Here is a 54,164-nt window from a genome sequence, read left to right as displayed (position 1 = left end):
CCCCTGCAACCCTGCGCCCAGCCTGTCCTTCAGTGCCATTAACCACTACACCACCAGCCCCTCCAAGAGTGTGACCTTCAGACAGCCTGCCCGTGCTGGGCAGCACAACTCCTACTGCAGCTTCAACAACATCGCCCGCGAACACGCGGGGAAGGCTACTAGTGCTGTCTCGTTGGGAGAGGTTGTGTTTTTCTCTAGCAGGAGGTAAGCTTGGCTTCCATTTTATGGCGTTGAGTAAAGCTTAAACCATGTATTTGATTGTAGGTAGGTAGTTGTAGTTAGGTATTGTAGGTTAGTTTATTTAGGTAGTTATTTAGGTAGTTATTGTAGGTTTCTGTAGGTAACTATTGTAGGTAACTATTGTATACGGCGGAGCACGAGGCTAGCTAGCTAGCGGGTAGCTACTGGTAACGTTTAGCAACGGTGGATAGCTGTTTCAATGTTATTTCACGCTTAAGAGTACCTGTAATTAATAGCTACCTACCATTTCAGCCGTTTTTCTAACCTCATTATCTGAGGCATCAACGTTAGGTAGTTAGTAGCTACTGTACTTAATTACACCTACTGATTGCAGAAGACAAATATCAGCTGGCGTCGGGTAAGTTTGGCTTTGTACATAGCTTGGGCTTTGTCGAGTAAGGCTTAATTATGTATTTAGATCGTAGTTAGGTATTGTAGGTAGGCATCGCGGGCTGTTGTGGGTAGTTATTGTAGGTTGGCATTGTATTCGGCTGTGCAGGGAGTAGTACGTTAAGCTAGCTAGCTAGCTAGCCGTTTTCAAACAAAGTCAACACAGTAGCCATTGCTAGCTAGCCAACACGACTAGCTAACTGTACTGTAGCAGCTAAATACAATATATTTGTGCTAGCTAGCCAACGTTTAATTATTGCTGCGTTATGATAGGAACTAGACACGGACACGAATTATCTGTTTAGTGTGTTAACACACATATTGGTAGTTTGTTGTTACCAAGTATTGGTGCTAAACTGTGTGTTATTGGATGCTAGCATGCTAGTTGGCTATAAAGCGTCATAGTTAGGCATCGTGGGCTGTTGTGGGTAGTTATTGTATGTTAGCATGGTATTCGGCGGTCCCGGGTGTAGTACGAAGCTAGCTAGCTAGCCGTTTTCAAACAAAGTCAACACAGTAGCCATTGCTAGCCAGCCAACACGACCAGCTAACTGTACTGTAGCAGCTAATTACAATATATTTGTGCTAGCTAGCCAACGTTTAATTTTTGCTCGGCGTTATGAAAGGAACTAGACACGGACACGAATTATCTGTTTAGTGTGTTAACACACTATTGGTAGTCTGTTGTAACCAAGTATTGGTGCTAAACTGTGTGTTATTGGATGCTAGCATGCTAGTTAGCTATGGCGTCATAGTCAGGCATCGATGAGCTGTTGTGGGTAGCTATTGTGGGTAGTTATTGTAGGTAGCACGAAGCTAGCTAGCTAGCCGTTTTCCAAACAAAGTCAACACAGTAGCCATTGCTAGCTAGCCAACCACGACCAGCTAACTGTACTGTAGCTGCTAAATACAATATATTTGTGCTAGCTAGCCAACGTAATTCGTTAACACACGAATTATCTGTTTAGTGTGTTAACACACTACTGGTAGTTTGTTGTAACCAAGTATTGGTGCTAAACTGTGTGTTATTAGATGCTAGCATGCTAGTTAGCTATGGTGTCATATTTAGCTAGCTGAACAAAGTAAGTTGAGTCTATTCCTTGAAACATTAAACTGCTGTAGTTCACAACAATTCTAATTTCTAAAGTGGAAGTTGGGAGAGTTTTTATTCGGGTGGTTCAGTGAAACAATTATAGTTTCTGAGGTGGAAGTTTTGGTGAGGGAGGCCCTACTCTCTCCTTTCCCTGATGTTTAGTTCATTTCATTCCGATCTCCTCTGCATTATTGTAGCCATTTGCTACAGCCTGTCAACTATGCCTCTGCCTATCCCTGTTCTCTCCTCTCCTGCACAGGCCACACAAAGGCCTCACACCGCGTGGCTGCTGCCTCTCTAACCTGGTGGTCCCTGCACGCACCCCACACCTGGAGTTCCAGGTCTCAGGCAGCCTCTGGAACTGCCGTTCTGCTGCCAACAAAGCTGACTTCATCCCAGCCTATGCTAACCTCCATTCCCTCGACTTCCTGGCGCTGACGGAAACATGGATTACCACTGAAAACACTGCTACTCCTACTGCTCTCTCCTCGTCTGACCATGTGTTCTCGCATACCCCCGAGAGCATCTGGTCAGAGGGGTGGTGGCACAGGAATCCTCATCTCTCCCAAGTGGACATTCTCAATTTTTCCCCTAACCCATCTGTCTATCTCCTCATTTGAATTCCATGCTGTCACAGTCACTAGCCAATTTAAGCTTAATATCCTTGTCATCTATCGCCCTCCAGGTTCCCTTGGAGAGTTCATCAATGAGCTTGACGCCTTGATGAGCTCCTTTCCTGAGGATGGCTCACCCCTCACAGTTCTGGGGATTTCAACCTCCCTACGTCTACATTTGACTCATTTCTCTCTGCCTCCTTCTTTCCACTCCTCTCCTCTTTTGACCTCACCCTCTCACCGTCCCCCTACTCACAAGGCAGGCAATACGCTTGACCTCATCTTTACTAGATGCTGCTCTTCTACTAATCTCACTGCAACTCCCCTCCATGTCTCCGACCACTACTTTGTGTCCTTTTCTCTCTCGCTCTCCTCCAACACTACTCACTCTGCCCCTACACAGATGGTAATGCGCCGCCGCAACCTTCGCTCTCTCTCTCCCACTACTCTCTCCTCTTCCATCCTATCATCTCTTCCCTCTGCTCAATCCTTCTCCCTCCAATCTCCTGATTCTGCCTCCTCAACCCTCCTCTCCTCCCTTTCTGCATCCTTTGACTCTCTGTGTCCCTATCCTCCCGGCCGGCTCGGTCCTCCCCTCCAGCTCCGTGGCTTGATGACTCATTACGAGCTCACAGAACAGAGCTCCGGGCAGCGGAGCGGAAATGGAAGAAAACTAAACTCCCTGCCGACCTGGCATCTTTTCACTCCCTCCTCTCTACATTTTCTTCATCTGTTTCTGCTGCTAAGGCCACTTTCTACCACTCTAAATTCCAAGCATCTGCCTCTAACCCTAGGAAGCTCTTTGCCACATTCTCCTCCCTGCTGAATCACCCCCCCCCCTCTCTCTGTGGATGACTTCGTCAACCACTTTGAAAAGAAGCTTGACGACATCTGATCCTCGTTTGTTAAGTCTAATGACACTTCTGGTCCTACTCACACTGCCCTACCCTATGCTTTGACTTCTTTCTCCCCTCTCTCTCCAGATAAAATCCTGCGACTTGTGACTGCAGGCCGCCCAACAACCTGCCCGCTTGACCCCATCCCCTCCTCTCTTCTCCAGACCATCTCCGGTGACCTTCTCCCCTACCTCACCTCGCTGATCAACTCATCCTTGACTGCTGGCTATGTCCCTTCCGTCTTCAAGAGAGCGAGAGTTGCACCCCTTCTCAAAAAACCAACACTCGATCCCACTGATGTCAACAACTACAGACCAGTATCCCTTTCTTTTCTTTCCAAAACTATTGAGCGTGCCGTCTTTAGCCAACTCTCTTGCTATCTCTCTCAGAATGACCTTCTTGATCCAAACCAGTCAGGTTTCAGGACTGGTCATTCAACTGAGACTGCTCTTCTCTGTGTCACGGAGGCTCTCCGCATTGCTAAAGCTAACTCTCTCTCCTCTGCTCTTGTCCTTCTAGACCTGTCTGCTGCCTTTGATACTGTGAACCATCAGATCCTCCTCTCCACCCTCTCCGAGCTGGGCATCTCCGGCGCGGCTCACTCCTGGATTGCGTCCTACCTGACCGGTCGCTCCCTACCAAGTGGCGTGGCGAGAAGCTGTCTCCGCACCACGTGCTCTCACCACTGGTGTCCCCAGGGCTCAGTTCTAGGCCCTCTCCTATTCTCCCTATACACCAAGTCACTTGGCTCTGTCATATCCTCACATGGCCTCTCCTATCATTGCTACGCTGACGATACACAACTAATCTTCTCCTTTCCCCCTTCTGATAACCAGGTGGCGAATCGCATCTCTGCATGTCTGGCAGACATATCAGTATGGATGACGGATCACCACCTCAAGCTGAACCCTGGCAAGACGGAGCTGCTCTTCCTCCCGGGGAAGGACTGCCCGTTCCATGATCTCGCCATCACGGTTGACAACTCCGTTGTGTCCTCCTCCCAGAGTACGAAGAGCCTTGGCGTGACCCTGGACAACACCCTGTCGTTCTCCGCTAACATCAATGCGGTGACCCGATCCTGCAGGTTCATGATCTACAACATTCGGAGAGTAAGACCCTGCCTTACACAGGAAGCGGCACAGGTCCTAATCCAGGCACTTGTCATCTCCCGTCTGGATTACTGCAACTCGCTGTTGGCTGGGCTCCCTGCCTGTGCCATTAAACCCCTACAACTCATCCAGAATGCCGCAGCCCGTCTGGTGTTCAACCTTCCCAAGTTCTCTCACGTCACCCCCCTCCTCCGCACACTCCACTGTCTTCCAGTTGAAGCTCGCATCCGTTACAAGACCATGGTGCTTGCCTATGGAGCAGTGAGGGAACGGCACCTCCGTACCTTCAGGCTCTGATCAGTCCCTACACCCAAACGAGGGCATTGCGTTCATCCACCTCTGGCCTGCTGGCTCCTTCCTCTGCGGAAGGCATAGCTCCCGCTCAGCCTAGTCAAAACTGTTCGCTGCTCTGGCACCCCAATGGTGGAACAAGCTCCCTCACGACGCCAGGACAGCGGAGTCACTCACCACCTTCCGGAGACATTTGAAACCCCACCTCTTTAAGGAATACCTGGGATAGGATAATGTAATCCTTCTAGCCCCCTTACCCCAACCCACCCCCCAAAAAAAAAAGTTGTAAAGTGGTTATCCCACTGGCTATAGGGTGAATGCACCAATTTGTAAGTCGCTCTGGATAAGAGCGTCTGCTTAATGACGTAAATGTGCCCTTGAGCAAGGCACTTAACCCTAATTGTTCCTGTAAGTCGCTCTGGATAAGAGCGTCTGCTAAATGACTAAAATGTAAATGTAAATGTCTTTGTTGGGGGCGCAGGCCAAGGCAGGTGTGTAACCTGAGGGGTTCAAACAGAACAGCAGAGGGTCACACATTTTTTTGTGTATGGGTGGTCCCGGGGATCGAACCCACTACCTTGGCGTTACAAGCGCCGTGCTCTACCAGCTGAGCTACAGAGGACCAATTCTTCTGGCCCAATTAATACAGCTGAACCATACGTACGTCTGTAAGGCTGCGTTAGTCGAGTTGATGAGGTTCAGCCCCCTCGTTGTCATTGATCACAGCTCAGTGGAGGGGGCTGAGCGAGTTGCCCTCTGTCTTGTGGAAAACCTCCTGTTCCAGCAGCACCTCTACACACGTGTCATGGCCTAGTGGAAGATTGATTCATACAGGAAAAAGATGACGTTGCTGCAGACCACAACAATACTCTCAGAGAAAGCTACACATCTGACAATGGTGAAGTCACAAAAGATGTTTTAGCTACAACATATGCTATGTCAATCCCTGACAATGTCCTGTTTCAGTGTAAGGTCCTCCACTGAGAGTCATAACCCCTAATTCTGTTGTAGTCTTGTTCATTCCCCCACATGGCTCCGTCCACACCAATCGAATGCTTTTCAAGCCACAAGAGGAGGTGAATGAGTGTACACTTCATGGAGGAGAGAACAGAGCTACAGTCCAGTTAGTCAGTACGTACCGTTGTATGGCCTGCCTAATTCAGGAACATGTTTACGGTGCTGAAGAGAGAAAATCAGAAAAGATCTAGTGTTCTGTTAGTCCAGTACGTACCGTTGTACCAGGCCCAGTGTAGTGGCGTGTAGCCCTGGTTGTCTGTGATGACGGGGAGGGTCTCCACTGACTGGGCGGCGTGTAGGAGCCCCCCAGCACCCCGATGTGTCCGGATGCCGCCGCCAGGTGGACAGGGGTCCGCCCCTTACAGTCCCGAACCAGGAAGCTGGCGCTGTGCTGCAGCAGGGTCTCCACACACTCCTCATGACCCGTCACCGCCTGGGAGGAAGGGCGGGGAGACAAGAATGGATTTTAATAACTAATAATCAATGATATAATAATGAATCATCAATTATTACAAATGATGTCTGGAGACAGGTCCCCCTACAGGGATGAATACACCACTACCCATGGACAACTACTTTTCTGAAGATAATATGTATATTTGAGCCTCCCCGTGTCAGCTTCCTGCCTCCTGTTTGTCTCCGGGCCTCTAGAGGTCATCTGTGTTCCCCTCTGCCTTAGTTCTTCCTCGTGTGTGTCAGCTTCCTGCCTCCTGTTTGTCTCCGGGCCTCTAGAGGTCATCTGTGTTTCCCTCTGCCTTAGTTCTTCCTCATGTGTCCTAATTAGCTTGATCCAGGTCACCTGTGCCTTGTTTCCCCTTGTGTATTTTAGCTGTGTGTTTTCCCCTTGTTTCTCACTTGGTTATTGCGTCCTGACTATGGGTCTCCTGCTTTGTCCCACCGTGTCTGTCCTAGTAAGTTGTTCAAAGTTATCTTTAGTTTGTTTTTCTCCCTCGTGGAGTTGTTTTATTTTGCCTCCTGTTTTGGAACATTAAATCTACTTGCCTGGAGTATTGCCTTGGGTGTTTCATTTGGGTCCTACAACACCTCCTCTGTGGCTAAGGGGTAGTACCCCCCAGCTCTCCACATCTGAGACCGGAGTTTCTAGCCCGGCTTGTGACAGAATAACCAAGTCCATCATGGACCCAGAAACACTCAGTTCCCCTGACCTGTTGGCGGTGATCACTCGACATGAGGCTTCTTTCCAGCGCCATGAAGCCGTTCTCAGCCGACAAGAGGGAGCTGATGGCTAGTCATTCTCAACTCCTGGCCGAAATGATGAGTTCCCTCCGCCAGCTCTTTGAACGCCTCCCTGGTCCTCTCCCTTCCCCAGGTCACCCCCAGTGACGACAGGTCGTCTCGGTTGGCGGAGCCCCGACTACCACCTCCCCAAGCCCTTTTCTGGGGATCCAAGCTCTTGCCAGGGTTTCCTCACCAATGCTCCCTCACCTTCGAGCTCCAACCTCAAGTTTTCCCACAGACCGTTCCAAGATTGCCTACATCATTACCCTTCTTTCAGACAAGGCGCTCGCCTGGGCTTCTGCGGTGTGGCAGTCCCAGGAGGCCTGTTGTGACTCCCACGCTGCATTTGTAGAAGAGTTCAAGCGGGTGTTCGATCATCCTGTCAGTGGGCGGGAGGCTTCCAAGCGCCTACTGTCTCTCCGTCAGGGGCCCCCGGCACGGCAGATTTTTGCCATTGATTTCCGGACCATAGCAGCAAGGAGCGGATGGAATGATGAAGCGCTGAGGGTCTGCTTTCGGAGGGTTATCTGAGCCCCTTCAAGATGAGTTAGCCACCCGAGAACCAGCTGGTGATCTCGAGTCCCTCATAGCCTTGGCCATCCGCCTGGACAATCGTCTAAGAGAGCGGAGAACGGCTCGCCGTCAGGTGTCTCATTCCCAAGTTCCTCTGAGCAGCTCTGTTTCTCCTGTTTGGACTCCGTCATTCAGAGCTTCCCGGCTCCTGAACTGCTCCAGGATTCCCCGGAGAGCATGCAGTTAGGCCGTTCCAGGCTTTCTCCCAACGAAAGGGAACGTCGCATGAGGGAACGTCGGTGCCTCTACTGCGGGGTTGCCGGCCACTTCCGCTCCACTTGCCCCGAGCTTTGAAACGCCTGTCCCCGCCCAGCTACAGGAGGGCTGTGATGGGGGAGAGTTAGAGCGCCTCCTACTAACGCTGTCCTGGCTATTCCAGCCAATCTGTCCTGGGGGCCACCAGCATCGGGTCCAGGCTATGATCGATTCCGGTGCCGCAGGTGATTTCCTGGATGTAACCTTGGCTAAGGAACTTAAGATCCCTACCCAACTACTTCCTCAACCCCAGGCAGTTACAGCCTTAGATGGCAGACCTCTGGAACCAGGAAAGGTTACCGAGGCGACTCAGTCCCTGCGACTTACCATCTCTCAACACCAGCAGGAGGAGACCTTCTATCTCATTGACTCTCCCGAGTATCCTATTATCCTGGGTCACCCTTGGCTATGCAGACATAATCCCCAGATCGACTGGCCTACGGGCACCATTCTAAGCTGGGGTCCCGCCTGCCAACTCACCTGCATGCTTCAGAGTCCCTCAGCCCCTAGTACCCAGTTTCAAGAGTCTGTTGACGTCTCCCGAGTCCCCAGTGTTTACCATCGGTTCAAGGCAGTGTTCAGCAAGGCCCGGGCTACTTCCTTACCGCCTCATCGCACGTATGACTGTGCCATTGATCTACTCCCTGGGTGCTGCCCTCCTAGAGGTCGGATCTTTTCCTTGTCCTCCCCGAGCACGCAGCTATGGACACCTACATTAAGGGAGTCCTTGGCAGCCGGCCTCATCTATGCCTCTACTTCCCCGGCTGGGGCGGGCTTCTTTTTTGTTGAAAAGAAAGACGGGGTCTTAGGCCTTGTATTGATTACCGGGGACTCAACAAGATCACGGTTCGGAATCGATACCCCCCTTCCTCTCATGGCCACTGCTTTTGAGCTGCTTCAAGGGGCTTCCATTTTTACTAAGCTGGATCTCCGCAATGCTTACCATCTCGTGCGGATCCGGCAAGGAGACGAATGGAAGACGGCGTTCAACACGCCCACGGGGCACTATGAATATCGGGTGATGCCGTTCGGGCTCACCAATGCCCCCGCAGTATTCCAAGCCCTGATTAATGATGTTCTCCGGGATATGCTTAATCTGTTCGTCTTCGTGTACCTGGACGATATCCTCATCTTCTCGAGGTCACTGAAGGAGCATGAGGGGCATGTTAGCAGGGTTCTCCAGAGGCTCCTTGACAATCACCTCTACGTTAAGCCTGAGAAGTGTGAATTTCATGTTTCTCAGACTCAGTTTCTCGGGTTTATTGTCACTCCCGGGCACCTAGAGATGGATCCCAAGAAGGTCAAGGCGGTCCACGATTGGCCCACACCTGCCACGGTCAAGGAGGTTCAACGGTTCATTGGCTTTTCTAACTTCTATCGGAAGTTCATTAAGAATTTCAGCTCGGTGGTAGCCCCCTTGACGACGCTTACCAAGGGAGGAGGGACCAAGATTCACTGGGGTCCGGAAGCAGCAGGGGCCTTCGAGGATCTCAAGCGCCGCTTCACGTCTGCTCCGATTCTGGTGACCCCTGACCCAGAGAGACCTTTCGTGGTGGAGGTGGACGCCTCAGAGGTGGGGGTGGGAGCCGTCCTGTCACAGAGGGGTGCGGATGGGAGATTACACCCTTGTGCCTTCATGTCTCGCCGCCTGTCTGAGGTCGAGCGCAACTACCACGTGGGGGATCTAGAGTTGCTTGCGGTAAAACTGGCATTGGAAGAGTGGCGCCATTGGCTTGAGGGGGCTCAGCACCCTTTCCAGGTTCTCACAGACCACAAGAACCTGGAATATCTCCAACAGGCTAAGCGGATGAACCCTCGGCAAGCACGATGGTCCCTTTTCTTTAATCGATTCCAGTTCCTCCTGACTTACCGACCTGGCACCAAGAACGTCAAGCCGGATGCTCTGTCTCGAGTCTATTCTCCCGAGTTACAAGAGAAGCCCTTGGCATCGATTATTCCGAGGTCTAGGATCGTCGCACCTCTTCAGTGGGAACTAGAAAGAGGGGTACGAGAAGCTCTTGTCCAGGAGCCCGATCCAGGCGGTGGTCCTGCCGGTCGCCTGTACGTTCCTCTCTCTGTTCGGGGCCGCGTCTTGCAGTGGGGTCATGAGTCGCCCTTGACATGCCATCCAGGCAGTGCTCGCACACTGGAGTTCCTCCGACGGCGGTTTTGGTGGCCGTCCATCAAGAAGGACGTGCAGGTCTATGTTGAGGCCTGCCCTGTGTGCAACCAGGGAAAGTCGACACGCCAGCGACCCCAGGGACTGCTCCATCCCTTACCTGTTCCTCGAAGGCCATGGTCACACCTTTCTCTGGACTTTGTTACGGGACTTCCTCTATCCCAGGGCAACACCGTCATCCTAGTGGTGGTAGACCGGTTCTCTAAGGCTGCCCGGTTTATTCCCCTGCCCAAGCTGCCCTCGGCTAAGGAGACTGCTGAGCTCCTCATGAACCATGTCTTCCGGATATTTGGTATTCCCCTGGACGTGGTCTCTGACCGAGGTCCCCAATTCTCGTCCGTTTTGGGGGCCTTCTGCAGGCTTGTTGGGGCCACAGCCAGCCTATCGTCGGGGTTCCATCCAGAGTCTAATGGCCAAACGGAACGGATTAATCAGGATCTGGAGACCACCCTGCGGTGTATGGCGGCCAGTAATCCCACGTCTTGGGCCACCTATATCATTTGGGCTGAATATGCCCACAACACCCTCCAGTCCTCAGCCACCGGATTGTCCCCCTTCGAATGCCAGTTCGAGTTACAACCCTCCATTGTTTCCAGAGGAGGAGCGCAAGTTGGTGTTCCCTCGGCCCAGCGCTTTGTCCAACGCTGTAGGCGGACCTGGAAGAAGGCCAGGCGTGCCCTCCTTCGGACCTCCCAGAGATACCAAAGTCAGGCTAATCGCCACCGCCGGACGGCCCCTAGTTTCCGAGCTGGTCAGAGAGTTTGGTTGGCCACTAAGAACCTGCCCCTCCGGGTCGAATCCAGGAAGCTTTCCCAGAGATACATCGGGCCTTTCCGCATTGCTAGAAAGGTTAACCCTGTGTCGTATCGTTTGGTTCTCCCTCGCTCCCCTTAGAGTTAACCCCACTTTCCATGTTTCACTCCTTAAACCTGTCTTGTCTTCTCCCCTTTGCCCCCCCACGCAGACCCCCGCCACCTCCCAGGATCATTGACGGCCAGCCAGCCTACACAGTCCGCCGGATACTGGACTCCCGGAGGGTCCAGAACTCTCTGCAGTATCTGGTGGACTGGGAGGGCTACGGGCCGGAGGAGCGCTCCTGGGTTCCAGCCAGGGACATCCTGGACCCAGGTTTGATCCGAGATTTTCGCACCCTGGGGCCGGGGTGTTCTGGAAGGAACGTCAGGAGTCGTTCCTAGAGGAGGGGGTCCTGTCAGCTTCCTGCCTCCTGTTTGTCTCCGGGCCTCTAGAGGTCATCTGTGTTCCCCTCTGCCTTAGTTCTTCCTCGTGTGTGTCAGCTTCCTGCCTCCTGTTTGTCTCCGGGCCTCTAGAGGTCATCTGTGTTCCCCTCTGCCTTAGTTCTTCCTCATGTGTCCTAATTAGCTTGATCCAGGTCACCTGTGCCTTGTTTCCCCTTGTGTATTTTAGCTGTGTGTTTTCCCCTTGTTTCTCACTTGGTTATTGCGTCCTGACTATGGGTCTCCTGCTTTGTCCCACCGTGTCTGTCCTAGTAAGTTGTTCAAAGTTATCTTTAGTTTGTTTTTCTCCCCTCGTGGAGTTGTTTTGTTTTGCCTCCTGTTTTGGAACATTAAATCTACTTGCCTGGAGTATTGCCTTGGGTGTTTCATTTGGGTCCTACAACACCTCCTCTGTGGCTAAGGGGTAGTACCCCCAGCTCTCCACATCTGAGACCGGAGTTTCTAGCCCGGCTTGTGACACCCCGTCTCTTTCTGTGTGTGAGCGTATACAGCCAGCTCTCCTCCTCACCCCTCTGTGTAGCGCTGTTCTGCCCCACTTGTCTTTGGCTTCTACGCTGGCTTCCTTGTTGAGCAGTGAGTACAAACAGTCTGTGTGTCCGCTCAGCACCGACAGCATCAGAGGGGTTCTGATACACAAGACAACAAGGTCATATTACAAACTGGTAATAACCAGGCTGAGTCCCAAATGGCAACCTGAGCCCATAGGGTTCTGGTTTAAAGTAGTGCACCAAGTAGGGCATAGGGTGCAATTTGGGACGTAGACCTAGTGTCAAAATCTCTTTATTTCAGGAATTGTATCCAAAACCCAATTGACTTACTGTCCATTCCCGTCTTGAACTTCCACTGCACTCTGGAGGTCAGCATTTCCAATCAGCAAACGCAAACACTCCGAATCACCGTTGGTAGCTAGAGGAGGATAAACAGAGAGGATATAAGAATGTGAGATGATTGACCGTTGGTAGCTAGAGGAGGATAAACAGAGAGGATATAAGAATGTGAGATGATTGACCGTTGGTAGCTAGAGGAGGATAAACAGAGAGGATATAAGAATGTGAGATGATTGACCGTTGGTAGCTAGAGGAGGATAAACAGAGAGGATATAAGAATGTGAGATGATTGACCGTTGGTAGCTAGAGGAGGATAAACAGAGAGGATATAAGAATGTGAGATGATTGACCGTTGGTAGCTAGAGGAGGATAAACAGAGAGGATATGAGCTGATTGCTGGACGACTATTACCTTCACATGAACAGACAGATTTCTAGAACAGTGGTATTGGTAGATGACATCCTCATGATGTTAACACAGCAGATAATAAAACATTTTGGGGCTGAGGCCCTCGAAGCCTGTCACCTGCTAGCTGTGTACCTGGCTCTGGATAGAAGTCCCCCTGTGCACTGATCTAGGATCAGCTTACCCTCCCCAGATCCTCAGCAATAATGACAAAAAATGACCTTAGATCAGTGTGTAGTGGGCATTTTCACACTATGCTATATAATATCCCTAGAGTGGACATTGGCACCCTAGCAACATGACCAAACAAATGTCCATCTTGGTAAGGAAAACTTTTGAATTACAGAATCTCTAGGTCTTACGTGATATCAACACCCAATCTACTCACACGCGCAAACACTCACATTGACTCACATACACGCTGTCCCTCTCTCCACTTACCTTCGTTGGCCTCTTGTTTTTTTTGGTCAGAGAAAATGACAATTTACGTGGTATTGCTTTGTGCACTGACTTTACTGAACTCTGGAGAAAACGAACATTGTCGCAGGGTGAGTACATCTGACAATGTACTCTCGCGTCCATTAGACATTTTGTCTGCAGGAACTCGCTCTTTTTCACTCGGTCCACTCGTCCAAGTGCCGATGCATTTGTGGCATGATGTGAACAGTACGAATTTGTGTCACTACCAAAGTCTAATGGTTTTAAATGACTGTTTTGTATTGTCTGGAAACTCACTTGTAGAATTCGCTTGCAGTAGGTCTCTTAAAAAAGAGAAGCCGTGCAAGGTTATTAAACAGAGGTGCCTAGTTATTCTTCTGTTGTTGATATCAGGTAACGTGCAACCTAACCCTGGCCCTGATATGCAATGTCTCCAAACCCCCTCCGATTTTAAATCAAGATCTGGTTTTGGTATTTTTCATTTAAATGTTGTCAAAAATTGATGGGGTTAGGATTTGGGCTAAATCAACTGATGCTGATGTAATTGTGTTTTCTGAAACCTGGCTCAGCAAGTCTATTTTTGATAAGGATATTTGTATAAGTGGTTACAATGTTTATCGTGCAGATCGGGTTAAGAAAGGTGGGGTGTGGCTATATATGTAAAATCTAAATTCCATGTAAGTGTGGCAAAGTCTGAAACTATTTGTAAACAGTTGGAATTTCTTGCTTTGAATATTGAGGTTTCAAAGGGCCTCTCTATAACTGTGATTGTCTGTTATAGACCCCCTCTGCTCTTGGTGATGCATTTTCTTCTTTGACGCACCTTATGTCTAAACTTCTTTACAGTGAAATGATCTTGATTGGTGATCTCAACTGGTGTTGGTTAAAGCCGGTGTCTGATGATTTAAAAATGTTTTGTAATTCTATGAATCTTACCCAGTTGATTAATTCACCCACTCGCCCAAATCTTAAATGCCCTGATAAATCTACCCTGATTGATTTGATATTGACAAATGTTCCACATAAATATTCTGCGGTTGGTGTTTTTTGTAATGATTTAAGTGACCATTGTGCTGCTGTTGCTGTTAGAAATACTAAGGTTTCAAAGACAAATCCACGTTTTATTCGTAAGAGAAATTTGAAGTGTTTTAATGAGCAGGCTTTCTTTCATGATTTGTTTTATTTTGACTGGAGCAAGATTGAGCTTATCCCTGATGTGGAAACTGCCTGGATATTCTTTCATGATGGTTTTTTCCAAATAGTAAACAAACATGCACCATTCCGCAGGTTCAGGGTTAAAGGGCGGGATAATCCATGGTTTTCTTCTGAGCTGTCTTGTATTATTCACGACCGTAATCTAGCCTGGGCTAAAGCAAGGAAATCTTGTTCTGATGCTGATTGGCTTATTTTTAGGCAGTTAAGAAACAAGTGTTCTTTTCTTCTCAGGAAGGCCAAGTCTGAATATTTTATGTCTGTTACCACTGATAACCTGAATGACCCTAGAAAGTTTTGGAATGCTATTAAGTCTATGTCTGGTAACAGTAATGTTAATGAATTACCGTCATGTGTTTTGAAGGACTCTGTTGCTATATATGACAAAACTGAAATGCTGAATTGTTTCAATGAGCACTTTGTATCATCTGGTAGGCTGTTTGATTCAGTGTCCTCTGTCTCTGTACAACCCTGTGTGGATGAACAAGTGTCCTCTGTCTCTGTACAACCCTGTGTGGATGAACCAGTGAGAGCTGGTCAAACTTTTAGCTTTCTGCCATTCTCAGTGCAGGTGGTACATAAAGCCCTGAAATCCTTAGATCAAAGAAAGCCTGCAGGTCCTGATCTTTTGGATCCCTGCTTTTTAAATCTGGCAGCTGATTTCATAGCTGAACCACTTACATATCTGTTCAATCTAACCCTGGAATGTAATGAAATTCCAAAGATCTGGAAATCAGCATTTGTCCTACCACTTTTAAAAGGGAGGAGATCCAACTCTTTTAAATAATTATAGGCCAATCTCAAAGCTGTCACCCCTGGTGAAAATACTTGAAACCCTTGTAAGTGAACAGCTAAAAGAGTTTTTATTTACTAACTCTATTTAATCAATGTATCAATCGTGCTTCAGGAAGAAGCATAGCACAATTACAGCAGCCATGAAGGTTTTAAATGATATCACTGAAGCCCTTGACAAAAAACAGCACTGTGTCTCACTTTTTATTGATCTCTCTAAGGCTTTTGATACAGTTGATCATGCTATACTAAGGCAGAGATTGTTGAGTGTAGGTCTTTCGGAGCATGCAGTTGCATGGTTTGCTAACTATCTGTCTGATAGAACTCAGTGCACTCAATTTGATGGGCTTATGTCTGTTAAATTGTCTGTCCTGAATGGTGTGCCCCAGGGCTCTGTACTTGGTCCTCTCTTATTCACTATTTATATTAATGATTTAGACAAAAATGTCCAAAATGCACAACTTCATTTTTATGCTGATGATACTGTTATTTACTGTTGTGCCTCATCTCTTACAAAAGCTTTCCAGAACTTGCAAACTGCTTTTTATACTGTTCAACATACCTTGTGTCAATTGAAGCTTATCCTCAATACTGACAAAACTAAACTAATGGTGTTTTCTAATGCAAGAAATAGACCTCTGAACCTTTCACCTGTTACTACCTGTCAGGGCAAGGAGATTGAGGTTGTAACCTCATATAAATATCTTGGAATTCTAATTGATGACGGCCTCTCTTTTAAATTGCATATTCAACAACTTACAAAAAAATTGAAGCTGAAATTGGGATTTTATTTTAGGAATAAGGCCTGTTTTTCTTTTGAAGCCAGAAGGAGGCTAGAATCAGCTACATTTATGACTTTACTAGACTATGGGGATATTTTATATATGAATGCTTCCGCTTAGTGTTTGAGATCAATTGACACTCTTTACCATGGTACTTTGAGATTTATTTTAAACTGCAAAACCCTTACGCACCACTGCACTTTGTATACCAGGGTTGGCTGGCCTTCTCTAGTCACTCGTAGGCTCAGTCACTGGTATACTTTTATTTACAAAGCCATTTTGGGTTTACTACCTTTTTATTTGGGCATTTTTATTGTTCAGAAATGTGGTGGGTACTCTCTTCGTTCACTGGACTTTATCCTGCTAACTGTTCCAAATGTCCGAACTGAATTTGGTAAAAGGTCTTTTATGTACTCTGCGCCATCGTCTTGGAACACCTTACAAAATAATTTTAAACTGGAAGAACTTGTCCCGATTGGTGTTTTTAAATCTCTGATGAAGGATTTTGAGGCTGATTCCCTGACCTGTCAATGTTTTTAATTTGCTGTTTTTGATATTGTTATACTCTTGTGAATTCATGAATGGTTTTTACTAGATTACTTGTAGTTTTTCATGTTGTCTGTCTGTAATTTTTTGTAATGACTTGGTGCTGCCTATCTTGGCCAGGACGCTCTTGAAAAAGAGATTTTAAATCTCAATGAGCCCTTCCTGGTTAAATAAAGGTTAAATAAAATAAATAAAATAAAAATATCCTATGCGTACCTGCAGCGTGGATGGGGGTCCTCTTCAGGGTGAAGTCTTTAACCAGGATGGAGGCTCCCTGGTTGATGAGGACGTCAACACACTCCACATGGCCTTTAAAGGCAGCCAGGTCCAGAGTGGTGCGCCCCTGGCTGTTCCTCACGTCTAGATCCAGCAGAGACTGAACCAGGACCTCCATAGCATGGTGGTGGCCGTGGTACGCCTGAATGGAAACAAACACACAGTCTGAAGCAAAGTCCAGTGGTATGCCTGAACAGATATACACTCCTAATATAATCAATGTCCTATAGTAGACCAGTGGTGTGCCTGAACAGATATACACTCCTAATATAACCAATGTCCTATAGTAGACCAGTGGTATGCCTGAACAGATATACACTCCTAATATAATCAATGTCCTATAGTAGACCAGTGGTACGCCTGAACAGATATACACTCCTAATATAATCAATGTCCTATAGTAGACCAGTGGTGCGCCTGAACAGATATACACTCCTAATGTAATCAATGTCCTATAGTAGACCAGTGGTATGCCTGAACAGAAACAGTCCTAGACCTCTAAAGTAGACCAGTGTCTCTCAAATCGGGTGCCCATTTTTTCTCCCGCCCAGCATCAACATCGAAGGTCCCTGCCAAGCGTGAGATTTAGAAACAAACACACTACTACTCCTCTGTTGGAGGTTGATTAACTCAAATGGCAAAATAAGGAAATCATCCTCATCATCACCGTGTCAAAATATGCATGTATTTTACACTAATCAGGAACAGATAGGAACATGGTGTGTGAGTGTCTGGACAATCAACTTTTCGTGGAAAAACAACACCATGCCTGCATCCCAGATAGCACCCTATTTCCCATGTAGTGCAGTACTTTTGATCTGGGCCCATAAGGTTCTGGTCAAAAGTAGGGCACTAAATAGGGAATAGGGTGCCATTTGTCATGTGGCGAGACCCCTACAGGAGCAGGTAGGCTTTACTCACAGCTAAGTGTAGGGGGCTGATGGGAGCTCTGACATCAGAGTCGTTCAGGATGTCTGTCCCTGAGGTTTCCATTAGCTGGGGAAAGACAAGGACGGGCCAGTTTAGACTTGTAACATATTTACTTTGAAGGTTAGTCTAGTAGCATGTTTCATGTTGTAAATCTCAGTGTCCAGCCCCTGCAGACATACTGGGGTGTTGCATTCGTATCTTAAACAAGCTAGTGTGAGGAAAAGTAACCAACTGGTACTTACCACATCTAAAGGTGTTTCACTTGCAATCTGGAAAAAGAACATCAAGAGTGACGATGCGGCCACGACAAACATGCAACCACACCTTAAAACCTACTGAATATCAACGTCTGTCCCAAATGGCACCCTATTCCCTATATAGTGCATTACTTTTGACCAGAGCCCTATGGGCCCTACATCCATTTGGGACGCAGACAAAATGGTCTGTGAATGCAGGGCGTCTAGTCCCCTGTGGTTCTGACTCACCAGCTCCAGACAGAGGCGGTGTCCGTACGCAGACGCGTAATGGACTGCGTTGTAGCCCTGATTGTCCCTGATCCCTGGGTTAGCGTCGTTTCGCAGCAAATATTCCAGACACCTAGAGGTCAGAGGTCAAGAGTTCACTAATCATTATACCAACATCAAGACAGACAGATAAGCAAGCAGAGACACTTTCCCAAAGGAGACGTGGCCAAGCTTTCACACTGCAGATTTAACACTAGTATGTATTCAAACACGGCCAACAACATACTCTAGACTACAGTGAAATGTGAAAGGTCATGGCACCACAACATACTCTCCAGACTACAGTGAAATGTGAAAGGTCATGGCACCACAACATACTCTCCAGACTACAGTGAAATGTGAAAGGTCATGGCACCACAACATACTCTCCAGACTACAGTGAAATGTGAAAGGTCATGGCACCACAACATACTCTCCAGACTACAGTGAAATGTGAAAGGTCATGGCACCACAACATACTCTCCAGACTACAGTGAAATGTGAAAGGTCATGGCACCACAACATACTCTCCAGACTACAGTGAAATGTGAAAGGTCATGGCACCACAACATACTCTCCAGACTACAGTGAAATGTGAAAGGTCATGGCACCACAACATACTCTCCAGACTACAGTGAAATGTGAAAGGTCATGGCACCACAACACACACAACAGTAAGAGAGGTGTGAGACGTACTTTCCGTCTGTGTCGGAGGCAGCAGCGTAGTGGAGCGGGGTGCAACCCCTTTTATCCAGATCGTTCACACTGGCCCCAGACCCCACCAAGGCAAACAGACACTGGTAGTTACAATTGGCTGCCGCATAATGCAGAGGACTCCTAGAAGAACGCACAGAAACCATTCAACATCAACAACAGAAACAGCTTATTGGAGCTGTAAAACATTTACGTCATTTAGCAGACACTCTTATCCAGTGCGACTTACAGGAGCAATTAGGGTTAAGTGCCTTGCTGCAGTGCACATAGACACATTTTTCACCTAGTCAGCTAGGGGATTTGAACCAGCAACCTTTCGGTTACTGACCCAACGCTCTTAACCGCTAGGCTAACTGCCGCCCAATATTTCCCATAATAATTCCTATATGCCCCTATACTATATTCCCCATTATCATAAAGATCACATATGAAAGTTATTTGATGCCACAGACAGACCTTCCGAAGCTGTCCTTTCTGTTGAAGTCTGCCCCTGTTTTGAGCAGCAGATTCAGACAGTCCAGGTTCCTGGTAACAAGATATCAAGTTCAGAAAGGCCCTCGTACATCTGAGCTATCAGGTGAATGGTAACAAGATATCAAGTTCAGAAAGGCCCTTTCACATCTGAGCTATCAGGTGGATGGTAACAATGAGAACCTTAAAGAAAAGAGAAACCCGTACACTGCTCTTGCTAGTATCACTGTTTTTCTAATGCTAATAAAAGCAATAATAAAAAGTGATACTAGCAAGAGCAGTTTGCAGGTTTCTCTTCTCTTTCAAGAAGATATAAAGACAATTTAGACCAGAGCGCAAGTCAATACCACCATGGCATGGAACCACATTATACAGAAATGATACCGCACTAATGATCTATACGATTTTTTAATACTGCTAAACAATGTGAAATGTAAGAGTGTGAATATGTGTTTGTTCTTTCTGGTGGCTTTCCAGTTCATGAACTAAATATTCCTTGGTGTAAAGCCTGGACCAGTCCACTCACCCAACAGCTGCTGCAGCATGTAAACAGGTCCTTCCAAAGTCGTCAGGGGTGTCTATATCAAAGCCTGATGAGAGGAGCTTCCGACAGCAGTCAGAGAACCCACTGAGAGCAGCCAGGTGGAGGGGGAACATCCCATGGACGCCTCGCCTGCAACACATTTTTACATTTGAGACTTTAAGCAGACACTCTTATCCAGAGCGACTTACAGTTGATTCAGCTAAGATTGGAAACAGCACCACATCACAGTCCTCATTAAACCCCACAGCAGATCAACACATCAGCATGCTGCAATGCCCTGTCTATCAACCCCCCACACACCACAATGTGTTGAGCATAGTCTCCAAGCGGGAATTCGGTCAATGACAGAATTGCAGATGCATGTTGCATTTTTGCTGGAAACTGTGTGTGTTCTCACTTGGCTGTGTCAGCTGCGTTCGTGATGAGTGTATTGATGAGTAACTCATGGCCGTAGCGAGCAGAGATGTGCAGAGGTGTGTTTCCATTCTTTTCTTCACAGTCGATCTCAGCACCTACAGAACACACACACACACACACACACACACACACACACACACACACACACACACACACACACACAGACACACACAGACACACACAGACACACAGACACACACACACACACACACACACACACACACACACACACGTCAACCACTTTACCCTAGAGGCCTCATGAAGCTTCATGTTCGACCACATTGCAAGTAACATTGGGAAAAGAGTGGAGAGAGAGAGGGGGGGGAAAGAAAACAATACATTCCTGATCAGGTCACTTGGTTCTGAAAACCCCCTGGTCCAACCTCTCTCTCTTCATTACTTGGTTATGAAAAACCCCTGGTCCAACCTCTCTCTCTTCATTACTTGGTTATGAAAACCCCCTGGTCCAACCTCTCTCTCTTCATTACTTGGTTATGAAAACCCCCTGGTCCAACCTCTCTCTCTTCATTACTTGGTTATGAAAACCCCCTGGTCCAACCTCTCTCTCTTTATCACTTGGTTATGAAAACCCCCTGGTCCAAATCACTGGCTCTAACCTCTCTCTCTTCATTACTATTATGAAAACCCCCTACACATTTAAATGCGTGTTGACTCACATCCACACCAAGGTCCAGGAGGTACTTGACCACACTGATCATTCCACTGGAGGCTGCAGAGTGGAGAGGGGTGTAGGCCTTCTTGTCTTTACAGGACACCTCTGATCCATGAGAGGCCAGCAGTTTCACCACCTCAATGTGCCCTATGGTAGAGAGAGAGGGGGAGGGATAAATAGAGAGAGAGAGAGAGAGAGAGAGAGAGAGAGAGAGAGAGAGAGAGAGAGAGAGAGAGAGAGAGAGAGAGGGGGGGGAGATAGTAAGGGGGTTAAGAGAGAAACAGAGATACAAACACAGAGAGATAGGCAGAGAGAGGGAGAGATAGATTAGTTTACAGTGGTACACAGCACCATAAGCAACACCTACATCATGTTAGTACAACTGAAAACATCTAATCAACCTACTTAGTACATGATTCTGACATAATAACACACTAGACGTGGCTCATACAGCTGAGCTGTGAGACTAACACACAGTCCATTCATTCATTCATTCATTGGTATAAAGGACATTAGTCAGAATGTAAATGATGTGGTAAACTCATCACCCATGTAAGCAGCCCAGTGGATTGCTCGGCGATCCTTCTTGTCAAAGGCATTAATGTTGGCTCCTCTGGAGAGAAGCAGCCTCACCATCTAACAGGGAGAGGAGAGAGAAACAAAACACAGGTTGAGGAAAACTAAACAGCAAAATCCGCTAAATCTGGCTTCAAAGCCTTCCCCTTTAAAATTATATATTTTGTATTCACAATGAATGAAAGATAACATGTAAAGACATGGTACATTTCTCCCCTTTTAGTCCCCCTTTGACCTCCCCCTCCCCCCCAGAATGCCTCCAAACACATTTAAAAGAAAGGGAAAGTAATTGAGTTACATGTCAGAAAACAAAACAAAAGTATACAACAACGTTACTTCAAGCAAAAATGTAATAGCCTAACAATTTCAGGTGATTAAGTGATTTTATAGGCCTATATAGCAGTAATCTCAAGGTGGGGCCAAGAGTACTAATCTGGAGGAAGTGTTTGGAGCTGTTCAAAATAGGATATCATCGGGTCCCAGGAGGAATAAAATGAGTTGGTTGACCCTCGAATGGTAACTTCATTTTTTCTCATTTTAGGAACAGCTTCAGATCTTTGAGCCAAAGAGAGGCTAAGGGAGGATTGATAGATTTCCAATCCAATAAAATCCTTCTGCGGGCTAACAGGGAGGCAAAGGCAATGGCATCTAGCTGTCTATTGGTCAGAGAAGGATTGTTGTTTGGTACTCCAAATATAGCAATTTCTGCACTACATTTACATTTTAGTCATTTAGCAGACGCTCTTATCCAGAGCAACTTACAGTTAGTGAATACATCTTTTTTTTATACTGGCCCCCCGTGGGAATCGAACCCACAACCCTGGCGTTGCAAACGCCATGCTCTATCAACTGAGCTACATCCCTGCCGGCCATTCCCTCCCCTACCCTGGACGACGCTGGGCCAATTGCGCGCCGCCCCATGGGTCTCCCGGTCGCGGCCGGCCGGGACAGAGCCTGGATTCGAACCAGGATCTCTAGTGGCACAGTTAGCACTGCGATGCAGTGCCTTAGACCACTGCGCCACTCAGGAGACTAACTAGCCTTTACTGCAACTAGGCTACATACTGCAACTAGGCTACTTCCTGCAACTAGACTATATACTGCAACTAGGCTACATCCTGCAACTAGGCTACATCCTGCAACTAGGCTACATCCTGCAACTAGGCTACATACTGCAACTAGACTACATCCTGCAACTAGGCTACGTACTGCAACTAGGCTACATCCTGCAACTAGGCTACATCCTGCAACTAGGCTACATCCTGCAACTAGGCTACATACTGCAACTAGACTACATCCTGCAACTAGGCTACGTACTGCAACTAGGCTACATCCTGCAACTAGCCTACATCCTGCAACTAGGCTACATCCTGCAACTAGGCTACATACTGCAACTAGGCTACGTACTGCAACTAGGCTACGTACTGCAACTAGGCTACATACAGCAACTAGGCTACGTACTGCAACTAGGCTACGTACTGCAACTAGGCTACATCCTGCAACTAGCCTACATCCTGCAACTAGGCTACATCCTGCAACTAGGCTACATACTGCAACTAGGCTACGTACTGCAACTAGGCTACGTACTGCAACTAGGCTACATACAGCAACTAGGCTACGTACTGCAACTAGGCTACGTACTGCAACTAGGCTACGTACTGCAACTAGGCTACGTACAGCAACTAGGCTACATCCTGCAACTAGGCTACGTACTGCAACTAGGCTACGTACAGCAACTAGGCTACATCCTGCAACTAGGCTACGTACTGCAACTAGGCTACGTACTGCAACTAGGCTACGTACTGCAACTAGGCTACGTACTGCAACTAGGCTACGTACTGCAACTAGGCTACGTACTGCAACTAGGCTACGTACTGCAACTAGGCTACGTACTGCAACTAGACTACATCCTGTAACTAGGCTACATCCTGCAACTAGGCTACATCCTGCAACTAGGCTACATCTTGCAACTAGGCTACATCCTGCAACTAGGCTACATCCTGCAACTAGGCTACATCCTGCAACTAGGCTACATCCTGCAACTAGGCTACATCCTGCAACTAGGCTACATCCTGCAACTAGGCTACATCCTGCAACTAGGCTACATCCTGCAACTAGGCTACGTACTGCAACTAGGCTACGTACTGCAACTAGGCTACGTACTGCAACTAGGCTACGTACTGCAACTAGGCTACGTACTGCAACTAGGCTACGTACTGCAACTAGGCTACGTACTGCAACTAGGCTACGTACTGCAACTAGACTACGTACTGCAACTAGACTACATCCTGTAACTAGGCTACATCCTGCAACTAGGCTACATCCTGCAACTAGGCTACATCCTGCAACTAGGCTACATCTTGCAACTAGGCTACATCCTGCAACTAGGCTACATCCTGCAACTAGGCTACATACTTTCATACCCCCTGTGGGAATCGAACCCACAACCCTGGCGTTGCAAACACAATGCTCTACGAACTGAGCCGGCCATTCCCTCCACTACCCTAGGCGACGCTGGTCCAATTGTGCGCCGCCCCATGGTCTCCCGGTCGCGGCCGGCTACGACAGAGCCTGGATTCGAACCAGGATCTCTAGTGGCACAGCTAGCACTGCGATGTAGTGCCTTAGACCACTGCGCCACTCACAGACTGAGTATTGCTGAGTATTGCTGACCAGAGCCTTCTCTAACAAAGTCAAAACTTCCTTTAATGTCCCACCCTCAGATACAGATGGTGCCTGGTCTGGTTCACGGCCACATTGAGAAAAAGATGACACATTAGGTCTTTTCACAGGACCCACTCCCTCCTGAGGGCAGTCAAAAACAGCAGCAACCTGCTGTGAAAGTTGTGTTCTACATGCTTTACGTTCCCTTAACAGTTCATCCAACCGATCCTGTACCTCACTGGCTGTCCAGTCACGAATGGGTTTGCTCTTGAACACTTGGGCCAACTCTTTATCAGGACAGTTGCGTACAAACATGACTGCCAACTCTGAGCACTGATTGGGTAAGGTCCTGCCCTCACTCACAAGGTACTGTTCGACTGCCTCTGCAGCTTTGTTAAGCCTAATCCAGAAATCTATTGGACCCTCATTAGCATATGGTTTGATTGAATAGAAATCAGCTAATGGCATACCTGAGCAGACAGTATCCCCAAAGTGTTGCTTGAAAACACTGAACACCGCCTTAACATCTGTGACAACAAGGTTGTTACGCTTCCAGACTTTGGTCACATCCCGTGCCCTCCCCATGAGCCTAGACATCACCTCCCCAACATTCCCAGACCCAGTGTAACCCCTCTTCTCTAGGTAGACTTCCATTAACTCCTCCCACTCCAGGACAGAGTACTTATCTGAGCCATCACCCCTAAAAGAGGTGGAGCACTAACATCTGACTTCACAACCAGATTCAGCTTGGACGCATCAATAAAGGTTGACCCACACTGCTCAGGCAGGGGAAACTGCTGGGGTTGGTGAGGGGGACGGGCAGGAGAAAGACTTGAAACCCCAGGCTGCAGTAAACTCGCTCTGATAGATTCTCCTATCTCTGAACCAATCTGCTTAAGAAGGTCACTAAGCTGACTCGGAGGCGTCCCATTATCACCGAGTACTGTGGATGATGGTACATCAAAAGACAGAGGTGGGATACCCTGGTCAGGTGGAACAAACAGCCTACCCCTCCCAGTGCTTGCAAACTCAGGACTAGCAAACGCTCTACTCCCAGGAGCTGACTGTACAATTGGTGTAAATGGAAGGACACCCCTCCCTCTACCCACACTAAAATCCCCAGCATAACACGTCTTATGGATTTGAGAATCTTCCATGGCTCAACAGAGCACTAAAATACAATGTAATTTAGTGCATTCAAATACCCAAAAAATAAATGCAATTAACAAATTCATCCAAAACATACAAATAAGCACGAATACCTGTATCTAATGAATATGCTACATTCACTTTCACTGTTTACAGTATATATTCACTTACAGTAAGCCATCAACAAATTCACATGCACAGCTCCGGCGGTCGGCTTGAGCTGACCAGTCGGCAGGTCACGTAATTAGGACACTGCCACAACTGGAATTCTGATGGTTGGATAATTTTTATTCGACCTGCACACGAAGAGACAACACACAATATGTTAGCTCTTGGTGCAGCCACAGCTCTCGGGCACCTTGCTAGTTGAAGGTCAGGCAAAAGAGAACAGGTGCTGCATGCACACATTCAGTGCCTAACAACACACTATACAATACAAGTAAAATGATATACAACATAATTCTGACAAAATAAAAGACATAACTGCACACCACGAGACAACACACAATAGGTTAGCCCTTGGTGCAGCCACAGCTCTCGGGACACCTGCGTGAGCACATAGAAACTCACTCAAACACTGCCCCAAATACTCCCGAGTTACAATAGGTACCCTAATTAGCGAGCTCGGTGAAAGTTGTTAACATACATCTTTATATTGTCCACATTGTAACAAAACCTGTAGTTGCGTAACAGCACTTTGTGTAACTTTACCACAGTTTTATATTGACAAATTACGGCGCCAAGGACAACATACCTTGCTAGTTGAAGGTCAGGCAAAAGAGAACAATAAGAGGGTACATAAATACAGATAACCCGCGATGGACCAAACCAAAATATACACAACATTTACAATTAGGTGTATTTGCAATATAGATACAGAAAAATGTTTGTACACCAAAAAATAACATTAGCTATGCAGCTGTAATTAAATAAAGAAACCACATTGAATTATTATTATTATTAACTTATTAACATCCCCTCTTGACCTGGCCTACTTGAACTGTCCTTGTGTGCAATTTGGTGCATAATCTAGGGGAACAACATCACACTACTACACATATAATTCAAGTCATACCTTTATTGTCATTCATGCTCTTATTTTTAACCTAGTCGTTTTGCAAAAGTGTAACCTGCGTCAATTCTAGGAAATATTGGAATAACGTGCTTAAGAGGAGCCCTGACACGCACAACAGAATAACACAACTACCACATTTTCAATTGACAATCATTGATTTAAATGGATGTGGTCAATAGATTTGTATAGGCATATATACTAATTTAATTTAACTTGTAAGCCAAGGTTGGATTAGTAGGTCTATGCAACATGCAGCTGGATAACCGCGTCATGAATCGGAACGGGCTCCAACGTCCTCATATTCACATTATGACAAAATAAAGATCTTAATATTTCACGAAATAAAGACATAGAAGAAAACAGGTTCTAGAAACTCAATTTCTCCATGGCAATAGAATGTAAACATGTAAATTGCACCAAACATATCCAAATATCGCCTACAACTAAATTCTCAGCGCAGCATATTGGACGACTCCACAGGCATTGATCATTCGCGACTTTAAGTCATTCCTGTTATCTCTAGAGCATCCCGTATATTTATAGCGCTGCATTTCGTCCCCCTCTGACCATGGATAGGGTTGGGAGCATTCCTGAGTTCACTTATGGTCCCACTAAGGTAATCTTAGGAGATATTCCTTTTGGCATACTGTAAATGCCTGTGCATAATGTACCTAATAAAGCATACTTATTTTAATTATCTTCAAAGGAATTCTGTAGAAGCAGCCTTTATTTTCAGACTCTGCAGGCCTGCTGGGAGGAAGCATATTACAATAAACAGGTAAGATTCATCCCACAAAAACAGTAACCACAGAAAAAAGAGATAGATTTAATCCCAAAACAAGAGTTTTATTTCAAGACAGTTTAGAGAAGATGGTCATAAGAGTTTTTAATATCACTTGCAAATTGTGAGACATGAGCAGTTGTGAAATGTTGCGAGAGGCCCTTCTGAAAGCACATTATATGGTCTTTAGTGGCACGGTTTCACACCTTACCTCATCTTGCAGAAGAAGTTCATGGTCCACTATCTGCTGCTCCAGAGTCGAGGCCAGGTCTCGCCCCATGTCACCATGGAGCACATGAGCGACTGGCTGGTGTCTCAGGGCAAAAATCCCTTAGGGAGAGGTGAGTACCACGTCAGCTCTCACCTTCACTGCCATTCTCTGTCACCAGCAGCACTCCAGGAGGTGTGGGTAAAATAAACAACAGATAAATAGGAAGCCAGGAAAGTTGAAATGCTTTGTGTTTTATTTGAAGGTTGTGGAAGGAAACCCTGGAGGAGGGGAACGAACTCGCTCGGCTGGTAAGAGAATGAGAGTTAGAGACTTAGACTATCAGTCAGTGAGCTCCTTTCTAGCCTTTCAACAACTAGTCAGTACAGCAGAATATATCTGTTGTGAAATTACACTAATGGGACTTCCTGTTTCCTACGGCAGACCTGGGAAGTAAACACCTGCCTAAAAATGATTGACATGGAGCACAAGGCTGTCTGCAAGCTCCGCCGCTCTATGCACACCACCTCTCCAGCTGGAGCTGACATGTGAGTTCCATGTACTGCCCTGCATACAGCTTGCTCCATTCATCTACACATCTGGAGCTATGCAGAAAATAACTAGGGCAGTGTTCTCTGTGTGAACATTGCACATCGTTTAGCTTTCTCTGCTGCTTTTTGTTGATTTCAGCGACCCCAAGGTCCACATCATCGTGGAGAGAGCTGTGAGGAGCATTCTGGACAAGCTGTCCAATAAGCCCTGTAGCAACCTGCTCAGCCCATCCCAGGTGGTGGTGGAGCTGGTGCCCAGGATCCTCCTGGCCCTGTGGCTTCAGCCAGAGGAAGGCCATTCAGATCACCCCATCCTCCTAAGCGGTATGGCTGTGAGTATGGTGGTGGCCGTAGGGGAGAAGCTCTCCAACACGTTGAAGGCCTCTTCTCCTCACACCCCTTTCTCCCGGGCTGCTGCTTTTGACTCTGTGAGGTCGATCCTCGGGAGAATCAGCCAGTCCTTCTCCCTGGATGACCTCAAGACCCCTTTTTTTATGAGCTCTGACTGTGCCTTTGTGGCGGACGAGGTGAAAAGCTACTTCCAGCCTACTGCAGACACCCTGCGAGTTCCCCCTGTCCTAGTGGTGGCCTTCTCCGCCACACTACCAGCTGATATCCAAGCAGGTGAGTAGCACTCATAGAAAGCACTCTGACAGATGCCTTTTGTCATGACATCCTGGTGCCTTGTAGTAGTAGAGCCAATCAGGATTTTAATTGTCACCCCCTAACACAGATGCAGACCAGGCTTCTTCCCACCTGGAGGTTGTGGAAATCCCCCATAACACAGAGGCAGACCCAGCTTCTTCCCACCCGGAGGTTGTGGACATCACCCCTAACACAGAGAAAGACCCGGCTTCTGCCCACCTGGAGGTTGAGGGATTCACCCCTAACACAGAGTTTGACCCAGCTTCTCCCCACCTAGATGTTGTTGACATCACCCGTAACAGAGAGGAAGACCCGGCTTCTTCCCACATAGTGGTTTTGGACATCACCCCTAACACAGAGGCACACCTGGCTTCTTTCCACCTGGAGGTTGCTGACAAAACCCGTAGCACAGAGGCAGACCCGGTATCTTCCCACCTGGAAGTTGAGGACATCACCCCAAACACAGAGGCAGACCCGGCTTCTTCCCACCTAGAGATTGCGGTCATCAACCCTAACAAAGAGGCACACCTGGCTTCTTCCCACCTGGAGATTGTGAACGTCACCCCTAACACAGAGGCTGAGACGGCTTCTACCCACCTGAAGTTTGTGGACATCACCCCTAACACAGAGTCAGACCCTGCTTCTTCCCACCGTATGGTTGTTGACATCACCCATAACTCAGAGGCAGACCCAGCATCTTCCCACCTGGAGGTTGTGGACATCACACCTAACACAGAGACAGACCCGGCTTCTTCCCACCTGGAGCTTGTGGACATCACCCCAAACACAGAGGCAGACCCGGCTTCTTCCCACCTAGAGATTGCGGACATCAATTCTAACAAAGAGGCACACCTGGCTTCTTCCCACCTGGAGGTTGTGAACATCACCCCTAACACAGAGGCAGACCCGGCTTCTTCCCACCTGGAGCTTGTGGACATCACCCCAAACACAGAGGCAGACCCAGCATCTTCCCACCTGGAGGTTGTGAACATCACCCCTAACACAGATGCAGACCCGGCTTCTTCCCACCTAGAGGTTGTGGACATCACCCCAAACACAGAGGCACATCCTGCTTCTTCCCACCTGGAGGTTGTGGACATCACCCCAAACACAGAGGCACATCCTGCTTCTTCCCACCTGGAGCTTGTGGACCTCACCCCTAACACAGATGCATACCCGGCTTCTTCTCACCTGGAGGTTGTGGACATCACCCCTAACAAAGAGGCACACCTTGCTTCCTCCCACCTGGAGCTTGTGGACATCACCCCTAACACAGAGGCTGAGACGGCTTCTACCCACCTGAAGTTTGTGGTCATCACCCCTAACACAGAGTCAGACCTGGCTTCTTCCCACCTGGAGCTTGTGGACATCACCCCTAACAAAGAGGCAGACCCGGCTTCTTCCCACCTGGAAGTTGAGGACATCACCCCTAACACAGAGGCACACCTGGCTTCTTCCCACCTGGAGCTTGTGGACATCACCCCAAACACAGAGGCAGACCCGGCTTCTTCCCACCTAGAGGTTGTGAACATCACCCCTAACAAAGAGGCAGACCCGGCTTCTTCCCACCTGAAGGTTGTGGACATCAACCCTAACACAGAGGCAGAGCCAGCTTCTTCCCACCTGGAGGTTGTGGACATCATCACTAACACAGAGGCAGACCCAGAATCTTCCCACCTGGAAGTTGTGGACATCACCCCTAACACAGAGGCAGACCCGGCTTCTTCCCACCTGGAGCTTGTGGACATCACCCCAAACACAGAGGCAGATCCTGCTTCTTCCCACCTGCAGTTTGTGGACAAAACCCCTAACACAGAGGCAGACCCGGCTTCTTCCCACCTGGAGTTTGTGGACATCACCCCAAACACAGAGGCACATCCTGCTTCTTCCCACCTGGAGCTTGTGGACCTCACCCCTAACACAGATGCATACCCTGCTTCTTCACTCTTGGAGATTGTGGACGTCACACCTGAAGAAAAGCCTCTCATGGTGGCCGTCTACGCCACTCTGCCATCTGACATCCAAGCAGGTGAGTAAGACTTATAGAAAGCACTCTGACAGGTGCCGTTCATCATGATAACATGTAAAGTGTTGGTCCCATGTTTCATGAGCTGAAATAAAAGATCCCATTCAACTGGCCAGTGTTTAGAACCTACGGTTTGCATTTATTTACATTCTGTCCCGCTTTTGTCCCTTTCCAGAGGATGTTGCTGTGGTCACCCTGGACGTCACCCCACACGTCACCAAGGACGTGACCCTGGATGTTCCATGCAGGGCGAGGAAAGGGCAGTCCAGCGTTTTTTTTGCAGGCTTTGGAGGGCAGTGTGCTGCTGCGCTTGCCACAAGGAAGAGGAGGAACAATATTAGTTATTCATTAGACCAGAAACCGGATTGAACCATATACCATTAAATTCTTTGCATTATAGTTGCCTTCAATTCTGATTTTCTTCTGTTTAATTCTTAATTAATTTCAGAACATTTCTCTAAACTTTGTGGAGTAGGTTGTATAAATAGGTGGGAAACATCCCAATCCCAATTTTAATGCTTTTAATAATTAACTTATTACATTTTTTTTTAGATGTATTATTTGACAAAAAAGTGGAGGGCGCGACAAAAAAACTTTAATCATCATAGAAAACTCTTGCTCACTATTAAAAATGCATTGTTTTATTTAAGCAAGGTTAAAAGATTAACGTTTCGGCCTAGTCTATGACAATATGCAAGTTGTGTTTGCCCAGTTAAAGGGGGACCCAGACTCACCCTGGTTCTTGAGGGTTGCAGACACTGAATAATTATCATTTGAAATAAATGGCACTTTTCAAGTCTTGACTAAAAATCTTTAATGAATATGAATTTAAATACAATTGACTTGAGGATCAGAGCAGGCTGGCTGACTGGCTTGCCCTGAAGGCCCTCTGCCTCTACCTCTGTGTGGTTAATCTCAGCCAAGAGGTTGTATGGGTTGTCTGTCTCTCTCTGGGTGTGAATCACTATCACTATGACCTCTCGCTCCGCCTGCCCGTTGGCCTGATTAGAAGGCTTCCCCTCTCATTCCTTGTTCACAGGAGCAGGGGTGATGGCATCCGGGGTAACCTCCTCCTCTCCTGTATCTAACCCATCTTTCTGGCTGTGAGTTCGACTGAGGTCACTCGTTCTCTCTCCCAGGGTGTTGGATAGTTTCTCCTCCTCTGTGTCTTGTGTATTTTCTACATTGTAGAATAATAGTGAAGACATCAAAACTATTAAATAACACATATGGCATCATGTAGTAACCAAAAACGTGTTACACATATCAAAATATATTTCAGATTTGAGATTCTTCAAAGTAGCCACCCTTTGCTTGATCACAGCTTTGTACATACAGAATAATACGAAATGTTCTGAGACCAGGTTGCGCTTTCACCTCCCCGGTAAGAGGGGAATAAGGCAACCTCAGAGTTACATTCAAGGATACTTTATTGACACACACGGATGAAATGGACATGGAAAGGTAGTGGAATGATAGTGGTCCTGTAATGGACAGATAACAGGGCTAATGAATATGCACAATAACTGATAGCACAAGTAGAGCAACAACGCTATTAACAAAGGAAGGGCTGTATTAATGGCATAATGCTACCTGCGGAGTATTACACAACACAGTAAAACACAGAGAGGCAACTTACAATAGGCAATGGTAGTAAATATAAAGAACAACAAGTAAGAATGATATACATGTTACAAACTCACTTTGTGCACGTACACTATCCCACGGTATATCTGTGCATTCAAATTGTCATCGATAAATGCAATTGTGTTCATTGTCTGTAGCTTATGCCTGCCCATACCATAACCCCACTGCCACCATGGAGCATTCACAACGTTGACATCAGCCAACAGCTCGCCCATACGCTGCTTTACAAGTGGTCTGAAGTCGTGAGGCCAGTTAGAAGTACTGCCAAATTCTCTAAAGCCGCCTTGGCTTATGGTTGAGAAACTAACATAAACGTATCTGTTAACAGCTCTGGTGGACATTCCTGCAGTCCGTAAGCCAATTGCACGCTGCCTCAAAACTTGAAACATCTGTGCATTGTGTTGTGTGACAAAACTGCATATTTTAGAGTGGCATTTTATTGTCCTCAGCACAAGGTGCACCTGTGTAATTATCATGATGTTTAATCAGCTTCTTGATATGCCATATTTGTCAGGTGGATGGATTATCTTGGCAAAGGAGAAATGCTCGCTTACAGGGATGTAAACAAATTTGTGCACACAATTTGAGAAAAATAAGCTTTTTGTGCGAACGAAATATTTCACGCTTTTATTTCAGCTCATGAAACATGGGACCAACACTTTACATATTGCGTTAATATTTTTGTTCAGTGTAGTTATTAGGTTGGGAGAATGGGATCCTATCTGGGCTAGCTAAAGCCAAATTCATGGTTAATAGTATGACAGAGAAAAAATAACAAAACAAATTTAAACATCACAAATCTGAGGGGGCAGGTGACCCTGTGCCCCCTTTGGTTGATTGATTCAAGATGAAAATCAGGCCAGGTTCAAGAGACTTGTGCAGACATTCCACTGACCCCATGACAGAAGTGTACCTGCTGTTCTTCCAAGCCACCGTACCAACTTTCACTTCTTTCAACTTGCTGCTTCAGAGAGAGCAGTCATCAATATTTTTGTTACATGATGAGGTGGGATTGGATTTTGCTGTTTTTTCCATTCTGTGTTTCTTGCTGATATCTGCAGGGGTCCTCTAAAACAGGTTTCACCTACTATTTTTGTAAATGTCTGTTATAGATGGTGAAATTCGTACGCAAGCTATGTTCCAAGTTTATGGTTCCAGCAGCTCTGCAGTGCCATGAGGAGCCTTGTGAAATTGCCTTTGAAGAAAAGGCAAACCATTTACCAGGTTAGTATTTGACTATTATTATGATCAAACACTGTGATATGTGATATTTAGCCTTGTACCTTATACCGATATGCTGTATTGGGTTCACAACCAGGGCTAAACTTAACAGATTACTCCACGAGGGTGACATCACACCACAGCAGGTGGATTCATTCCATGAAGCTGTGTTGTGTTTCCTGACAAGTGCTGTGGACTATGCACTTAAGAAGCTGCCACTGGAAGAGCCACTGATCAAGCACGCACAATTTGTAGATGTACGGCAGAGGGCTGAAAGTGACATCGAAGATGTCCTGTACTTTGTTGAAAGGTTATTTTTTTCTCTAATTATTGTCTATCATCTTAGCTAAAATACCCTGTGTTTTATGATGAGGTGTGTTCACTCCTACTGCACATGAGATATTCTTATGTGGCTTCTCCTCAAAGATGTGTATGAACTGCTGCTGGTTGATGACTATATACCTAAAACGTAACAACTTGTAACTCTACTTTCATAAATAGGTTTCCCCATCTCCTCCCATACCATTGGCCAGAGGAGCATGACCTTCTGGGTGAGGAGTTTCTAAATTATCAGACCATGCCAATGATATCCCTGCAGGACTAAACTGAAATGGAAAGCTTCTGGGCTGAAATGGCAACCGGAAGCATAAGGTAATTTTTTTTTCCTTTTTTGTCTTTCCTTTTGGCAGGTGTGGCTTGGCTACATCTGTTGCTTAAAATTGTTGCATGCATATATGTGTCATGCATGTTTCAAATTATGCATGTTTTTATCTGAACTTTGTTAATGGATCAACCTACAGTATACTCACAGTATTAATCAATCAAAAATCAAGGTATGTTTTTCCATTGTGTTTTGGTGCATTTTCCATAGGTGACAGGAGCCAAAGAATTCGAGAGGCTTGCTGCCGTCGCCAAGCTTGTCCTGGTGTTGCCCCCATGCAAACGCAGATGCTGAGAGGGTGTTTTCAGTTGTGGGACTGAACAAAACCAAGAGAAGAAACAGCCTAGCATTGGATGGCACCCTGTCCTCAATAATGACCATAAAGATGGCCAATCTGGAGCCCTGCTTCAAATGGGAGCCCCCCTCCGATATCATCAAGGCCTCCAAGAAGGCCACAGGCCAGTATAACCATGCCGACAGAACATAGACAAGAGGCCCATTTGAGATGAGCCAGGTCTGCGCAGAATCGATCACCGCCCAATGCATGCTGGTTAGATTTGTGTCCGACTTGATCCCGACTTTCTCTGACGTCATGCACACACGGGCAACGATAACCTCATGAGATCAAGGCGGCCGCAGTTCTGAGATGCAGGCAGTGCAATTGCTTTTCACCGACTGCAGGACCCAGGCGGACCCAGGACAAAAACTCACTATGTTAACATATGCTATTCCACATAAACATCTAAATGTTTTTCTACAACAATATTAATAGTTAGCTATACCAGTGCAATGACCTTTGGCACACTTTCACAACTCGTAGTGCTACATTCTCACTGCCAAGGACATGATCAGCGACTAATATATTCTTAGCAACACGGTTACACAGTATAACACTGTTTTATATAAATTGCACACACTTCACCTGAGCTTTTAGTGCCTCTGCAATGAGCTGAGCCCCAGTCACATCTTCCATTATTATTGTCGAGAAATCTGTTCAAAGTGCAAACGCGGTTAGCAATGCTTTCTTGGACTTGTTGTTCAGTAGCTTATAAATCGTGTTTAGATCTCTTGCAAATCATTAGTTTTTGTCTGCTTTCCAGCATGCATTACATGAGTAGCTTTTTCTTCTTCAGTGGGTTTATAGGCAGTTGGCATCCAACGTTATGGTGCATTACTGCCCCCTATTGTACAGAAGTGTGGACATGAGCCGTGCAATAGCAGTCATGAATATTTAATAAACTAGTAGCATTTTTCTTTTTTTATTGCAAGAAATACATAATAAGCCCTCATTATGTGTTTATAACTGCACTTTACTTAACACTTAACTCAATTAAGTCATTATGAGTGTATGACAGTATGAAAAAAATCAAAAATGTATGCACTCACTAACTGTAAGTCGCTCTGGATAAGAGCTTCTACTAAATGACTAAAATGTAAAATGTAAATGACTTGAGTGTATGCATTATAGATATAGGCTTCATAGAAAGTGTTACAAATGTTCTCCTGTCATCTTATAGGAGATCCATTCATGGATTTAGTTATGGCTTGAGAATGTGACTGGTCTACGGAGTTCTCCTTTATGTCTGTCTTTATATGTGACAACAACTTTTCTGTATTATGTGTATTTCCACAATCAATAATCATAAACGGTACTTCACTATGAATACTTTTGACTATGTGGTTTGAAGTACTTTACCGTTCTCTTGCACATACATGAAGACTACTATAGACAGAAATCAATGCAGTAATGTTTTATTAAATAAAGGCTCTGATTAAAATATCATATTAATAAAATCAGGCATTTGGCTAATTCTTCTTCCCAGAAGCTCCTCTGAATGGTTTGGAGATGGCTCTGGAGAGAGCGTGTAACACCCTGACTATGAGTGGGCGTTTACAGGACTGGGACTCCTGGGGAGCAGGGGCCGGTGTGGTTGTCAGGTCCTCCTTGGGAGGGGGAGTGGATGGAACCTCTGGAACCTCACACTCAGCATCTGTCATAAGAACATTTCATAATCAGAAAATGAATGTGTGTGTTTGTGTCTGTCCGTCTGCCTGCCTGCCTGTCCGTCTGCCTGCCTGCCTGCCTGCCTGTCTGTCAGTCTGTCTGCCTGCCCGTCCGTCTGCCTGTCCGTCTGTCTGCCCGTCCGTCTGCCTGTCTGTCCGTCTGCCTGTCTGTCCGTCTGCCTGCCTGTCCGTCTGCCTGTCTGTCTGTCTGTCTGTCTGTCTGTCTGTCTGTCTGTCTGCCTGCCTGTCTGCCTGTCCGTCTGCCTGCCTGCCTGCCTGCCTGTCCGTCTGCCTGTCTGTCCGTCGGTCTGCCTGTATCTGTTGTCACTGTTTTAACAAGCTTGTCATAGGGTGATACATCAATATGACATTATCGATGCTTATCACTTACCCTGTGAAATATGAGTCTCTCTGAGACGTTTGGTAGGCAGTGCATCCTGTTCAGGGTGTCTCTTCGGTTCCCCTTTTGTCTTGAACAGCTGTTGACAAAACACATCAGGACAACTGAGCCTGTGTAAAATACAGAGTGTGCATCCCAAAAGGCACCCTATTCGCTACGTAAGGCACTACTTTTGAAAGGGCCCATAGAGCGCTGGTAAAAATTAGTGCACTATATAGGGAATAGGGTGCCATTTGGGACATAGCCATTGACTCTCTCCCATGTGTATTAGGATTGCATTACAGCGTCCTCACTCAACCTCCTAAAGACAATGACAACAGTATTGTTCTAATGCTGAGAGACAATAGGGGTGTAGTGAATCTGTAGGGTAAATTTCAGCCCTGCCTTACAGATGTAATCTCAAAACACAGAGCACCCTACCTTAATCATGATCTTTGGAAACTTATGCATTTTCGGTAGGAAACGCCACTTCCTGTTCTTCTTAGTCCCTTCCCCTCTGGCAGAGGGAAGGCGGGCCATGCCGTCAGCCTTTACATCAGCCGGGCTAAGGCTCCTGGCAGGGAATTCCTCAGTAGCCTTAAGGTCAGCTACAACACCATGAGTGATGTCACTTGTGGCATTGCTGGTGTCTGAGTGAGAAGAGCACGCTAGTGTGACCGACCTGTGTACAATAACTGGGAGAAGAGGACGCAGCCATTGAATTTTACATCATAAAACGCAATGTATTGAGCATGTTACAATTAAGTCCTATGCAGATGAAAATAGGTACTTTCACTTACCATCCTCCATTGTAGACTTGGACACATAAGTCAGGCTGTCCATCACCACGTCTGTCATCAACTTGATGACCTGATCCAAAACCATTTCAGCCGATGGTGGCATAGGCCTTCCCATACACTGCCCCAGGAGTCTCCTAACAGAAGTCTGGGCAAAGTTGTAAATGAGCTCTGAGGCATCGTCCTTTGACAGCTTCCTCAGGGCTGGTTTAGGCAGCGCTGGTTGAGAGAGGCTTCTGTGGCCAACCATGGATTGAAGCTGGCGGTTTATGGTTATCTCCTGAATGAGACCATGGACCTTTGTGATCAGGTTGCCAGATGCACCTTGAAGGGCTTCAACTGACAGGAGCCTATCCAGATGTTCTTCTGCTGAAGTCATCTCTGGGTCGTCCGTCTTCAATGTGTCCATTATAGTTTTCACTATGATATTGGTGTCAGATATGTTTATTTCTTGTTGGCTCACAAGCGTTGACCGTGAACCTGTCTCGTCCATTGCGATAGAGGTATGGGATTCTGTCCTTGTGATCTCATCGGCAGCGCTCATGTCAGGCAACTGGTCAAGGCTCTCCAGTACAGAGTCTAACATGTTAGTGGCTATCAGACACTCCTCACTTGCAATCTGCCCAACAGATGAACTCTCAGAGTTGGCCACTCTACACTTGATCACATTTAGGATCAAGCTGAGCGTCTTCTTTGCAGTTTTGCTAAAGCCTTCTTGGCTGACTGCCACTGTTACGTCTTTTAGAGCCACAAGAGGTTTGCAACTTTCACTCAATCCACTGCCGTGGAGAGGAGAGGCTCTCTTCAAACTGTTGTTGCTCACAACTGACATACTCCTGGTGGGCAGAGTGACATCCTCACTGCATGTGTCAATTACATGGTGGTCTGTTGAAGAGCCACTCGAAGACAGAAGGGTTTTAGACCTTTTAGCCAAACAGACTTTTGACAAAGGCTTCTCACTTCTCACAGACGGAGGGCGGCTCCTGTCCTCAACAAGAGCAGCGGACTTAGAATGTCTGAGTGTCTCCACAGGGGCGGAGTCCAGCACATATTTGGCTGTGGTGACTGACACTGGTGGAAAAGAGAAAAAGATGTTCAGTCTATCCTTTACTCTGTGGTACATGGTTTGAGCAGCATCCAATAAGTTGTCAAAGACAACTCTGGGTTTGAGCTGGGACTCCAGCTTTTTCTCTCCTAGTGGGAAGGAGTCTGCGTCGTCCACAGTGTACTGGGATACACTTTCAAGGTCTTGCATGATAATATTTACTATATCTTCGGCTGTAGAAACCGCATGGTGTGAGAAGGTGGTGCTAGGCATGCTCTGTAGCAAAGAATGGCTGGCTTTGCTAGCAGCTCTGAGAATGGTCTCACTCACAATGTGTTTGGCCTTAGCTCGGAACTCAGCACTGTGAAAGCTCTGGATGGAAATGTTAGAGGTTCTGCTGGCTGCACTAAGAGATCGCGTGAGTGTGGCAATCTCGGCTGACGTCACATCACTCGAAATGGAGAGGTCCTCCAATTTCGAAATTATCGAGTCCAACTTCTGGTTGAAGTCGAAGGATGAATTTGACGTGCTCTCCCCAACGGAAGCGGAGCAGTCTTCCTTTGAAGTGTCCACCCTCAGCACCGAGATCACCTGTTTGATTACCCCTTTAGTGCAGGTGTCGAGGGTGAGCTGGTAGGCTGAGGCTGGGGACTTAGAAGGGGTCTTACTGTCTGTCTTCTGTACAGGAGACACTGCCAAGTGGCTCAGGAGATTCCTGCACAGTGGCCTCAGTTACAAGTAGTCCAGTTGCAGAAAGCTCGATTTGCACAGGAGTATTTTTTTCCCTCAGTGAGATGGTGGGAGGTGAACAGCTTCCTTAGTTTGTCCAGGGTTTTGGTATAAATCTTCTGGGAACCTGAACTCACTTCCACCCAGAACATTTTGCGACCTGATTTCGTACGCATGGAGGCCTTATTGACCTCAGATACCTCATGCAGGTCGGAAATAATTCCACCAAAGAGATCAGAGGATGCCTCCTCAATATTCTCTGAGGAAACATGGACAGATAGGATTTCCGACAGTTTCCCACAAGTGTCGGTTTTATCCAGCGCAGCAGTATATGTCACAGCTGCATCCTGAATGACCTGAGTGATGCATTGCTCAGCTTTGACAATATACTCCTCCACTGGTTGACCATGGAGGATGTCAACTTTATCAGCAGGGAGCTCCTTCTGAATACTCACATTCTCCTCTGATGGGCATGGGTTGTTGAAGATAATGCTCTCAGTGACCATCTTAGAGGAGGCGAGAGATGAGTCGAGAAGCAGAGATCTGTATATTGTCGAGGTGGACATCTCTGGGTGCTTTATCACAGCAGCCTCCTCCAAAATGGCCGACGGGCCCTGGAGGATGTCAGAGATATCCATGTCCTCAATGGTCTCTACCAGAGACGATAGTAGGTCTCTGGCTGCCAGGTTGGTAGGTCTCTGGTTCTCGAGCTCTGTTTTGATTGCTTGACAGGCAGTTGCCAGAGCAACAACAGAGCGAGAACACAACTGCTTCAAGGTGGAGTCAGAAAAAGATGATGACAGATCTGTCATGGACATGGTGGAGAGTTGACTCTCAGAGACAAACGGGCTGAGTTTGACAGACACCTGTCTGACCAAGTCCCCAGCAAGAGCTCTCATATCTATTGCTCCACTAGCTGAGTTGTGGGAGCAGGCACTCTGTGGCCTTGACGGGTTCCTGTTATCCAAAAATCCTGTTATCCAAAAAAACTCAAGTACAAGATCCACAACATCGGATGACACTTCTGTCACTCTGTTGTCGGACAGAAATGTACTTGGATGAATGGTGGCTGCATTCATAGTCCAGTCGCAAATGGAGTTGTTGGACTGACTCTGGACTAGTGGATCTAGACAGGTTTCACTTGGACCTTGGCCAAAGAGCTCTGCCATTTTGAGCAGAACTGATCTTAAGACCTTTGACTTGGAAATGTTCAGCAGTGGGTCGTTGTTGGACAGTCTGGTGGATGGTCTGCTAGCCGATCTGTGAACCACTAGGCTTTGTATTTCTGCCGAAATGGCAGTTAGAAAATAGGTCAAGGGACTGGTCGCTCTCCCCTCATTTCCTCCGTTGGTTTTAGACTTGATGATGCTATCTATGATGATCACTATGACCTGTCCAGCCAGAGGACCCAAGATGGCCTCAAGCTCCCTCTCTAACTCAAGGGGAGACTTGTGGCCGAGCGCAATATGCTCTATGGCATGGGAATACATCTTAGAAGTCGCCATGCTTAGCATCTCTTGGGCAAACTGTTGACTTGCTGAGATACTTCCAGTCAGCAGAACTAGAGTTCCCTGACTGACACTTCGCATTAGCTCAGCCAATCTGGAGTTGAGAAGGTTTATAACCAACTCGACAATACCCATCATAAACTTGCCATCCGTTGACATTTTGCTAGGTCTGTATTTCTCCTGTCTACTCCGTTTGGGCGGCGGTACGATGTCACCCTGCGACTGGCCGCTCTGGACCATGTCGAAGACAGAGTCCTCAGAGATGCCAAACACAGATCTCAGTGGTGCTGAGTGTGGTCTGTGTCTCATCTCTCTATCGCCACCCTCAGGTGAGGAGACATATCGCTCTTCGTCCTCACTCAGCAAAGAGGTCATGCACCTGCAGAATGCACAACATAAATGAATAGTACATGGTAACAAAATAAAAAAATATGATCCAAGAATTTGGGACACAAACTCAACCTTGTTATTGTTATTCAAAGGAAGCATTGTGAACCATCTCAAACCACACTCAGTCCAAACATTAACATTTAGAGTAAACGTTTTAGAGTGGTTGTGTAGTATCTAAGTAGTATTTCTCACTAAGTGGATCTGGAATGGATATTTGTACCTATAACAGGAAATACCTGCAAAAAGAGGAGGGGATAGAGCTAGGTATCTGTGAGAGGAGGGGATAGGGCTAGGTACCTGTGAGAGGAGGGGATAGGGCTAGGTACCTGTGAGAGGAGGGGATAGGGCTAGGTACCTGTGAGAGGAGGGGATAGGGCTAGGTACCTGTGAGAGGCGGGGATAGGGCTAGGTACCTGTGAGAGGCGTGGATAGGGGTAGGTACCTGTGAGAGGAGGGGATAGGGCTAGGTACCTGTGAAAGGAGGGGATAGGGCTAGGTACCTGTGAAAGGAGGGGATAGGGGTAGGTACCTGTGAGAGGAGGGGATAGGGCTAGGTACCTTTGAGAGGAGGATAGGGCTAGGTACCTGTGAGAGGAGTTGATAGGGCTAGGTACTTTTGAGAGGAGGGGATAGGGCTAGGTACCTGTGAGAGGCGTGGATAGGGCTAGGTACCTGTGAGAGGCGTGGATAGGGCTAGGTACCTGTGAGAGGGGGGATAGGGCTAGGTACCTGTTAGAGGCGTGGATAGGGCTAGGTACCTGTGAGAGGAGGGGATAGGGCTAGGTACCTGTGAGAGGAGGGGATAGGGCTAGGTACCTGTGAGAGGAGGGGATAGTGCTAGGTACCTGTGAGAGGCGGGGATAGGGCTAGGTACCTGTGAGAGGCGTGGATAGGGCTAGGTACCTGTGAGAGGAGGGGATAGGGCTAGGTACCTGTGAGAGGTGTGGATAGGGCTAGGTACCTGTGAGAGGAGGGGGATAGGGGCTAGGTACCTGTGAGAGGAGGGGATAGGGCTAGGTACCTGTGAGAGGAGGGGATAGGGCTAGGTACCTTTGAGAGGCGTGGATAGGGGTAGGTACCTGTGAGAGGAGGGGATAGGGGTAGGTACCTGTGAGAGGAGAGGATAGGGCTAGGTACCTTTGAGAGGAGGGGATAGGGCTAGGTACCTGTGCGAGGAGGGGATAGGGCTAGGTACCTTTGAGAGGAGGGGATAGGGCTAGGTACCTGTGAGAGGCGTGGATAGGGCTAGGTACCTGTGAGAGAGCATGGATAGGGCTAGGTACCTGTGAGAGGCGGGGATAAGGCTAGGTACCTGTGAGAGGAGTGGATAGGGCTAGGTACCTGTGAGAGGCATGGATAGGGCTAGGTACCTGTGAGAGGAGGGGATAGGGCTAGGTACCTGTGAGAGGAGGGGAAAGGCGTGGGAGTGCGTGTGCTGCAGGCGGTTCTGGCGCTGGTGCACCTGCTGGGTCCTCCACTACAGCTGAATCTGACGCTGCGGCCAAGAGAGGTCACCTCTCCTGCCTCATTACTTCCTGATCCAGAAGAGCTTGGCGAATCAGAGAGCTCTATCTGCATGGTGAGGTCAAGGGCGGGAACAACCACAGTGGATGTAGACTCCATCACCCATGCTACAATATCCATGCACTTGGCACTAAACTCATGTCTGCTCATCTGCAATGTTAAAAGACCATACAGAGTTAGTTTGTTAAAGGGGCTGCACTGATATAAAACTTAGAACCATTTACTCAAGCTAGTCAATTAAAGCAGTGGTTCAGGATTAAAGGTCCTGCAGGATTTCCACAAATGAATGTTTGGTCCATTTTACCAACATTAACTACTTTAGAGGTGACTATAACTCACCCCGGCACGCATATTCTCACTCAGCAGATTCCAATGGCTGAAAAGTAAATAAATGCAAGTACACAATGAACTACATGACATTACCTCTATTATCTTAGACTACGTTATGGATGGACATTACCTCTATTATTTTAGATTACGTTATGGATGACTTACCTCTATTATTTTAGATTACTTATATATATTATTATTATTTTAGATTACGTTATGGATGGACATTACCTCTATTATTTTAGATTACGTTATGGATGGACATTACCTCTATTATTTTAGATTACGTTATGGATGGACATTACCTCTATTATTTTAGATTACGTTATGGATGGACATTACCTCTATTATCTTAGACTACGTTATGGATGGACCTCTATGGAACTAGGCCACACCCAGACATCCCTGATTGGTTATTTGGTCCGTTGAGTCCTTTGTATTGGCCCGAGACTATGGCAGACTCTCAATCTCCTCGCCTCCTTCTCAAAACCCATTGGGTGAGAAGGTCAGAAGGGCGGGACCTCTGGCTTTCTCATCCAATGGGTTTTGAGAAGAGAGGACACGAGGAGTATGCAATTGAGATAGGGAACATATCTAGGGGATGCATGGGGAAGCCAAAGAGCAACTTACTCGTCCTTCATGTCCTGCACAAAGGTGTGTAGTAGGTCTGGGTAGCTTCTCTTTCCCCTGCTGAGGGTGAGGCTGGTCTGGGAAGTTTCATCCTTGTGGGTCACGGTAGTGAATGTCACCACTGCAGCCTGATGGCGACAACAGAAAGCAGAGTTAGGCTGGAATTCAATTATGCGTCATTAAAACACAAAATATCTCAATGAAATGTCATACATGTAATAGAAAAATACATCAAATACATCAACTTGTCCGAGAGAGATTTACATGGTTACAAAAACGTCACGCCAGGGTAAGCCTACACGAAATACAGCCCTTATTTTATGTGTTTCTAAAATCGCCTATGGGAAAAATTAATGGTGGAAAAACGATTGGAACCATTTCCCTGTTTGACCGCTAGGTTTTATGGGTATTATCACACCTCCACTGTGGGACTCTATAGAGGGGTTGGTTGTTAAGCAACAAAACTGGCATGCAACTATTGGGCAAAATAGACAGGGTTTGACTTAGACAACATGTAAACTATATTTAGTCTCTAAATGTTTAATGCAAACATAAATACATTTGAACAATGAACTCGTCTCAAATACATTGTTACAGTTGTTGTTGGTTAGCTAGGTAGCGAATTTTCGTCATTGCATAGACATGATATCAGTCAAAACACCTCAAAACAAGACTTGGTATCAATAACACCATACAACGAGCTGAAACATGCCACAGAGCTACGATTCCCCACATGGCAGCTTGTTGTTAGCTGAGGTTCAGAATCATAACAAGATACACGACTTCCGGCCATCGATGCGCGAGCATCATTTTCGTGACATCAGCCAACCCTTCTATGGCTCCTGGTCAAAAGTAGTGCACTAGCCTACATAGGGAATAGGGTGCCATTTTGGACGAATTTATGAAGGTCCTGTCATAACCTTTGACCCCCATTTGACCCTACTGTACCTTTAGCCAACTCTCATGACTCCCCGGCCATAGACTTTCTAGTTTGATATTACAGCATGAATAGCACACTATTTCATTTGTTAAACAATATTTAATCCACAGTAATTAATATAATTGAAGATTTAAAAATAAATAACATGCCTACCTTGAACTCTTTATTCTCCATCTCCTTGCAAAATCAGCACATTTCCTTGCCAAAATGAACGCGCATCCAGAGCGAAAACAAACGCAATCCTCCAGCACCAGGGAGGATTAGACTGAACTGCTCCAGCGGTTTCTGATCAGTTTCAACGTTTATCAGTGATGACGTAACAATGACCTGTACAGATTTGACGCACTTTCGATCTCGTGCTGATGCAACTCTCTGTGTTGTTGAAAGCTCATGTATGGAAATCCTGCGAGTTGTAAACAAATGTAGGCTATTGTTGCCCTTAAAACTGTAATGTTGAGGACGCCATGAAAAATAAAATACATAACCCACACCGTTAGGCCAAGGTACATGCAATATTATAATAATATATATCTCACTGGTCATTCCCAAAGCCAACACCTCCTTTGGCCGCCATTCCTTCCAGTTCTCTGCTGCCAATGACTGGAACGAATTGCAAAAATCTCTGAAGCTGGAGACTCTTATCTCCCTCACTAACTTTAAGCATCAGTTGTCAGAGCACCTTACCGATCAATGCACCTGTACACAGCCCATCTGAAATTAGCCCACCCAACTACCTCATCCCTATATTGTTATTTATTTTGCTCTTTTGCACCCCAGTATCTCTATTTGCACATAATCTCTTGCACATCTAGCATTCCAGTGTTAATACTATTGTAATTATTTTGCACTATAGCCTATTTATTGCCTTACCTCCATAACTTGCTACATTTGCACACACTGTATATCTATTTTTTGTTGTATTTTTGACTTTATGTTTTTTACCCCATATGTAACTCTGTGTTGTTTTTATTGCACTGCTTTGCTTTATCTTGGCCAGGTCGCAGTTGTAAATGAGAACCTGTTCTCAGCTGGCTTACCTGGTTAAATAAAGGTGAAATAAAATAAATAAAAATAAATAAATAAAAAATATTCATCACTTTGCCAATAGACTTCTTGTTCCTTGTTGTATGTAGCCTTTCTTTTGGGATTAGCACCACTGTCACCTAGAAATTGATACTGCGGTTGTCACATAAAACAGATAACCCATAGTTCATTATTAAATAACATAACTCATTTCTTTATTTTATTACTCATAAAATATACAGCAATCTTCAGATACTGAAAGAATTCATGGGAGTTTCGAATTCAGTCACTATTTCATATGTACATGCTAGTTTCATCCTTTTAAAGAAAAAAAAGGACACGAAAAAATCTGTGAACCTCCTGTTCCTGATTTGACGAACATAGCATATGTATTGTACATATTTCCAGTTAAAATGATTTTCAAAAAGAGACAAAAACGGGGGTTTGAACAAGCAATCACATAAAAGGATTGAGTGGTTTCATTTTTTTGAAGAAGTTAAAGCAAGCAAAACCTGTCAAAATACATTGATTATAAGACCAAGACAAATAATATATATATTTTTTTTTCAACAGAAGAAAATCTAAATGCTGCTGTCCTACCATTGGTTTACAGTGTTTCTCCTCTCCAAGGGAGGCATGTTTTCTGCCTTCGGAATAGTATCAGTGCTTTTCACAAACGTTGTAGTACTTAGTGTGCATCATTGTTTTCGCTCATACAGCTGCCCCTACTCTCCTAACCTCCCCTCAGTAACTAAAGAAGGCACAAAATGATGACATAAATATCACAAGAAAGTAAATTATTCATTCATGTATTCTTTCTAAAATATTTTCTAGAGGGCAAAGGACAGGTAGGTTTAATAACACAAATGTAAATAGTCCTGTCATACAAATGCAAAACTTTACGTCTTAAATGGCACCCTATTCTTTATAGAGTACACTACTTTTGACCAGATCCCTATGGGCCCTGGTCTTAAGTAGTGTACTATAAAGGAATAGGGTGCCATTGGGGATGGAAATTCTTTGAAATTACTCTACGATTTTTTGGTTCCCACAGAGGGTCAGGAGCTTAAGACATGAATGATTTTATTTAAATGTTTGTTCATAAAAATAAATGATTTCCCCTCCTCCCACATGGATTACAGCCAAGAGGCTAGGTGCGTTCTGTCTGTCTTAGTGTGCGGATAAACATGACCATCACTCTCATAAAACTTAAATGAAACATCACTCCTTATGTTTTTTCTCAGCCCAAAACGCTCAATCCCATTTCTACTGTCAAAACAGGTTTTGAAAAGGCTTCTTCCACATCTTTTGGTCCATGTCTGTTTTCACTCAGTGAAGTGCTACTATCCCCTTGGACTACAGGTTATTGCCGTCATAAGGTGTCCGTCTGTCTGTTGGCTGGACAGTTTCTACCGTTTAGGACCTTTGTGGGTAAAGGTAAAGGTGGGGTATAGCAGCAGCAGTTCCTCTGAAGTCCAGTATCTGCTGGAAGGACACCTGGTGGTACGAGAGGATGAGTGTGGCCAGCCAGCCTGTTGTGCCTCCCCTCTCCCTCCCTCCCTCCCTCCATTTCTCTCTCTCCAACTGCGGGACTCTTAAGGCTCCTGTGCGGACTGTCTCGGCTCGTGCCCTCCCAAAGCTGGCTGTGGTGATTTAAGACACGGTGTGTATGTGTGGATTTGTTTGTGGCCTCTGCCCCACTTCACTGTCCATCCGCCTGCCCTTGGCTCCCGCTCCTGGGCAGCGACCACCACCCCCCTCAGTATGTCTCTGAGTCTGAGTCGTTGAGTTCCTCATCCTTGTAGAAGCCTCCATCGTGGTCGCGGTGGCCGATGTTGTTGAAGCTGCAGTAGGAGCTGTGCTCGCTGCGCAGCACGGGCAGGCTGTCGAAGGTCACACTCTTGGAGGGGCTGGTGGTGTAGTGGTTAATGGCACTGAAGGACAGGCTGGGCGCCGGGGTTGCAGGGGGACACGGGCATCATGGTGGCCAGGATCAGCGCCAGGCAGTCCGCCACGTCTTTGTTGGGGGCGCAGGCCAAGGCAGGCGTGTAACCTGAGGGGTTCAAACAGAACAGCAGAGGGTCACTTCAGGAGCATCACCGTTTACTACAACACTTTTGGTGAAAAACATGAAATAACACCAGGCTAGGAGATACAAAGTTAAGACAACAACCAAGCAGTGGACTAGAGAGAAACATTTGTGGACACATTGAGAAGAGAAGTACAGAAGAAAACGGTGTTAGCGTTATGGATCTTACCATTCTCATCGACTGCGAGCACGCTAGCACCCTTCACTAGTAGCTCCTGAACCACCACTGTCAGACCATTTCTGTCTGCAACGTGTAACGGCCTGAGGAGAAAGTACCGTTAGATTAGCCAGCAGCAAATGAAGATACCTCCCAAATGCCAGACTATTCACTATATAGTGCACTTCTTCCAATTATAATAATAATAATAATATGCCATTTAGCAGACGCTTTTATCCAAAGCGACTTACAGTCATGCGTGCATACATTTTTTTGTGTATGGGTGGTCCCGGGGATCGAACCCACTACCTTGGCGTTACAAGCGCCGTGCTCTACCAGCTGAGCTACAGAGGACCAATTCTTCTGGCCCAATTAATACAGCTGAACCATACGTACGTCTGTAAGGCTGCGTTAGTCGAGTTGATGAGGTTCCTGTCTGTAATCTTCTCCAATATCAACAAAGCACTGGTTTCATGCCCCTTTAAAAACCAGAGTCAAACATGTCAGACCAAAATTTTAACCAGAGAGAGCCAACTGTTCAGATGAACGTCATCTTCATGTGGGGATGCTCACCTTACTGCAGGCCAGATGAAGAGCAGTGTTCTTGACTGCATCCTGCAGGGTGAGCTCTGCTTTGGCACTGCTCACCAACAGCTCTGACACAGACAGAGAAACATAAAGAAACTCAATTAGGAAATGAAGCGACTTATTAAAATGTAAAACAGACATGTTGAACTTAAGCCGGCTGGGCGAGGCAAAGCGGAGGAGAGGGGGGCTGCGTACCGACAGCGTTGGTTTGTCCGTTCTCAGCAGCCATCATGAGGGAGGTCTTCCCGGAGGCATCGGGGGAGTTGACCTGGGCGTTGTGGCCTAGCAGCAGCTGAAGACACTCCACGTGGTCCGTGAAAGCCGCCGCATGCAGGGGGGTCCTGGAGAGAGAGGAAACTTATTTCACCGACATCATGTAGGACTGTTATAAACAAGTTTGTTCAATTAACCCTGTTTATACCATAGAAATATAAAATCACTAATAGATGTATTAAAAGTAATCTACAATCCCTCATCCAACCCCAGAGGTCATTTTATTCCCAAGACAACATTATTCTCCAGAAGAAAAGGACTTTGTCATGTGCTGTAGTTACCGGTTCTTGGTGTCAGTGGCGTTGACAATGGCCGGCCCCAGAGTGTCAATCAGCATCTCTGCAGCCCCCTCGTTGTCATTGATCACAGCTCAGTGGAGGGGGCTGAACGAGTTGCCCTCGGTCTTGTGGAAAACCTCCTGTTCCAGCAGCACCTCTACACACGTGTCATGGCCTAGTGGAAGATTGATTCATACAGGAAAAAGATGACGTCGCTGCAGACCACAACAATACTCTCAGAGAAAGCTACACATCTGACAATGGTGAAGTCACAAAAGATGTTTTAGCTACAACATATGCTATGTCAATCCCTGACAAAGTCCTGTTTCAGTGTAAGGTCCTCCACTGAGAGTCATAACCCCTAATTCTGTTGTAGCCTTGTTCATTCCCCCACATGGCTCCGTCCACACCAATCGAATGCTTTTCAAGCCACAAGAGGGAGTGAATGAGTGTACACTTCATGGAGGAGAGAACAGAGCTACAGTCCAGTTAGTCAGTACGTACCGTTGTATGGCCTGCCTAATTCAGGGACATGTTTACGGTGCTGAAGAGAGAAAAATCAGAAAAGATCTAGTGTTCTGTTAGTCCAGTACGTACCGTTGTAGCAGGCCCAGTGTAGTGGCGTGTAGCCCTGGTTGTCTGTGATGACGGGGAGGGTCTCCACTGACTGGGCGGCGTGTAGGAGCCCCCAGCACCCCGATGTGTCCGGATGCCGCTGCCAGGTGGACAGGGGTCCGCCCCTTACAGTCCCGAACCAGGAAGCTGGCGCTGTGCTGCAGCAGGGCCTCCACACACTCCTCATGACCCGTCACCGCCTGGGAGGAAGGGCGGGGAGACAAGAATGGATTTGAAATAACTAATAATCAATGATATAATAATGAATCATCAATTATTACAAATGATGTCTGGAGACAGGTCCCCCTACAGGTCTGTGAATGCAGGGCGTCTAGTCCCCTGTGGTTCTGACTCACCAGCTCCAGACAGAGTCGGTGTCCGTACGCAGACGCGTAATGGACTGCGTTGTAGCCCTGATTGTCCCTGATCCCTGGGTTAGCGTCGTTTCGCAGCAAATATTCCAGACACCTAGAGGTCAGAGGTCAAGAGTTCACTAATCATTATACCAACATCAAGACAGACAGATAAGCAAGCAGAGACACTTTCCCAAAGGAGACGTGGCCAAGCTTTCACACTGCATATTTAACACTAGTATGTATTCAAACACGGCCAACAACATACTCAGTGAAATGTGAAAGGTCATGGCACCACAACATACTCTCCAGACTACAGTGAAATGTGAAAGGTCATGGCACCACAACATACTCTCCAGACTACAGTGAAATGTGAAAGGTCATGGCACCACAACATACTCTCCAGACTACAGTGAAATGTGAAAGGTCATGGCACCACAACATACTCTCCAGACTACAGTGAAATGTGAAAGGTCATGGCACCACAACATACTCTCCAGACTACAGTGAAATGTGAAAGGTCATGGCACCACAACATACTCTCCAGACTACAGTGAAATGTGAAAGGTCATGGCACCACAACATACTCTCGAGACTACAGTGAAATGTGAAAGGTCATGGCACCACAACATACTCTCCAGACTACAGTGAAATGTGAAAGGTCATGGCACCACAACATACTCTCCAGACTACAGTGAAATGTGAAAGGTCATGGCACCACAACATACTCTCCAGACTACAGTGAAATGTGAAAGGTCATGGCACCACAACATACTCTCCAGACTACAGTGAAATGTGAAAGGTCATGGCACCACAACATACTCTCCAGACTACAGTGAAATGTGAAAGGTCATGGCACCACAACATACTCTCCAGACTACAGTGAAATGTGAAAGGTCATGGCACCACAACATACTCTCCAGACTACAGTGAAATGTGAAAGGTCATGGCACCACAACACACACAACAGTAAGAGAGGTGTGAGACGTACTTTCCGTCTGTGTCGGAGGCAGCAGCGTAGTGGAGCGGGGTGCAACCCCTTTTATCCAGATCGTTCACACTGGCCCCAGACCCCCACCAAGGCAAACAGACACTGGTAGTTACAATTGGCTGCCGCATAATGCAGAGGACTCCTAGAAGAACGCACAGAAACCATTCAACATCAACAACAGAAACAGCTTATTGGAGCTGTAAAACATTTACATTTTACATTTACGTCATTTAGCAGACACTCTTATCCAGTGCGACTTACAGGAGCAATTAGGGTTAAGTGCCTTGCTGCAGTGCACATAGACACATTTTTCACCTAGTCAGCTAGGGGATTTGAACCAGCAACCTTTCGGTTACTGACCCAACGCTCTTAACCGCTAGGCTACCTGCCGCCCAATATTTCCCATAATAATTCCTATATGCCCCTATACTATATTCCCCATTATCATAAAGATCACATATGAAAGTTATTTGATGCCACAGACAGACCTTCCGAAGCTGTCCTTTCTGTTGAAGTCTGCCCCTGTTTTGAGCAGCAGATTCAGACAGTCCAGGTTCCTGGTAACAAGATATCAAGTTCAGAAAGGCCCTCGTACATCTGAGCTATCAGGTGGATGGTAACAAGATATCAAGTTCAGAAAGGCCCTCGTACATCTGAGCTATCAGGTGGATGGTAACAAGATATCAAGTTCAGAAAGGCCCTTTCACATCTGAGCTATCAGGTGGATGGTAACAATGAGAACCTTAGGAAAAGAGAAACCCGTACACTGCTCTTGCTAGTATCACTGTTTTTATAATGCTAATAAAAGCAATAATAAAAAGTGATACTAGCAAGAGCAGTTTGCAGGTTTCTCTTCTCTTTCAAGAAGATATAAAGACAATTTAGACCAGAGCGCAAGTCAATACCACCATGGCATGGAACCACATTATACAGAAATGATACCGCACTAATGATCTATACGATTTTTAATACTGCTAAACAATGTGAAATGTAAGAGTGTGAATATGTGTTTGTTCTTTCTGGTGGCTTTCCAGTTCATGAACTAAATATTCCTTGGTGTAAAGCCTGGACCAGTCCACTCACCCAACAGCTGCTGCATGTAAACAGGTCCTTCCAAAGTCGTCAGGGGTGTCTATATCAAAGCCTGATGAGAGGAGCTTCCGACAGCAGTCAGAGAACCCACTGAGAGCAGACAGGTGGAGGGGGAACATCCCATGGACGCCTCGCCTGCAACACATTTTTTACATTTGAGACTTTAAGCAGACACTCTTATCCAGAGCGACTTACAGTTGATTCAGCTAAGATTGGAAACAGCACCACATCACAGTCCTCATTAAACCCCACAGCAGATCAACACATCAGCATGCTGCAATGCCCTGTCTATCAACCCCCCACACACCACAATGTGTTGAGCATAGTCTCCAAGCGGGAATTCGGTCAATGACAGAATTGCAGATGCATGTTGCATTTTTGCTGGAAACTGTGTGTGTTCTCACTTGGCTGTGTCAGCTGCGTTCGTGATGAGTGTATTGATGAGTAACTCATGGCCGTAGCGAGCAGAGATGTGCAGAGGTGTGTTTCCATTCTTATCTTCACAGTCGATCTCAGCACCTACAGAACACACACACACACAACACACAGACACACACACAGACACACACACAGACACACACACACCACACACACCACACACACACACACAACACACACACAGACACACACACACACGTCAACCACTTGACCCTAGAGGCCTCATGAAGCTTCATGTTCAACCACATTGCAAGTAACATTGCTCTGTGCCAGTGAATCATGGTTTGAAGACAAAAGACAATGCTGAAGAGCCTACTGGTTCATATATATTCAGTTGAGAGCATTCACAGCGACTCACCATTCTGGATGATGGCTTGAGATCTGGAGAAGCGTCCGTGGATGGCCGTCATGTGGAGGGGGGTCTTTCCATCTTTACTCTGCAGATAGAAAGACAAAGATGGTTCACACGGCAGTCTGTGCTGCTGACCACAGGCAAAATCAAACACGTATTGGAGGAGCGCTTGATTGCATTTAGTTTGCATTGTTAGGCCTATTCCATTGGTATTTGAATGTAGACCAGGGCCAAATACTAAGCCATGTGCTGCGTCAGTGTGTGCGTCCAATGGCACCCTATTTATAAGTACACTACTTTTTGAACCAAAGTAGTGTACTTATAAAGGGAAAGGTGCCATTTGGGACCTGGGCAGTGTCATCACGGCTCCTTGCTCTATGGGCCCCTGGTCAAAAGTAGTACTACATAGGGAATAGGGTGTTATTTAGTTCAGACACAGTGTTGGTCATCCGTCTCCTCACCTTGATGTTGACGAGGGCCCCGTTGCCCACCAGCAGCTCCAGGCAGAGCGCCCCATGGCGCGAGCCGGCCGTGAAGTGGAGTGGGGGCGAAACCCTTCTCGTACACCTGGTTCACGTTGGCGCCGCACTCGATCAGCTCATTCACCACCACATCCTGCCCGTTGTAGCATGCCACGTGGAGGGGGTGTTACCGTACCCATTGGGCTAATTTATCTGGAGGGGAGCAAGGGAGGGAAAAGAGTGGAGAGAGAGAGAGGGGGAGAGAACAAAACAATACATTCCTGATCAGGTCACTTGGTTCTGAAAACCCCCTGGTCCAACCTCTCTCTTCATTACTTGGTTATGAAAACCCCCTGGTCCAACCTCTCTCTTCATTACTTGGTTATGAAAACCCCCTGGTCCAACCTCTCTCTCTTCATTACTTGGTTATGAAAACCCCCTGGTCCAACCTCTCTCTCTTCATTACTTGGTTATGAAAACCCCCTGGTCCAACCTCTCTCTCTTCATTACTTGGTTATGAAAACCCCTGGTCCAACCTCTCTCTCTTCATTACTTGGTTATGAAAACCCCCTGGTCCAACCTCTCTCTCTTCATTACTTGGTTATGAAAACCCCTGGTCCAGCCTCTCTCTCTTCATTACTTGGTTATGAAAACCCCCTGGTCCAACCTCTCTCTCTTCATTACTTGGTTCTGAAAACCCCCTGGTCCAACCTCTCTCTCTTCATTACTTGGTTATGAAAACCCCCTGGTCCAACCTCTCTCTCTTCATTACTTGGTTCTGAAAACCCCTGGTCCAACCTCTCTCTCTTCATTACTTGGTTATGGAAAACCCCCTGGTCCAACCTCTCTCTTCATTACTTGGTTATGAAAACCCCTGGTCCAACCTCTCTCTCTTCATTACTTGGTTCTGAAAACCCCCTGGTCCAAATCACTGGCTCTAACCTCTCTCTCTTCATTACTATTATGAAAACCCCTACACATTTAAATGCGTGTTGACTCACATCCACACCAAGGTCCAGGAGGTACTTGACCACACTGATCATTCCACTGGAGGCTGCAGAGTGGAGAGGGGTGTAGGCCTTCTTGTCTTTACAGGACACCTCTGATCCATGAGAGGCCAGCAGTTTCACCACCTCAATGTGCCCTATGGTAGAGAGAGAGAGGGGAGGGATAAAGAGAGAGAGAGAGAGAGAGAGAGAGAGAGAGAGAGAGAGAGAGAGAGAGAGAGAGAGAGAGAGAGAGAGAGAGAGAGAGAGAGAGAGAGAGAGAGAGAGAGAGAGAGAGAGAGAGAG

General features: G+C 46.7%; 2 protein-coding genes and 1 pseudogene across 3 annotated transcripts; all 3 read right to left on the bottom strand.

Annotated features, from left to right (window-relative positions):
• Positions 1-6,076: 6,076 nt before the first annotated feature.
• LOC121562094 (serine/threonine-protein phosphatase 6 regulatory ankyrin repeat subunit A-like) lies at positions 6,077-21,054 on the bottom strand. Its single transcript, XM_045220114.1, has 13 exons — positions 21,050-21,054; positions 20,687-20,772; positions 19,990-20,104; positions 19,575-19,721; positions 19,034-19,102; positions 18,560-18,700; positions 17,846-17,957; positions 17,603-17,629; positions 17,352-17,426; positions 16,371-16,572; positions 11,971-12,058; positions 11,689-11,778; positions 6,077-6,083 (listed from the first exon to the last, which is right to left on the bottom strand). Exons 1-13 carry the CDS (start codon positions 21,052-21,054, stop codon positions 6,077-6,079), a joined length of 1,164 nt encoding a protein of 387 aa, XP_045076049.1.
• A 14,568-nt stretch (positions 21,055-35,622) lies between these two features.
• Positions 35,623-38,062, bottom strand: LOC123489676. Of its 2 annotated transcripts, none has more exons than XM_045220115.1 (4): positions 37,070-38,062; positions 36,711-36,964; positions 36,282-36,369; positions 35,623-35,877 (listed from the first exon to the last, which is right to left on the bottom strand). In XM_045220115.1, exons 1-4 carry the CDS (start codon positions 37,896-37,898, stop codon positions 35,693-35,695), a joined length of 1,356 nt encoding a protein of 451 aa, XP_045076050.1. In that variant the 5' UTR covers positions 37,899-38,062; the 3' UTR covers positions 35,623-35,692. The 2 variants fall into 2 exon arrangements, with proteins under 2 accessions (XP_045076050.1, XP_045076051.1); XM_045220116.1 differs by having other exon boundaries at positions 36,711-36,919.
• An 8,858-nt stretch (positions 38,063-46,920) lies between these two features.
• On the bottom strand, positions 46,921-52,931 carry LOC123481281 (annotated as a pseudogene).
• Between the last annotated feature and the right edge of the window lie 1,233 nt (positions 52,932-54,164).

The sequence above is a fragment of the Coregonus clupeaformis genome, unplaced genomic scaffold (assembly GCF_020615455.1).
Source record: "Coregonus clupeaformis isolate EN_2021a unplaced genomic scaffold, ASM2061545v1 scaf3162, whole genome shotgun sequence".
Classification (NCBI taxonomy): domain Eukaryota; kingdom Metazoa; phylum Chordata; class Actinopteri; order Salmoniformes; family Salmonidae; genus Coregonus; species Coregonus clupeaformis.
This window is presented reverse-complemented; position numbering and strand designations above follow the sequence as displayed.

Bases quoted from the DNA above. Each gene is read 5' to 3' on its own strand.
- LOC121562094 (XM_045220114.1), bottom strand. The intron at 20,105-20,686 runs GTGAGTCAACAC...TGTGTTCTGTAG, and splicing joins TCCTGGACCTTGGTGTGGAT to GTGCTGAGATCGACTGTGAA. The intron at 19,103-19,574 runs GTGAGTGGACTG...TCTTGTTACCAG, and splicing joins CATGCTGCAGCAGCTGTTGG to GAACCTGGACTGTCTGAATC.
- LOC123489676 (XM_045220115.1), bottom strand. From the start codon at position 37,898: ATGTCAGTTGTGAGCAACAACAGTTTGAAGAGAGCCTCTCCTCTCCAC. The intron at 36,370-36,710 runs GTAGGGTGCTCT...TTTTGTCAACAG, and splicing joins TTCCAAAGATCATGATTAAG to CTGTTCAAGACAAAAGGGGA. The intron at 35,878-36,281 runs GTAAGTGATAAG...TTCTTATGACAG, and splicing joins AGAGACTCATATTTCACAGG to ATGCTGAGTGTGAGGTTCCA.